This window comes from Oryx dammah, unplaced genomic scaffold (genome assembly GCF_014754425.2).
Source record: "Oryx dammah isolate SB20612 unplaced genomic scaffold, SCBI_Odam_1.1 HiC_scaffold_10, whole genome shotgun sequence".
NCBI classification, from domain to species: domain Eukaryota; kingdom Metazoa; phylum Chordata; class Mammalia; order Artiodactyla; family Bovidae; genus Oryx; species Oryx dammah.
The window spans coordinates 22,170,085-22,240,591 of record NW_024070194.1 but is presented as its reverse complement, the minus strand read 5'-3'; the positions used below and the strand labels follow the sequence as shown (position 1 = coordinate 22,240,591).

Genomic DNA, 70,507 nt, shown 5'->3' with positions numbered 1-70,507 from the left:
CAGAGAGCACACGTCCCACCTAAAGAAGGCAATGCAGTTCAGCTCACCAAACTGCCGAAAGGCAGTGTTGCCTGGTGGTTAGCAGTCCACATTCTAGAGCTGTGTTGCCCTAGGTTCAAATTCTGATGCTGCTGTTTAGCGTCTGTGGGTTTTTAGGCAAGTCACTTAACCACTCTGTGCCTGTTTTCCTAACCAGGAGAAAGAATACTACTCATACCTCCTGTATAGCAATCTCAAATGAGAAAGCACTTTGAACAGTGACATTAGTAGGTACTCAGTAACTATTAGTGCCCATTGCATGAAAATGCAGGGCTGAGCCTGCCAGATCTTCTAAATACTCAAGAAAAGCCAAAAACCCAAATTTTTATTTCGAAATTGCTCTATTTTTTTACTTTGGCAACTGAGTGAACACAGTTGTTAGACCTTGGTGAAGGTCATACAGAACACATCTGGGAGCAGGGTTCAGTTCAGTTTAGTTGCTCAGTCGTGTCCGACCCTTTGAGACCCCATGAATCGTAGCACGCCAGGCCTCCCTGTCCATCACCAACTCCCGGAGTTCACTCAGACTCACGTCCATCAAGTCAGTGATGCCATCCAGCCATCTCATCCTCTGTCGTCCGCTTCTCCTCCTGCCCCCAATCCCTCCCAGCATCAGAGTCTTTTCCAATGAGTCAACTCTTTGCATGAGTTGGCCAAAGTACTGGAGTTTCAGCTTTAGCATCATTCCTTCCAAAGAAATCCCAGGGCTGATCTCCTTCAGAATGGACTGGTTGGATCTCCTTGCAGTCCAAGGGACTCTCAAGAGTCTTCTCCAACACCATAGTTCAAAAGCATCAATTCTTCGGCACTCAGCTTTCTTTACAGTCCAACTCTCACATCCATACATGACCACTGGAAAAACCATAGCCTTGACTAGACAGACCTTAGTCGGCAAAGTAATGTCTCTGCTTTTGAATATGCTATTTAGGTTGGTCATAGCTTTTCTTCCAAGGAGTAAGCGTCTTTTAATTTCATGGCTGCAGTCACCATCTGCAGTGATTTTGGAGCCCAAACAAATAAAGTCTGACACTATTTCCACTGAAACGCAGTTCGCAGTATCTGCTCTATGGTGTTTAAACACGTGGCAAATATAGCCAGAAAGGAAAGAGTCTTGGAGGCAACTTCTGCTGTGAATCCTATGACCCAGCCTCCCTTGAGAGTGCTAGTCGCTCAGTCATGTCCGACTCTGTGCAGTGCCATGGACTGCAGCTCACCAAGCTCTTCTGTTCATGGGATTCTTCAGGCAATCCACTTCAGGCTGGAGTGGGCTGCCATTCCCTTCTCCAGGGGATCGTGCTGACCCAGGGATCAAAACCAGGTCTCCTACGTTGCAGGCAGATTCTTCGCCATCTGAGCCACCAAGGAAGCCTCAAAGAGATACAGAAAGGGGAAGAGAAAATAGAGGGAGCAAAAAAAAAAAAAAAATTAACATATCAGGTTATCCTGGTAGATAGAACTTTGCACATGGAAGGGCGATGTGCTGTGAGGATTTTTTTTTTTTTTAATAGCTGAGAAAGAATAGGAAAGTGGTCAGGGAAGGTGATGTAAGCTGAAATCCATGAGAAGGAACTAGCTTAACAAACAATCAGGGAGAGAAGATCTGGCAGGGAGAGAAGCTTAGGCAAATAGCCTGAGGCAGAAAAGAGCTTAATGCAAAAGAGGAGTGCAGTCACAGACAAGCTGGCAGGGGCAGTACAAACAGGGCCTCAGAGAAAGTGACGAGCATAAGGTCATTTCAAGGGCATTTGGGAGACACTAAAGGGTCTCAAGCAAAGAGGCATGATGTACAGGTGGCTTCAGGAGACAAATAAGGAAGTTGTTAAAATAGCCTGGAAGAGGTGATGTGTCCTGGATTGGCCAGCTGCATTGGACATGGACAGCCCAGATTTCTGCATCTGAATCGGCCTCAAAATCAGTTTGGATTTAAGCCTCAGAGCAGACCTGCTGTTTTCACATCAGCCAGGCAATGGCCTTCCCATAGCCAGGCCCGCTTTGGACATCCCCTTTTCACCCGGGGCCCAATCTGTAAACTGGCCTCGGCTGCCCTCTGCTGGCAGAGGAGTGGACTAGCGCAAGGGGAGCAGCTGCCTCCTGAAGCAGCACAGTTCTCAAGTAAAAGAGAGGATATCTGGCTGGCATCCAATCTTCCCCCTTTGAGTTAATAGAATCTCTTTCATCCAGTAGCTCTCCCTCAATCCCCACCAGGGAGTCCTGTTGATCCTATTTTGTAAATAAAGTCCTAGATCAGGAATGTCCTTATATCTAATCACGTCCACTTCTCTCCATCTCCATCAGCCACACCCTAGCCAAATCCACCACCATCTCTTCTTTGGTCTGTTTGTTCACATTCATTCTTGTCTTGGCCAATCCATTTCCTACTCAGCAGGCAGAGTGCTCATGGTGTATTCTGACTCCAAAATCATTTCTCCTCAGTGTATATTTCCCCATACCATTCAAGTAAAGTGAAAGCCATGTCTGACTCTATGTAACCCTATGGACTATACAGTCCATGGAATTCTCCAGGCCAGACTACTAGAGTGGGTGGACGTTCATTTCACCAGGGAATCTTCCCAACCCAGTGATCAAATCCAGGTCTCCCGCACTGCAGGCAGATTCTTTACCAGCTGAGCCACCAGCCCCCCATGCCATTCAGTGTTGAACCAATAGGGAAATCCCTGATGTACACACAGCTCCATCCACCCAGGGCATACTGCGGGCATGGAAAACTGTATGAAGATTCAGGAGAAAAGAGATGCTCACATCAAAGCCTTACAAATGCACATGCACGCCCACAACTGGCATGTATCCGCTCTCTCCACATGGTGTCCCAGCCTCACCATCTCACTGGCCCCTCTCCTTTATCCGTCCTCCCTTTCATTCTGTCTGTCTTGTTTTCTTCTTCCCACAAATACCTGATCATTTCTAATGCAAAGCATATTTGCCATCTCTGTTTCTTTGGCACCTGCCAGAGAGGGTTCTTGGGGTCTCACATTCTCTCAAGCAGATTGTCAAGGTTCTCTTCCCGCGCGTGTATGCATGCTAAGTCTCTTCAGTCATGTCTGTCTGTCTGCGACCCCATGGACTGCAGCCTGCCAGGCTCCTCTGTCCATGGGATTCTCCAGGCAAGAATGCTGGAGCGGGTTGCCATGCCCTCCTCCAGGGGATCTTCCTGATCCAGGGATTGAACCCACGTCTTTACGTCTCCTGCACTGGCAGTCGGGTTCTTTACCGCTGGCATCACCTGGGAAGCCTTTTCTTCCCATACTGTATCTATATATACAGTTCGAAAAATACCAATACCAAGACGATAACATTTTTACCTGAGTACAGTGCAGTGCTAACATTCTATAACATTCCATCATTCCAACATCCTATGGTATGGCCTGAGATTATGTAAATCCTCACTGACCCCAGACTCAGACCAGGTAATAGAAGCTTCATCCACCACCCCCCCCCCCAAAAAGAAGACTTGTGTCAGTACAGCTGGACACCCTGACCACACTGAGTCAAGAGAGCCTCCAGGTTCCTGAGGCAAACACAGCATATTAACTCAAGCCATTGTCACGCACAGGTTTGCTAGGGAAGAAAATCAAGACACTGTGCAGCGAAAAGCCAAGAGAAGATCCTAACAATACAGACATCCCGGTATTAAGTGGGTAACTGAAGCCCAGCTCTGCCCCTGCCGGTCCCGGCCAGGGGTTGGTTTTTCACCTCTTTCTAGGAGTTCTAGAACCCATACATTCCTACCTTTGCCTAAAGTGCATCTGGCTGGTCTTCTAGCCCTCACCAACCACATCACCCTGCCTCGCTGCTGTCGGAACAGCAGTGTCTTTCCCTTGGGAAACCCAGCATCTGTCCCCAAACCAACAAGGAAGAAAGGGAGTTCAAAGTGACAACTTTTTCTTAAAGTCTTCAAAGATCTTTTATTTCCTTTTTGAATGTCAGGAGTAGACGGATGAGTTCATCATACTCTTTCCTTCATTGTAGACTACCTTCACTATTTTCCACAAGGTCCCTACTTTACTTTTGTGGTTTTTTTGCTTGTTTTCATTACCAACACCCACTCATTCCCATCCCTCTGTATGCAGCCATTCTAATGTGCTCAATATGTGTTCTTTAATATGTAAATATCCTTGTTAGGTTTGCAATGTTGCTATGTAATATGTACTTTTAAAATTTATTTTGTTGAAGTATAATTGATTTACAACGTTGTGTTAATTTACATGGGGGCTTCCCTGGTGGCCCAGCGGTAAATAATTTGCCTGCAGTGCAGAAGGCATGGGTTCCATCCCTGGGTCAGAAAGATCCCCTGGAGGAGGGCATGGCAACCCACTCCAGTATTCTTGCCTGGAGAATCCCCATGGACAGAGGAGCCTGGTGAGTTAGAGTCCATGGGGTCACAAAGAGTTGGACACAACTGAAGCGACATTAGCATGCACGCACATTAATTTATATTGTACAGCAAAGTGATTAAGTTATGCATTCTTTTTTATTAGGGTTTATCAATGTGATATGTAGTTTCAATTTACATAAACTGTATCCCACATTTTTCTTAATGCTCAGCTCTATGTTTTAAAGATCTGCACATGCTTAGGAGGGGAGGGGTACTGTAAGGGATGTAGTTGGCACCTCATTCAGATGCTCTTTACCAAACATAGTGACCTGACCCCTACTTGTTGTGAGTTTTGGCTAAGAAACACTCAGCTGCCACCTTCTCTGGAGAATTGCCCTTGGTCAAACAGAAGCCAACTAGACAGGGAGACTTCCCCTCCCTCCCTCACTCACCTCTAGACTGTGGCCAGTGACTGACAGACACAGGGTAGAGAAGCCTCAAATTTGTGCAGCTAGTGCGCCCCAGAGGTCTCCTTAGAATCATGCTGGAGTAAGACCCCATTCTCACTTGGCCTTTTCTCTCCTGCCTTCCTTCCTTCCCTTCCTCCTAAGGACACTCCCCACCAAAGGCACTAAAACAAGAATTCTCATCTTAGGCCCTCTGACCTATGAGAGTGACCACACATTATCATCCAAACTAGTATACACTTGAGAATGCAAAGGGTTCTATTTATATTAATAATCAGCCAGGTACTTCCCTGATGGTCCAGTGGCTAAGACTCTGGGCCCCCCATGCAGGAGGTCTGGGTTCAACCCCTGGTTGCGGAACTAGATCCCACATGCTGCAACTAAGAGTCAGCGTGCTGCAACTAAAGAGTCTATATGCCGCAATTAAGACCTGGCACAGCCGAATAAGTAAATATTTTCTTTAAATGATAATAATCAGGGAGGTTCAAGAAGGAGAGGACATATGTACATCTATGGCTGATTCATGTTGAGGTTTGGCAGAAGACAAAATTCTGTAAAGCAATTATCCTTCAGTTAAAAATAAATTAAGAATAATAATAATAACAATCAGGGAATTCCTTGTGGTCCAGTGGCTAAGACTCCATGCTTCCAATGCACGGGCCTAGGTTCAATCCCTGGTGAGGGAACTGGATTCCGCATGCTGCAACTAAGAGTTAGCATGCCACAACGAAGATCAAAGACCCTGTGTGCCATAACTAAGACCGGGTGCGGCCAAATAAATAAATAAGAATATTTTTAAATAATAATCATAAGCCATGGCAAAGGGCAGAAACCATGACTGTCCTGCCCAAACCAGGACGTGCGCTAATCATGTGCTTCTTGTTGCCATCTAGTATCCCATGGTATACGCCCAGCACATTTTGTCTATTTTTTCCCCAGGGGTGCATACCTGGGCTCACTCTAACTTCCTGCTACCGCCAGGGGAGAAAAGAAAAACAAACAAACAAACAACAAAAAAAAAACACTGCAGGAAAATTCTCAGACAAGTTCCCTAATAGAGCTGGGTGAGAACTTCTCTAGGATAATAGAACTGAAAACACAGCCACATGAGCAGTTTGGGCCTCCAAGAAGATCTTCACAAATGAGGATTCCGGCCTTACTGTAGGAGGTATGGGGCACAGAGAATGCTTCTCCCTGTTTCTGTTATCTTAGTAAAACTCTGGTGGCACTTACTGCTGGCTCTGTGCTGCTAACAGGAGTCTCTGAGGTTCTCTGAGGAAATCAGATGTGACTCAAGCTTTGAGGGATGCACAGAGGTTAAGCAGGGTTGAGGGGAAAGATAAAGTAGGTTAGGTGGAGGGAACAATATACTCATTCATTTGCGTACAAATATTAATTGAGCACATATATTTAAAGGCTCTGTGACCTCAGCAGATAATATAACAGTAAACATTTACACAGAGTTACACTGTTTTCCTGCCTGTTCTCTCCGGGATCAAGAGGACAGGATCACCTGGGCTCCTGAGGCAGGAATATACCTCCTACAAATACAAGAGGTCTCCTACAGCAGCGTTTGTCACACAAAATGTGCGTCTGGTTCACCTGGAGATCTAGTAGGTCTGGTGGAGCCTGAGAGTCGGCATTTCTTATAGCTTCCAGCCGATGCTGCTAGTCCAGGAATCACACCCTGATCAGCAAGGTCCGACTGAACCACAATACCATCATCACACCCAAACAATCCCCATTCCAGTTTCCCCAAGCGTCTGAAAATTATCTTTACAGCCTTCTTGAAAATGCTGTGATCCCAGGTCCAATCAAGGAGGATACATCACATTTGCTTTTTACCTCTCTTCGGCTTCTGTTCATCTACCCCATGATTCTTTTTTCTTTTACAGCACTGGCATTTTTGAAGAGTTCTGGCTAGCTGTCCTGAATGCACCACAGTCTGACATCTTCAGATTTTTCCTGATGTTTCCTCATCAGTAGCTACAGATAAAACGTGTTTGGCAAGAAGACTGCTCGGGTGATGTGTCCCCCACATTGCATCACATCTAAGTCCTTTTGTCCCATCCCATCCGTAATGGCTAAGTTTCATCACTTGGATAAGGGAGTGTCCAGCAGATCACTCCACTATAAAGGCAAGTTTTTCCTTTTATAAATAACAAGTCATCTGTTATTGTGAGACTATCTTGTGCCTTAAAAACCTTTCTCTCACACCTTACATCCAATAATGATCTTTGCTTAGTATTTTCAAAATTATTTAAGCATATAATAGTGTGTGCAAGTGTGTGTGTGTGTGTGTGAGAGAGAGAGAGAGAGAGAGAAAGCGTGTATGAGAAAAAAACTGGAAAACCTGAAATCCATTCACAGTGACCAAACACAGTAATAAGTGAAAGGGGAGGGAGTAGGATCTACATCTTTCTTTGGAACAAGTGTTTGGTAATTTACCTATTCCAGGCTAACTAGACAGGCTCTGTTCTTGACCTTGGCTCAGATCTCCTCTGGGAAAGTAACACCATACAGGAGGTTCCAGCAGATAAAGCCTCAGGGCACCACCCCCTTCCTCAAGATTATCTTATCCCTGTCTCCAGAGACTATCAAGACAGGCTAGCTCCAAGCCAGAAATCCAACCCTTCAGAAGCCTTGACAGGAGCTTTCTGAACTTGAGTCGACCCCTCAGTTCCCTGGTCATATTCAGTCTCCCATGAGGGTAAAGGTAGATGGCCAGATCTGCCCCGGGCCAAACTAAATCAAGTGCTCAGCCTAGCACGAAGCGAGAGTGTCTCTGATTTCCAATTGTACGCTCTCAGAGGCCCAGCTGCTGGGCAAATCCTGTGGCCTGAATTATTGATGGATGAATTCATCAGGCACACTGCCTTCACCCATTCACTCAGGTCATGTCCAGCTTCTGAAAAACAGAGCCTGAAACTGTACACCATCTGCCCAGAACTAAGTCACTCTGGGAAAAACTCCTTAGCCTTCTTTGTATCTGAAATATTAGAAAAATCAGACTTTGGAGCCCTACAGACCAGACTTCAAGTCTCTCCTCTTCCTCTGCTGAACTGTGTGACCTGGCTGGCTAGTTTACCTCTGTGAGCCTGCTTCATCATCTGCAAAATGGGACTAATAGTATCTCAGCAGTGTTACTGAGATCAAACAAAACACTCTTAAAGTTACTAGTACAGTGTACTGTACTAGTTAGGCACTCATTAGGCAAACAACTCTATTATTCAGTTTTTTTAATCTGACTCCTTGCGTTTGTCTCCTCTCACTAAGAACCCTGTACTCCAACCCCACCTCACCACCTGTCCAGCTTCGATTTTTACACTATCTGTATCACTAATCAACTTACCGCTCTAAATCTACTGTTTCTGCCAGCTCTGTGATAATGGAGCTGGACCCTGTCGATATTTCTCCCTTGCCAGCTGACATATGTTAAGTCTTTTCAGTAGAGTGTACTAGAGGAATACTGGAGGAGAATAGATCTTCCCTTCCTGGCTCGAGGCTGGCTCACTTCCTGGGTTCCTGGAGAGCATGCTCTTTTCCCACTGCTTGGTCCAGAGTTTCTCCAGTGCTTGGTGCCTGCAGGGTACAGATTTCTTCAGTTTATTTCTTCAGTTTTCTTCAGTTTATCTACTTTCTCCAGAGCTTCGCTAGGGCATCAGAAGCAGAGCCAGGAACCCCAGACAGTCCAGGCATGCACCCAGGCCCGAGTCACTCCTCCCCACACCCTCTCCTCACCCCTGAACACACATGACACGCGGACCCCCACAGGCCTGGCCATCAGCAAAGCCAGCCTCCTGACCTTTGTCCCCTGGAACCGGCTAGAGCCACTCTGGCCCAAGCCCTATACAAAAATTCACTAGATTCCTAAAGAGAGAGGTCTCTAAATTATTAATCACTCTTAACATGCTGCTGCTGCTGCTGCTAAGTCGCTTCAGTCGTGTCTGACTCTGTGCGACCCCATAGACGGCAGCTTATCAGGCTCCACCGTCCCTGGGATTCTCCAGGCAAGAACACTGGAGTGGGTTGCCATTTCCTTCTCCATCTTAACATGCTATATAACATATAACTACACAGTTATATCGATTTTGTTTTATTTTTATTCATTTTATTTATTGTCCTCCCAACACCCCCTCCCATCACATTAAAAATGCAAGCTTCATGAGAGCAGGGACTGACTTTTGCCTATTTTGTTCCCTTCTGTGTCTCCAGAGCCTAGGACAGTGCCTGTAATATAATGGGATACTCAGTATTTAAGGAATGAGGGGATGATTAAATATTGGGTGAATGCATGCATGTGTAAACAAATTTTCAGTTCAGTTCAGTTGCTCAGTCGTGTCTGACTCTTTGCGACCCCATGAATCACAGCACTCCAGGCCTCCCTGTCCATCACCAACTCCCGGAGTTCACTCAGACTCACGTCCATTGAGTCAGTGATGCCATCCAGCCATCTCATCCTCTGTTGTCCCCTTCTCCTCCTGCCCCCAATCCCTCCCAGCATCAGAGTCTTTTCCAATGAGTCAACTCTTCGCATGAGGTGGCCAAAGTACTGGAGTTTCAGCTTCAGCATCATTTCTTCCAAAGAACACCCAGGGCTGATCTTCTTCAGAATGGACTGGTTGGATCTCCTTGCAGTCCAAGGGACTCTCAGGAGTCTTCTCCAACACCACAGCCCCAAAGCATCAATTCTTCGGCACTCAGCTTTCTTTACAGTCCAACTCTCACATCCATACATGACCACTCCAAAAACCATAGCCTTGACTAGATGGACCTTTGTTGGCAAAGTAATGTCTCTGCTTTTGAATATGCTATCTAGGTTGGTCATAGCTTTTCTTCCAAGGAGTAAGTGTCTTTTAATTTCATGGCTGCAGTCACCATCTGCAGTGATTTTGGAGCCCAAACAAATAAAGTCTGACACTGTTTCCACTGTTTCCCCATCTATTTCCCATGAAGTGATGGGGCCAGATACCATGATCTTCGTTTTCTGAATGTTGAGCTTTAAGCCAACTTTTTCACTCTCCTCTTTCACTTTTATCAAGAGGCTTTTTAGTTCCTCTTCACTTTCTTATTAGGAATTTCGTGGAGTGGGACATCCCGGGATTAAGGAGATTGAGTGGGAATGGGAATGGGGTCCTCAGGTCTCCCTCGGAGTGGATGCCCCCTGCAGTGGTCCAGAGCTCCTTTCCCTAACCCCAGCTTGTTGCTTAGCAACAGGCCTCCGGGCCCTCCGCCTCCTCTAGAGGGCGCGCGGGCGTGGAGACGTGAACGCGCACGCGTGCGCGGCGCGGGCCGGCGAGGGAGGCACGTCACTTCCTGTTTCTTTAGGGGAACGTGGCTTTTCCCCACAGCGCCGGATCTTTCTCTCTGCGTCTCCGCTGCAGCGGCCGGAGCTGGAGTCGGACCCTGAGCGCAGCTTCGCCATGGACTCGGCCGTCAGCGACCCGCATAACGGCAGCGCCGAGGCAGGCGGCTCAACCAACGGCACGACGCGGCCCCCTTCCACGCCAGAAGGCATCGCGCTGGCCTACGGCAGCCTCCTGCTCATGGCGCTACTGCCCATCTTCTTCGGCGCCCTGCGTTCCGTGCGCTGCGCCCGCGGCAAGGTAGGGTCCGCGGCAAAACCGGGCGCTGTCCACCTCCCACCCTGACACGGCTGACACGGACCCTCCCCCTACCCCCGCCCTAGACGGGACAGACACCTCCTCTGTCCGGACACTGACCCTTCCCAATATCGCACACCACTGCTTCCCCACCTCAGGTCCACATCCCGGGTCTGACCTTAGGTGCCTTAGGATGTGGACACCCATCCGCGAACCAGGTGCCCGAACTGACCCCTTCCTCAAATAGGGACTGGTTTCCATCCCCGTTCGGACCTTGACGCGTCCCTCCCTCTGTGCGTCGTGCTGGAAGCACTGTTAGCAGACCCTCACACTATGATTCGAGCAGTTTTGAGCCTGCTGGTCCCGGCCAGACCAGCTTCACCCTCGGCTCTCGCTGCACATTCCACCTGGGACACTCGCTGCATCCCAGGCTCTGGGTCAGCATCCCTCTGCACCTGCAGGGGCGCTGGTCCTCACACCTGAATGGTAGTCTCTTCTTCCTCACCCTACCCCCCTCCCCGGCTAAGTTCTGGAACCCAGGCTCATCCCTAGGCTCTCACGTCTGTCTGGCTGGGATCTGTGACCCATAGAGTACAGATTCAGGCCCTTGCCCCACCTCAAAAACAAAAAAAGTAACACAGAAATATTCCTAGAACCCCTAGCTCAGGCCCCAGTTTTTTGGTATCACTTTCTGGAACCAGTTCCAGTCAGCCAGCTCCTCAAAACTTGGCACTTCGGTGCCTCTCTTTTTTAACCATAGACCCCAAGTCTGCTGGTTTCCTTTTCCCTGCGTAACATCCAAGCTTGGACCTATCCTAGCCTGAGCCCAGACCCTATTCCTAACCCTGTTCCCACCCCAGACCCTGACCCTACCTCAAAGTAGCTCCTCTCTTCATGCCCCTTAAGACAGTCCTTCCACCAAATTGGAGTAACTCAGCTGAGTTAGTGAGCTGCTATTGGCCTCTCTTGTAAGACTGGGTCAGGCTCCATCCCTGGTCTTCAACATCTGTCCTGTTGTATACCTAAGAGGATCCCAGGGCCTTCCACCTCCAGACTTCCTTCCTCCCACCCTCCCTCTCTATAGGAAGTTCTCTCTAGCCTTTTGCACCACTGGCTTCTCACTTCCTGTCGGCCTGTCAGTCGTCCTCCACCAGCTCCTGATCTGCCGCTCCCTGCTGCTCCTCCCCCACCCAAACCTGAAGTTGAACCTTAGCGGAAGCTCTTTTACCCAAGGAGGGCAGATCCACAAAACAGCTGCCGCTTTTGAAACTGCTCAAACCCAGGTTCTCGAAACATAACCCAACTTGAGCAGTGGCTGGGGCCTACCACCTTTCTTTCCCAAGATCGGAGAACTTGCTGCTGGTTCCCTCTAGGTCAGATGCAGAGGGGATTGGTCAGGCATGGCTTAGATGGCCCCATTTGCCTTACTGTTCTGCCTCTTCTAAGCAGCGTTCAGGTAGCTTTCAGCCTCCCTGTCGTGCCATACACGCAAACACTTGGTGCAGGGAGAAATTCTGAAATAGATCAGGACAGAGGAACTGAAGGGCAGCATGGAATGAGCTAGGCACTTGATGTGAGGGGCTCCCCAAACTTGAGTAATTCTCCATAGCACCTTCTACACATAGATTACTAATCTCTTTAGAAAACATCTTCCAAACAACAGAATTTCCTGAACCTCCACTGTTGTCCAGGACAGAGGGATGCTACAAAGATGAGTGGGTCAGAGCCCTATCACCAAGGAGTTTAGGTGTCTGGGTGAGCGGGGAATAACTAGATCTGAGATTGTAATACAAGTAGTGCTGCAGGGTTTAGGGAGAAGATTGAGCACGCCTGGGGCTGGGCAGGGCAGCTTTGTGCTGGAAGTGGACTCGAGCCTTCATGTAGAGGTTGAATTTCAGCCAGAAGACATTCGAAGCAAAGGAAACTAGGGAAGTAGCTGCACACGGCAGTTTAGGAGTTGGTGGGAGGTCTGCAGTGGCTGGATCAGAGGGTACGAATAGAAGAGAGCTTTAGATCTACTGTAGCATCTAAATACCTCTCCCAGCATCTTCTGAGAGACAAGGGGACTGGAAAACTGTACGGAATTACAACCAGCTTGACCATTTGTAGCCTCCAACCACCAGGGTACCCTAAAGCTTGCAAGCCTTCACTCTGATTCTCCCAGGTACTGACTGAGGCAGGCAGAGCCAGTTTTATTATCACCATTGTATAGAGAAACTGGGAAGCAAAGAAATGATTTCTCTGCCAGTTAGGGGCAGAACCAGGTGTTCCTACTCCTGGGCTCTCTCCTGGATGCAGTTGCCTGCATCATACAAGTGGCATTTTGGCCTGGGGAGAGGAGAGGCCAAATGACTCCCATTTTCTGCCCTGAGTCATGTTTCCATGATCATTTGGCAAGGGGAGAAAAGTTAGCTTGGGGGCCCAAGAATTTTGATTTCCCACTAGTGTTGGACCCCCACAGCCAGCTGAGAGAGGGCATGTGAGGACAAAATTCTCCCTGGAGCCAAGTTGTCCGTGACAGAGTGAGTTGTGAAATCGTGGGAGGAGAAGGTGAAGCGTCCAGGAGTGTGCTAGGAGGAAGTAGCCGTGGGCGGAGCCATCGGAGGGCAATGCCTATCCCTGCCTGTGTTGCCAAAAGGGAGCAGGTCCTAGGAACAGCTACTCGTCAGATCAATTTGAAGGCCTTTGGCTGGTAACTCAGAGGAGCCCCCCAGCCAGCTGGACTGGTCTCCTGCTCTGTGCCAGGCCCTGGCTGGCTACCAGGAGTGCCAGATGAAGAGGCCAAGCCTTGCCCTCACAGAACTCAGTCCCCAGCGAGAGATAGCTGTGTGACCAGCCGAATGCTCGAGGAGGCCGCCGTGATCTTTGCCAGGGTGGGCAAGAACTCAGCAGACGGGACAAGAGAGGGAGATGTAGGACCACAGGTGTGTTCTGGGAGGCGGTGAGCAATTTGATGCGAGTCCAGTACAGGTGCTGGAGTGAGGTAACAAGAAGATGCTCCAGGAACCTGCAGCCTTTCTGAGGTACGGAATCCCGGAGGCAATGCAGCAGCCAATCTTCATAGCCACTACATGTTTTATGTTTGTGAAAGTTCAAGCAACACAGAAGCATGAAGGAAATCCCCGCCCCACACCACTTCCTTGGAAGTGACCCAGGTAGCTGTTTGGTGCGCATCCTTTCCACCTTTTTCTGTGCTTATACAGACAGGTACGTGCCCGTGTGTGTATACATATGTAAGTTTATTTTTATAAAAATGGGATTTTGCAGTACATACTGCTCTGAAACCTGATTCTTCTTTTTTTTTTCCAAAGCAGTATGTCTTGGTCATTCTCCTATGTCAGTACATGTAGACCTATCTTGTTTTATGGTGGGGAGGGTAGGTTACACACACCCATGGTATAGAATTACAGAAGGACTGAGCAAAATCTCCCTCCCAGCCCAGCTGCCCAGTTTCCCTCCCCAGGGGCATCCTCTACTGCCTCTTTCTTGGATATCCATCAAGAGGTGTATGTGCCTTTGCAAGTAAATAAGCACACGCTTCCCCCCACCTTTGCTATATAACTGTTGCACTTTGTTCTTTCTGTAGTTTAGTCGCTCAGTGGTGTCTGACTCTTTGAGGCCCAATGGACTGTAGCCCACCAGGCTTCTCTGTCTGTTGGATTTTCCAGGCAAGAATATTGGAGTGGGTTGCCATTTCCTTTTCCAGGGAATCTTCCCAACCCGGGGATCGAACCCATGGCTCCTGGCGCGTCTCCTGCATTCCACGCAGATTTGTTACTGGGGAAGCCCACATTTCGTTGTAGACACACTCTTTTTTGCACCTTGCTGTCTCCACCACTTACATGCTTCAAATCTAACACACCAGTACCCATGGAGAAGTTCTGCTGATAGCTGTATGGTGCCCCCCTGTACCCACAGCCATGATTCTCAAAGTGTGATCCCTGTACCAGCAGCATCACCTGGAAACTTGTGAGAAACACGTATCTGTTCACAGGCCCTACTGCCAATTCTGACATGTGCTCAAGTGTGAGGACCCCTGATGTGGAGGCCTCTGCTGGTCAGTCAGTTTGTGTCAATCTCCTGCTATCATAAGCCATGCTGAAATTAATCTCATTATACGTTTGTTACTTCATGTTTCTCTGTGTATTTGTAGGATCAATTCCTTGAAATCGATTAGCTGGGTCAGAGGCTCTGTGCATGTTTAATTTAGATGGATTTCATCAAATTGTCTAGTGCAGAGGTTGTACCAGATGATACTCCCACCCGGAGTGACCTTGATTCTCATTTAATGCCTGCTTGGTAGCCCATTACCAGAGGTTTCTGAGCTGTTGTGCGATGCAATCAGGTCCTTCAAAAGAGCTCCTGATAGAGGAGGGGGCAGGCGGGAAGGGGGCTGGGGAGGTGGTGCTCATGGAGCCTGCAGTGGAGGGTGAAGGCCTGGGGTGGGCGTAGTTTGGGAAATGCTTGGGTGAGTGAGTGCACACACAGTGAGGAGAGGAGACCTGGGGCGCCAGAATGGTTCATGAATCCCAGATCCTTTGTAGGGCATGGCCTGGAAGCAGGACTCCCAGAGCTCCAGCAGAGCCAGTGACTTCAATGAAGTTGGCATCCTTCTTCGTTTGCTGCTCTTGCTTCCGCCCTGATAACTAAGCATCCAGAGTGTCACTGGAAGCTAAGTTGATTTCTGCCGTTTGTGTCAGCTCCCAGCCACTCAAACCCACCCCAGGAGCCATTGGATTTGCATACGAACATCTAGTTTAAAAATCTAAATTGAATCTGTGGAGAATCCGGCCAACTTCTAGTATTTTTGTAACTACAGAGATTCTGTTGCTGTCAGGATTCTGTTCCTCAGAAAAGTCACAGGCCCCCTGAGCATTTTGACATAACTTTCCAGCAGAAATTTCCAGATAGGAAAGGCAGAGGACTTCTAGGGGGTGATAGCCAAGAGTTTGGACTCTGGAACCAGACTGCCTCAGCATACCTCCTGGCTCTGCCTCTTGGCCAGCTGTGTGACCTTAAAGCGAGTTACATCATCTCTCTGAGCCTCGGTTTCCTTATCTGTAAAATGGAGGTATAAAAGTCCCTGCTGCCTGGGCTTATTGTGAGGATGAAATCATGTAAAGCACCTAGAATGCTTGGCACCTAGAAAGCCCTCAGTAAATGTTGTCCATGTTACTGTCCTGGTCAGTCAGATTTCAAGTCTTCCGTGCTGACTCAGCATTGCACGTGGGGTGTTTCTAACAGTCACACGCAGAAGACCAGATTTGACTGTGTGGTGGAGCATCTGTCTAACCTGGTTTGCCAGCAAATGATACTGAGCCTAAATCCACCCAGAATCCTGGGCTGAATTGAAGTGAATGTGTGGAAATGATCAGTGACGCTGGTTTGCAGGTGATGCCAGAGGCTGTGGGTCCTTTCACACCACGTGCCCTGCGTCTGCAGGTCCCTCTGCCTGTAAACGCTTCCCTTCCTTGTACACAAAGCAGACTCCTCAACTGAGTCAGCATTTATCTGGCTCTTGCTGCATACCAGAACCTGTGCTTGGCCTTCACAGCTTTGCTTAAGTAATATCTGCTCTAACCACCTCTGACACTCCCTGCTTCCTTGAAGAAGTAGTATCCTGTCCACTTTAACTTGACTCCCTTATACATAATCATGATAGTTTGTACAACTTGTGGGAAACACAAGCCACAACACTAAGTACTTCCAATGCAAAAATCACTGAATCCTGGCAACCCATTTTACAGCTGAGGAAATTGAGGCTCTGAGAAAGAAAATGACTTGCCCAAGGTCCCGCCGCTGGGAAGAAGCAGAGCTGGCAGTGGGGCTGGGCCCGCTGACGTCAGAGCCCTCCCTCCACCACGGGGTACTCGTGCCACGTATCACGGCAGTTCTACCACGGGTCACGCTACTCGGGGATATTCTGTTTACATGTCAAGGTCTTGGCCTACCTGCCTGTGAACACTTTAAGGTCGGGAGCTCATTGAGTTTTGTGCTGCTATACAGGAAATACAGTGACTCTATGGAGGTCCACCGAGAGGGCCATGAATTTGCCCACTCCCTACCACACAGTCGGAGAAGGCAATGGCACCCCACTGCAGTACTCTTGCCTAGAAAATCCATGGATGGAGGAGCCTGGTAGGCTGCAGTCCATGGGGTCACCAAGAGTTGGACACGACTGAGCAACTTCACTTTCACTTTTCTCTTTCATGCATTGGAGAAGGAAATGGCAACCCACTCCAGTATTCTTGCCTGGAGAACCCCAGGGACGGGGGAGCCTGGTGGGCTGCCATCTATGGGGTCGCACAGAGTCAGACACGACTGAAGCGACTTAGCAGTACCACACAGTGCTGCCAAATGCAGAAATCAAGGGCTGGGAGGAAGGAAGGAAGATGGGCCTGCCTCTCTATGTCATTATTGCTCATCTACTCCTAGTGGAGCTGCCAGAGAGTGATTCACACAGCTACCTGGTCCTTCCAGAGGGAAGGATCTCCCTCAGCCCTGCCTGGGCTGCAGGGCTATAATGCAGCCATGCCTATTTTGGGGTTTGGCTTAGGCCCTCCCCACTTGCCCCTCCCTGATAATCACAGCTCCTTAGCCACAGTACTTTACAGTTTGCCAGGCTCTTTGACATCTCATTTGATTTAAGTCTCTTGGCCCTTTTAAGTGAAGTTGCTCAGTCATGTCTGACTCTTTGTGACCCCATGGACTGTAGCCCACCAGTCTCCTCCATCCATGGAATTTTCCAGGCAAGAGTACTGGAGTGGAGTGCCATTGCCTTCTCCAGGGGATCTTCCCAACCTAGGGATCGAACCTGGGTGTCCCGCATTGCGGGCAGAGGCTTTACGGTCTGAGCCACCAGGGAAAGCTATAGATATTGTCGTTCTGTTTAACAGATAAGTGAACTGAGGCGCAGAGAGCACACGATCCGCCTGAGTCACCCAGCAAGCCACTGTTGGAGCAGATACTCTAGGTGCATCGTCGTGCAGTGACGGTCGCTGGGTCCTTGTGGACTGTGAGCATAGACGTGGACGGAGAGCGCCATGGTCCTGAAGGCTTTTGACTTTTAGATTTATATTTAAAATGTTTTTTAATATAAATTTAAACAGAATTACTGGAGAAGGAAATGGCAACCCATTCCAGTATTCTTGCCTGGAAATCCCATGTCAGAGGAGCCTGGTGGGCTACAGTTCATGGGGCTGCAAATAGTCAAACACACCTTAATGACTATACAACAACCAGAATTACACCAATATAGATTTTCATTAGGAAATCTTTTTGTCATGAATTCCATGGAGCTAATTTAACTTTCTGTGTTGGACTGTTAATTCCATTTCCTTTTTTTTTTTTCCATTTTAATAGTACTGAACTGATTTTGCTTGCATTCAGTTGTTTCATGTAAGTATGTATCCTCTGTCAGCTCTATACCCAGATCCCATTCCTGCTAACTATTGTATCTGCCATTGTGAGTTTAACTGTGGCTTGTACTCTGACCAGATTCATTTTCCCAGTCACGCTTCTTGAGTTTGAGTTTTGTCAAGATTTGCTTCTCCTTGCAGTTGTTGTCTTCCCAATGCTCAGTTTTAGCCATTGTTAGTTTTGTTTTGTGGTTGGTCTGTTTCCACTTAGAATATTCACTACCTACTGGATAAAAGACTGGCTGTCTTTATGCCTCAGCTAATCTGTAGGGAAACTAGAAGTAGCCCTCATGCGGCCGAGGGCTGCTATCCTGTCGCCAGGGTCCAGTGTTTTCTCTTCCAGTTGTTAGGTACCCGCTGCCTCTGCCGCACATGCACTGGGTCCTCCCAGGACTGTCCCTGTCGGGGTCCCGGTCTCTTCAATGGCAAGTCGGTGGGATCAGAGCATCCTGCCCCGGGGTGGATAGATGGTAGCCCTGGCAGAGGGAACAGCACTAGCAAAGCCTTGAGTCAGGAAAACATGGGGACCCCTGAGGCACCTCAGTGACCAGGCAGAAAGTGGGAAGATGAATGAGCTGTCGTGGCACCAAGTTCCCACCAGCGTCCAACCCTTACAGGCCAGAACCACTCCCTTCTCTCAGCACGGCCTTCCTTTCGTCTAGAACGCCTCGGACATGCCCGAGACCATCACCAGCCGGGACGCCGCCCGGTTCCCCATCATCGCCAGCTGCACGCTCTTGGGACTCTACCTCTTTTTCAAAGTAAGTCCTTTGTCACCTGGTGTGTCATTTGGTTTAAATAACTTTATTTTATTCTGTTCTGTTTTTCCCATCGCAGGAGACATGCATGTTCATTTATAGAAAATAAAGAGCAGGAAAGTAATAACAATTCACTCCTCGACCCACTTCCCTGCTGTGATGTCGGGGGGCTCCTTCCCACCAGACTTTATTTCCCTTCTCCGTGGAGCTTTCTGTTCTGTTTTAGTTTCTGTTTTTGTACTCTCCATGTTGGGGTGGGGTATAGCTGTGTCTCCGACATACCTCTACCATACTAATTGCTTTTCTTTTTTTTTTTAATTTATCGAGGTTTATTTTCCCAATAAAAGTTACACAGGCTCAGTGTTGAAAACCTGGAAAACACAGAAAAGTAAAAAGGGGAAAACAGCAGCCATCCAAAACCCCCCTGCCAGAGACAGTCACAGAGCCCCTTTGGAGGTGTGTCCTTCCTCTGCTGCTCCCGTGCATGGTTCCTCCGTAGCTGTGACCACGTGGCGTGTTCAGTCCTGTAGCTGCTTCCCTCACTTCACATTGATAGCATCATAAGCATTTTCTCATGTACTGCAGACTCGCAAACTTTTTATCTTAGTCTAACATGTACTGTTTTCTGATGATGAAAGTAATTTATGCAGAAAACAGAAAAACACACAGGTCATCACCATTAACACCATGGCATCTCCTTTCAGACTTTTCATAAGCATGTTTTCAACGTAACTATAGTCATTTTATAACTTTTTTTAAAAATAACACAGTACAAGCACTTTTTTCCTGGTCACTGAAGCATTTCCAGGGCTTTTTTCTCTTTGCCACCCTCCACGGCCTGTGCCTGGTCTTAGTTCCCCGACCAGGGATTGAACCTGTGCTCCCTGCAGTGGAAGTGCCAAGTCCTAACCGCTGGACCGCGAGGAAAGTCCTTCCTTAAGGATCACTTTTCATTTACATTTAAAAAATGCATGTATGTAGTTAAAAAAAATTTTTTTTCAATCTAAGAGGAGATGCAAATAAACCATAATACTCTCCCCAGCGTAGTTTCTTGTGAGTTATTCCGTTACGCATAGATCCACATTTATGTAAAAATTTTCAAATAGCTATGTGTATATATCAAACAGACAGTTCTTATCAGGGAGATATTTTTGTATGAGCGCCATCAGCTCTGCCCTGTTCTCTGTAACAGCTGCTTGGGGTTCTGTTTCACGGATGCGCCCTGAGGGGCACCCAGCGGTGGGAAGTGCCAGCACTGTAGCCGTCCGTGGCCATCGTCGTGGGCGCCTCTCCGCACAGTCACATGTTGTGAGGTGTATCTGCAGTAGGGCTACCCGCTCAGACGGCATCTCCACGTGGTAATCAGAACAGATTGTGCCACATCCTTCTGATTTTACCAGTTTACGTGCCCTCCAACAGTTACAAGTGTGCTGGCTTCCCTGTACTCCCACCTACATCGAGCAGCATCAAAATCCTTTACTTTTACCAGTCTGTGGGTGAGTCAAAAACAACGCCTGTTTCCAATTCCATCGCTCCCTCGTAATTGGATCAGAACCACCCCTTTTAATGATTTCAGAATATCCCTTCCAAGCAGATAACACCACGGCTGACTGACAGCATCCCCCTCACTTCACACAGAAAACGTAGTTCTGATTTTTACTCTTGTCAGTAAGAAGGCATCAGGTAACATTAGGTGTTCGCTGTTTTTTCTTTTCCTTTTTTCCTGGACCTCCGGAGAAGAGGTGGATTTCGCACTTGCTTTGGTGCACAGCACGCCGCCATCAGCCACACCAGGCGGCCCTCCTTGTTTTCTCCACCCCTGACACCCATCTCCATTTTCCACCTTCATTTCCCTTCAGCAGACGCACCTGCCCTCATGCATTTGTGTCGTTGGATGTGTGTCTTTTTCAAAAGCATATGATCTGAGTGTATCTGTGTGTCTTTGGTGAGAGTCTCGTCTCCATACATAGCACTGTGTCTCTTTCCCTCTCCCCTGTACTCGTGCGATCTCTCTCCGTGGCTCCGTGTACATGAGCGCGGTGCATCCAACTTGGCTTTTGGCAAAATTCTCAAGTCTCTACTGTACTAAGTGCTAGGAATACACACCTAGGCCTTTGCCTCAGGACCATCTAATATTTTCAGTATTTAGGATTCTCTCCTTAGGCTAGATTCCCTAGAAAGGAATTTCTGGCAGCAGAGGGTGTGAACATTTTTATTTAAGGCTCCAGACACCTGTTGCTCAGCTTGTCCTCCTCTCCAGGCAGGTAAGCCCCAACCTGCCTTGTGCCAGGTGTCCATCCCCACCACGTCACCAGAGTGTCATGTTGTGATTTCTGAAAGGCAGCTGCCTGGATAACACAGGCACCAGTTTCTTCCCAAAGTCCAGACTGACCACTGGATATGGTTTGTGTAACAGTGGCTCTCACTTTCTCACTCGGCCCCTTTCCTCCTCTCCTGGTTAGGGCACCGGAGTTTGTTGCATTTCTCAAGATCATAAAATTTACTTTATCATACCTCATTTAAACCTGATTGTTTTGAGGCAGCTTAAATCCAATAGTATAAGGAAAATAAAGGAAGAAATTGGGGTAAAGGAGAAAAAAGAATAAAATAGTAGAAAGTGAGGAAGCTTTGGGTGAGGACCCTACCCAGACCCTGTGCTCTAGACTCTGCAGACTTATACTCGTGCCAGAAGTGCCCCTGACACGGGTATAGCCCTGACTTCTAGCAGCTGAAGCACAAGTTCAGAATTGGCGCACAATTCGTAGGCCACACAGTCAAGCTGACCAGAAGCTCAAAGACATGGCCAGAGGGAAATTTTTCCCCCCCAGCCCGTGTTGAAAGAGTACTGTTGGGAGGGAGCACATCCTTGTGAGTTAACTCAGTCCACACGCCTGTGCGGGTGGGAGCGCTTGCCCTGTGGCCACTGAGGTCAGTCTACAAGTCTCTGTTGAGAATTCACATGCCAGGTGCTATGCTGGGTGCTGGGCACTGCAGTGGGGAAAACAGCTGGCCCACCCCTGCCCTCCAGGAGCTTGTTAAGAGGTGCAGACAGACACCAGTCTAGCAATCAGTAGATAAACATGCAGTGAGAGTCCTAGGAAGCGCTGTGGAGTCGAGGCCTGTAGCACCAGAACAGCACGGAAGGACCTGTCCCTGCCCAAGCCCACCTCAAACAGCAGCCCCTTACCTGCCTTGCTGCTCAGCCGAGAACCCTAGACACGCCCTCCCCCCACAGCCTGCAGCCCTGGGCACGTCCTGCTTCTCTGGCTCAGACAGCTGGAGTCTGACCCCCCCTCGTCATGTCCTCCATCCTCCCACACGCAGTGCCCGCCTTGCTGGGCTGTCACCTTGGACTTCTGCCCTGTGGGGTGTGCCTTCCTCACAGCTGCAGAGGGATCCTCTCAGGCCATCAGACCAGGTCACAGCCTTGCCCTCAGCCCTGCAACACCAGCGTGTCTTACCCAGACAAAGCTAAAGCCTTTTTCACAGCTCTGCAGCTTCCGTCTCCCTCCTGCCGTCCCAGCCTCGTCTCCGGACGCTCTGCTTCCTCCCTCAGCTCCAGGCCTGCAGACCCTCACTGTTCCCTGCATTCGGGGACACAAGCCCCCTCAGGACGCTTCCCGCCGCCTCCAGGGCTCTTCCCCCAGACATCCTCACAGCCGCTCCCATACTGCCTTTGGGTCTACTCCTAGGTGAAGTGTCGGAGGCTTTTGCTGGGCCACGAATGACAGTCCACCCCACTCTGCTTACACTGCGGTGCTTTTCTCAGCACCCATCTCCACCTGACAGTGTGTTGCACTTTCATCTCTTGAGATTCTCCCTCTCTGGTGCCTGAACTCCGTGAGAGCAGGGCCTTTTCTGCCTGTTCCAATGCTGAGCATGGCGTATGGCACATAGCAGAAGGTAAACATGAGCTGAATTAATGAAGGTCATGTCGAAGAAAGCTGCTCAGAAGCCCAAGTGAGGAGAAGAGAGCTTCCCAGACAGTGGGGCATGTGTGCGGGCCGCCCACGGGTGGGAACGTAGCAGACCAAGCTTGTTAAGTGGTAGAGACAGACACCAGTCTAGCAATCAGTAGATAAACATGGCACGAGCTGCAGCCAGAGGCCTGCGGTGGCCACCACGAGGACACGAGAAGCCAAGGAGAGGATGTGGACTTGAGCAGGGAAGCTCAAGCAGGGAACCTGCTGAGAGGTGTTAAGCAGGGGAGCAAGGTGATCAGACAGGCGTTTAAACAGATCCAAGAACAGCCTTGTTTGAGAGTCATCAGTGGCCCCGTGTCCCACCCCACAGCACATTATTTCCCCCCCAGTAAGAGGGCCTCACGATAACAAAAGACAATATGATTCTTTGACCGTGGAGCCTTTCCAAAGTCCAGAGTTAACAACATGTGGCCACTGGCTCTGGAGCCCTGTGAGAGAGAATGTTCCTCAGGTTCACCCGAAATAAGACCTGAAGCAGCTGTCAGGGCCTGCCATCAGAGCTTCAGGCATCGCTGTGGGAGAGGTGGCCCAGGAGAGGGTGCAAAGTGAGCAGGGCACAGGTGACTCGTAACTGGGTGGCCACCCACAGGCTCCCTCAGCTTTTGAGCAGAGAGAGGAAGCTTGGAAGAGTTCGTTCTGGGGTTCAGACAGCTCTCTTGGGACTTCGAACATCAGGCTCCCCTCCCCTGTGACTGCCACACACACACACACACACACACACACACACCCCATTGCCGGTCTCCAAGTGGAGCCACCAAGGGCACACCTACATACACTCACACACACACCCCATTGCCTGTCTCCAAGTAGAGCCACCAAGGGCACACCTACAGGCTCCTTTAGTCAGTTCAGTTCAGTCGCTCAGTTGTGTCCAACACTTGGTGACCACTTGGGGAGGCATATCTAAGGGCTTGAGGGTCCTTCCCTTTTTCCTGTTGCCATAGAAACTGAAAGCCCCCCCATCCCAGTACCATCTGAGATTCTTCCTAACACTGTTCCCCAACTCCAGAGTGGGGAGACCATCTCTGGAAGAAAAGCAGGGAGTCTGGTTTCCTCATAGCCTCCAACAACCCTGATGTCCTGTTTCTCTTTGTATCTCTGCCTCAGATATTCTCCCAGGAGTACATCAACCTCTTGCTGTCCATGTATTTCTTCGTGCTGGGAATCCTGGCCCTGTCCCACACCATCAGGTCAGAAGGCATCTCTGCGACCTTTGAAGCAGCTTTCTCAAGAGCCAGTACAGGGTCTCGGATGAGAACATGACCTTTGGCATCATTCAGAGCCAGGTTTGAATCCTGGCTGTAAAAACCCAAGGGAACTTTTCCCCTGTGTTATACCATGGGTGACCCTGCACGAGAACCGGAGCCTCTCTGGGCCACGGTGTCTTTCCCAGGAAGGATAAGACTGTCCGGTGGGTGTTTGCCACCATGGTTGTTAGGGAAATTATCTGAACAGTAATGTCGTGGTGGTTGTCAAAGTACTGAGATGAGTGATGCCGATGCCACCTGCTGGGTGTCGTGGCTGCGGTGCACGCGCTAAGCCGGCTTCTTACTTGTGGTCTCAGCTCGTAAGAAAGCAAGGCAGTATTGAGAGAAGTTAGGAGCACAGGCTCCGGAATTTGACTACCTGACTTGGAATCCAGACTCTGCCACTTAATAGCCCTGTGACTTTGGGCCGGTTACTTAATCTCTCTGTCCTCAATTTCCTCACCTGAATGTGAAGGAAAATGATCATACCTTTCTCATTGGTCATGTAGAAACTTTTCAGTAGCTTTTCGAGTGTTCAGTAGCTGTTAGCCATTGTTGTTATCATTGTAATCTGTTGCTTTTAATCCTGTGACACATTCAGAAACTGAAGCTCAGAGAGGTTAAGAAATTTGCTAGGATGACACAGCTGATAAGCAGCAGAGCAAAGATTCAAATCTAAGTCTCTGTGGCCGCAGAGCCCATCCTCGTTTCATTGCCACCCTGTTCAGATCATCACGTGCTGTGTCAGTTCAGTGGGGATGAAGGAACTAAACCAGGAGTCCTCCGGTGGGGCTGCTTACGCTACGCAGTGGGAGTGGGGTCCCCAGCCCATCCCCTGGATGTGACTGCACAAGCACCCCAACCTGCTTCCATCTGGCCCCTTGAAGAGGTACAGCCTCGGGCTGAGGTGTCAGCCTGAGGTGGTCAGCAGACCAGGAGAAGTTCCCGGAAGGCGGGAACGCAACTTGAACTCAGCTCCGAAAGGTAGGAACCTAGAAGAGGGTGTATGAGGGAGAGGCCGGGCCGGGAGCCTCTTCAGAGAGGAAGAGTGGGATCCTCAGGGAAGCCCTGGGGGTGGGCGGAGTTTGGCCCGGTTCCTCGAGGCAGGGCCTGAGAGTCAAGAATGTGGGCCCAGGAGGCAGGCAGACCTGGAACCAAGGCTCAGGTTACCCAAGCTCTCTGAGCGTCAGTTTCTTCACCTGTAAAATGGAGATACAGGGAGTACCTCCTTGGAGGGCCGTGGGAAGGTTCAAGTGAGCATGTCTGTGACATGCCCAGAGCAAGGGGGTGTGTCCAGAGCCCACCGAGAGTGAGAGCAGCTGGCTCGAGTTCACACAGCCGCATGGGGCCGAGTCAGTGTTGTCTTCCACTTCACCCACAAGGCCGTGCTCTAGGGCCGCACCCCAGCTCCCCCAGTCCTGGAGATCCTGGCTGACGAGCCCAGCAAGATAGTGGCAGACCTCATCACCCTTCCCCAGTGAACAGACCTCTCTCCTGGTAGACCAGGTGAGGGAGGTCATTTCCCATGCTGGTTGTGCCAGTAACTCAGTTGTGTCCAACTCTACGACCCCTGGACTGTAGCCCACCAGGCTCCTCTGTCCATGGGGATTCTCCAGGACAGAATGCTGGAGTGGGTTGCTATGCCTTCCTCCAGGGGATCTTCCTGACCTGGGTTTGATCCCGTGTTGCAGGTGGACTCTTTACTGTCTGAGCACCAGGGAAGCCCAAGAATACTGGAGTGGGTAGCCTATCCCTTCTCCAGATCTTCCCAACCCAGGAATCGGACCAGGGTCTGCTGCATTGCAGGCGGATTCTTTACCAGCTGACCTACCAGGGAATCCCATGCTGGTTAGGAGCTCCCCAGTTCTAGCACATCCCACCCCCCTCAGCATCTGCAAGAGTCCTTACCACAGCCCAACCACTGCCTTAGCATGAAAGAACCAAATACATTTTGTTTGACCAGGTGCTAAGGAGTTGATTATTTCACTTTATCTCAACAGTCCTGCAAGAGAGATCACCCAAAGAGAGATCATCCTGCCCAGCAGGATATTTTGAACCTGTGTCATTTTGACACCCCAGATCTTTCTTTTTTCCTTTTAGGACAGTAACTGAGAAACATTGTCCAAAATTTCTCATGGATTAACCAAGAAAGAATTGTCTATTTTGAACCAGTTCATAATTTTTACTGATAGAAATTATCAGCATAAAATAGAACCAAAGCCACTAAAACTGCACGTGGTAAAATTTGTCAGTGACTATCATTTTCTTGAGACGATTTAGAGCACACAGTGTGACTTGGGAAGATGAGACCTTGTGAAAATGATGACTGGCCATGGGCATAAGGGGTACTCACCATTTGGGGTCCAAGCTATCCTCTGAAAAAGAAATTGATACAGACTGAAAAACTGGGATGAATGGGATGAAAGAAAGCCTTACTATAAAATGTACAGGGAAAGGAACTGAATCAGATAAAAATAATTTTAGCAGAAAATGGGGAGGGCATAATTTAATTGTGCTATTTAGATAGTTGATCTAAGAATTAAATTTACCTTCTTTTGATCGAATGGAATTTTCTTAAGTATTTTCTCCTAGAAGTCTACAGTATTGTTAAAATTTTGGTTAGTTGTTTGTATGTATCCCCAAACATAGTCAGACCTTCCTCAGGGTCCAAACAAGGACTGCAGAATCAAGACAGGAAAACTGAGGCTCAGAGAGCATCACAGCCTTCAGGAGCAGAGTGGTTTTGAGCATGGGTCTAACTGTGCAGCCAGGTATTTTTTGTAGTTTGGGGGAAAATGAAGGAGGAGAGCTTAAAGATGGGGCCTGGGCACGCGCTTTCCGATGGGCCTGTGGTTTCCTGAGGACAGGCAGAGAAGGGGTCTGTCTGCTGAGAGGCTGTGGGTGGGGGCTGAGCCCCAAGCCAGGGAGTCCAGGCAGCGGCGTTTATGGGATTCCTTCCACTTCCCCAGCTGCCGTGAGCCTCCCAGGGAAGAAACCACAGCCTGAAGTGTTACAGCAAAGTGAGGGCCCACAGCCTGCCTTCACCCTCTGCAGCCACCAAGACTCAAGCCTGTGCCAGTACCCTTCCTGCCAAGGGAACTGGGCAGCTTATTTTTACCATCTCTGAGCTCATATCCCACCTAGCTGACCTTTAGAGGATAAGGTCCCTAAGACCACGATGTGCAACCCCAGGAGGGAGAGGCCACACACCAGTTTGCCCTTTGCTTTCACTCCCAGGGGAGAAGGGCAGCAGGATGTGGTTTCCCAGCAGAAAGCAGTGACCTTTAGGCTTGACGTGAGCCATCAAGGGCTGGAAGGAGTGAGTCTCCATCTGCTACAAAAACCTGCATTCAGAGGTGTTCAGCAAGCATTTACCAGCTTCCTCTCAGGACCCCTGCCCATAAGGCAGGCTCACACCAGCCAGGTTGCTTGTCTCTTGCCCCGTATTATGCAGCAGCCCCTCTTCTTGGGATAACAAAGACATCTGTCTAGAGACTTCATACTTGGAGTTGAAGCTGCAGTTAAGCTTATAGGGTGCCAAGCATTCATGTAATCCTCTTAATGATCCAGTGAGAAAGGTATTGTTACAGTGTTCCAAATGAGGAGACAGTTACAGGGAACAGTTAAGTAACTTTGCCAAGGTCACACAGCTCAATGGCGGGGCCAGGATTTGAATCCAGGAAACCTGGCTCCAGAGTCTATGCTCTCAACCCCTTGCCCTCTGCTTGTCGGGCTCCTAAGGTGTACGCCAGGCTGGAGTGAAGGGCTTAGCACCTCAGGCCTTCTCTCTGCCTCTGCACACACCCTCTGGCTTCATGCTCCTGAAACGTGCTTCAGCGAACTGAGCTGAAAGTGGCTTCCAGCCTCATCCCTCCCAGCTGCTGCCTCCCACCTGCTCAGAGCCTGCTTGTGGAAACCCACTCCCAATTGCATCTTGTATCAGTCGTGTCTACATAATCACAAAGCCTTGTCATCATTCATCCCATAGCTCTGTAGACGAGGAGGGATTGGCTGTGTGTCGAGTGGAAACTAAGGCCCAGAGATAGTTCTTAATCCCCATTTTCTTCCGCCAAGCTCCAGGATCTTAGAGAGCTCCTTTTTCCCTGCCTTTACCTCTGTGCCCTGGGTACCCTGTGCCCTGGGTACCCCTTGGCCTGGGTCCATTTTCCTTTAGCTGGAAACACCATTGTGGATTTGCCTGCTTCATCAGTCATCAGTCTGATCTGGTGTTGCTGAATGCTTTCAAGTTCAACCACCTGCAATGATAGACATTGAGTATTTATGACCTCTGTTGAGGATCTAGCGCTGGGCTAAACTTCTCCCTCTCCTTCTCCCCTACTTTCACAGCAGCTCTTTGAATCAGGTGGTATTATCCCCACATTCAGCAGAGAGACTGACCCACGAAAGTAAGGCCAGGGCCTCATGTGGCAGAGCAGGTGTCAGGGCTGGGCCACCCTGGTTTGCATCTGCTCCATGATACTGCTTAGTATCCAGACCCAGGCTTAGCCAAAAGCCCTAGTTTTCTGTTCCTGCTCCGAAGACGATCCAGAAAAGAAAGTCTCTGCTCCCTGCCAGGCCAGGAAGTAGACCATGCTGAGTAATCAGAATGCTTCCAGAGACGAGGCCAAGCCCATCCTGAGCCACCAGTAGGCCCCGTGGAAGGAGTGAATGTGAGCCCGCTCTCGCCCAAGGGGCTGTGATTCATCTCACTCATCAAGTCCAGCCGAGTTTGTAAAAATCCCAGGCCTGTCACATCATGGAGTGGGGTGACCATCAGGTCATCTGACTTAATAGATCTGGAAGGGAATCAAGGAATATGCATTCTTCTTTCTTCCCATGTTTAATTCCTTTTATTTGTATTACTAAGCTGACACCGTGGTTATTACTCAAATTAGAGGTGACAATAACTTAGCTTATACTGTTTCCATTTTATCTGTGTTGGCACAATTTATATAATAGTTAAGGAATCATCTAGAAGGAATTGCTGCTTGCCCTCATCTCTAAGTGTTCTGGGAAACTAATAATTAAAGGAAATGGTCAAAACAAATCCCCTCAAGAAGAATACTAGTCAACTCAGGCTTGCTTCAGGTCTGCTAACTGCTAAAATGTGCTAGATTTTTGCAGGGTTTAAAAAACATATTAAAGTAGTTTCAGACACTTACAAGGGTTTTTTTGGGGGGGTTCGACCCCTGAGTCAGGAAGATCCCCTGGAGAAGGAAGTGGCAACCCACTCCAGTATTCTTGCCTGAAAAATCCCATGGACAGAGGAGCCTGGGGCAACAGTCCAAAGGGTCGCAAAGAGTCACTGAGTTCCAAGCACACACACAAGAGGCTACCTGTGAAAGAGTAATTAGATAGCCATTTTAATGGGAAGTCTCCAGTAGCCTCAGAACGCAAAGGAACACTGCAGCTTTGATTTGTCACACTGCACACACCTGGATTGCACTTGAAATAAACAGACTTCTGAGAAATTGGGATAGAGGGTTTACCTTTTTGCTTCTAGAGTCAACAGCAAAACTCACGCCATCTCACCATCTGCCTCTCTGCCTTGAGCCAGGAGAAAGGGCCGCGCATCTCATTTCCCTTATGAGTCTGCCCACAGTTTGTGCACATGGCTTTACTGTGGACCAGGCTGGGTCCACTGCCTCTGGCTGGGCAGGGAGCTGGCAAGGTGTGGTTTATCTGGGGCCATTTGCAGCTAATGGGCCCCTCTCAGCTGCTGGCCTTCCAGCTTCCTCAGCAATATGGGCCCAGGCATTCTCACTCTAAAGAGTCAGATCTCACCGGGCTACTAGTCTGCCCCTTATTTCATTCAGCTCTGCTGTCTGCCTAGACTCAGAGGGTCTCCTTGAAGAGTGAGGACTTACCCTATGCAGGCTTAAGCCAGAATATGCATTCTTGACAGGGGACTCTCATATAGATTGCGGATAAACCAGATTTTGGAATCCATTGCTCTCCTAAAAACTGTTTTAGGTGAAAGTCTGCCTCTTTTGTGTTTCTTGGATAGTAACTAAGAGGCTGCATGGAAGCCGGAATCATAGAGACCTAGGTTCAGGTCTCAGCTCAAGATACTGACTTCCCATGTAGCCCTGGGCAGTCACTTGCCCTCTAAGGGCCTCTGTTTTCACATCTCTACAATGGGCACAATAACACCTACCTCTCAGAGCAGCTGTGAGGTTGTTGGGAGGTAACAGCTTGTAAACAGATGTCTGGGGTTGTGGGACCCCCACAGGGGCTCTGTTTGCCAACATGCTTTGTCTTTCCTTTCAGCCCTTTCATGAATAAGTTTTTTCCAGCCAACTTCCCAAACCGACAATACCAGCTGCTGTTCACACAGGGCTCTGGGGAGAACAAGGAAGGTCAGTGCTGCCGCCGTCCCCTGCCTTAGTCGTACCTTGGGTGTCTTCCCGCTCCCCTTTCTTCCCCTTTGTCTCTCCAATACTGGGACTCCGCGGTACAGCGAGTGATGGGCACGGTGGGCTCTGGGATGACATCCCCACTCTGCCACTGGGTGCTCACTGTTACCTCTGAGCTTTGGGTGGTTTTGTTGGGCTTTTTTGGTTTTGTTTTGTTTTTTCATCTGTAAAATGAGCATCATAATGTAGTACCTCCCTTATAAGCATGTTGTTAGGACTGTGAGTAAGTGATGAGTGGAAAGCGTTCAGCACAGCACCTGGCTCAGTAAACGGTAAACAGTTGGCTCCTGAAGCTATTTTTATCATGTCTGTTTTTAGTGTGATTACTTCCCTAGCTAAAATTTGAAAAGGAGGTTCCATGGCTTTTGAAAAAAATGAAAGCCACAGGGAATTGGGGAAAGCCTGGGTCCTGTGAGTTAGCTAGGGTGTGGGTTCGACTGCTGTAACAGGATTATCAACAGCTTGGCCAGGCGGAAGGTGTTTCTCTCTTCGTGTCTGAGCTTGTGAATGGCACACTTGGGGATGTGCCCAGCGCGTTCTGCCTTGTCCCTGGAGAGCAGCGATTTCCTAGGATGCCTTTGTGCACCTGCAGGTGTCTGTGCCCGGTCAGTGACCGTGGGGGTTTCACCTGCCCTGTGCTCTGCCACACTCGGGTCAGCAGGTCCAGGGTAGCACACCATTGCTTCGCAGGCTGTCCCAAAGGACAGAGAGGCCTTTCCACAGGCCCGTTTGGCTACAGGGGAAGCTGGAAAATGTGGCTGAGAGCTAGTTGGCCTTGTTTCCAGTTGAAAATCATCAGGGTATTGTTACCACAGAGGGGTGAACAACAACTGGGGCCAACCAGCAGTCCGCTACAGTCTGAAATCTGAAAGGAGAGCCTGCGCTCTGTGACCCTGGGCAGGCTCCACCACCTCTGAGCCTCCTCATTAGGATGAGGATAACATCAGGATGTCTGCCACAGGCTCCCCAACAGAGCAGCCTCAGGGCCTCCCGCCTGCCGCTTCTCCAGGCCTCCCTCTCTCACCTGCTTCCTCCTCTACTGGTGACACAGGGCTACCAGCAACCTTCTTGACTCCTTTGGTGGCAGAGTAGAAAGATTCCTGAATGAACTGGGACCTTGCAAGGGCCTTGGGCTCAGTGCAGTCAGCATTGGTTGAGCACCCACTGTATGCAGGCTCTGTGCTGAGTGCTTTGTAAGGACCACCTCACTTGCTCCCCATGGCATTCCTATGAGGGAGGTGCTGTGACCCCCATTTTTTTTGTTTTGTCTTTATTTTTTTGGTCACACCTCTTGGCATGTGGAACTTCCCCAACCAGGGATCAAGCCCACGCCCCCCGCAGTGGAAGGGTGGAGTCTTAACCCCTGGACCGCCAGGGAAGCCCTGTGATCCCCTTGTTACAGATGAGGAAACAAACTCAGAGAGGGAGCCGCCTCCCCAGCTGGTCGCCCAGATGCTAGTGCAGAGCATGGGCTTCCAGCACCGTGGACCACCTCCCACTGACCCCGCATCAGGTCTGGGTTCCCTCTGGGCCTCCATTCCCTCCTCTAGGAAATTGGAGGGTCTGGGGTTGGGGAGGGCTCCAGTGAGCACCCCCAACCTGTGGGTCTCTGACGGAGCCCACAGCCATGCCCTCCTCCGTCCAGGGGCTGACAGGTGGGAGGGGCAGCCCCGCCCCGGGGAGTGGACTTACCCGGCCTCTCTGCCCAGAGATCATCAATTATGAGTTTGACACCAAGGACCTGGTGTGCCTGGGCCTGAGCAGCATCGTTGGCGTCTGGTACCTGCTGAGGAAGGTGAGTAGCCAGGGCCTGGGCAGTTGCGGGGGGTGGTGGAGCACTGGAGGCGCAAGGTGGTGACCGGTGAGGTGGCCTCACTCTCCCCTTCCCCCAGCACTGGATTGCCAACAACCTCTTCGGCCTGGCCTTCTCCCTTAACGGGGTAGAACTCCTGCATCTGAACAACGTCAGCACCGGCTGCATCCTGCTGGGCGGGCTCTTCATCTACGACATCTTCTGGGTGAGTCGGGCAGGGATGCGCAGGAGGCCCGGTGGAGGGCAGCCACCTTGGGCTGCAGGTGAGGCTGCAGATCAGGTCCTTTCTGGGACAGTGCCCTCAGCTGTGAAGTAGATGACAGAGCGGAGTCCCATCCTGCTTGCCGAGAGCTCACCCTTCTTTTCCCTGTGCCTGCCAGCCGTCCTCTCTCCCTCACAGTGAGCCCAGCAGGGAACTGCTTGTCCCATGTCTCTCCAGCAAGCGAGTTGAGGCTCAGAACAGCTGAGGCAGGGGTGGTGAAAGCAGATGAGTGGACACTGTCGAGCAAGACGCTGAGCGGACAGAGACTGTGCTGGGCTAAGGGACCTGCCAGCCTCGCGCTGAGAGGCACCCCTGAATGAGTGGTGCTGGAGGACTTCCTCGCGGGAAGGACAGAGCCCTGATCTGACAGGATGCCCCGCCAGGGCCTCAGGGACCCTCTCCTAACTTCCTGGAATTGCCCCTCACTGCTGCCCAGACAAGGAGCCCCGGGAACTGTCCGTTTGGCCATGTCGGTGGCCGCCTCATCTCAACTTTACATCTGCTCTGGAATCCTTCTTGGCTCCCTGTCCCTCTTCCGCCCGTCGCAGGCAGCCCCTCGTTGAGAAGCCACGCACAGCCACTGCTTCCCATCTGCCCGCACTTCCCTCCAGACTCCTTTCTTCTCCTTTTAGGTATTTGGCACCAATGTGATGGTGACGGTGGCAAAGTCCTTTGAGGCGCCAATAAAATGTAAGTGACCGCCCCCCACGGGAGCCCGTCTGCCCCGCCCTGGCAGCCATTCCCGCATGGTCCCTGATTCAGTTAATACCCGCCCTCAGCTGTTCCTTCTCCAGGTTCCCTGGTGTCTAGGGCCTGCTTTCCTTCTCCTCTTTGATTTGTCGGCTGTGTTCCCACACAGCCATCTTCTGGCCACCTGGTCATAGAGAGCGGTGTCTAAAACAGCCTGTGGCAGGGCAGGCAGGGGCCTCCAGAGGAGGACACCCCCACGTCAAGACCTGGAGCCCCCTCCCTGGATCGCTGTAACACATAACCAGCAGGTGTCTGCTCCACTCCTCTCACACTTCCCTGGCTGTTTTCTTCAGTGTATCCATGGTTATAAATATTAGAAACCTCACCTACAGACCTCTGTAACGTGGAAATGTCATTTCACACGGCAGCAAGCCCGACGGCGGGGCATCTAGAGCCGGGTTTATGATCATCAGTGGCATCGCCAAGAGCCAGGGTCACCTCAGCCCTCCACCCCACCATTCTCAGCATGTTCAGGGGCAAAAAAGGGGAACTTTACGTCTCCCTTTCATCAGAGAGGGATGTTTTTCCCTGAATCTCCCTGCAGCCTCTCTCATATTTCACAGGCCAGAATCAGGTCACAGGCCCAGGTTCATTGTTCCTCATCAGAGGGGGATGAGAAAAAGCATGATGAGCTTGGGGTTTAAGCCTTAGACTAATCAAGAATCACTCCCTGGCATCGCAAGAGCCAAAGAGGAGGATGGAATCCATCAGACATGGTGGAAGGAGGAAGCGGGATCCTGTCGGGCAGTCAGGGTGGAGCCAGCCCCGGGAGCCGAGCAACAGCTGCGCTCCTCGTGGTCTGACTCCACAGCTGCATGTGGGTTCTCTCCGTGAGCCGGAGAGAGGCTCACAGTCACATGGCTGCTCCTAGATGCTGCACAGGGTCGCGGCTCAGTGACCCCAGAGGAAAGTTCCTCCCAGCTTTGGCTTGGATGAACCCATGGGGCCTCTCCGGGCCCAGGAACTAGGCTCTCCCATTGGGGGTGGTACAGAGGACAGGGTCACCGCCTTCTCCAGTGCTTGGGGGCAGCATTTTGAGTTGGCAGCCTCCCAAGGGTTGGAGGTGAGGGCAGTCATGCAGACCAAGAGAATAGATGCTGGCCAAGCCAGAAGAGCAACTATGCTTCACATGCTGTGATGGATGAACCCAGCCAATGGGTCAGGAAAGCTTTCCTGGGTCCCAAAGAATGAATATGCATTTAGCAAGCATGAAGGGCATTTGAAAGAGAGAAGAGCTTCAGGCCAGGGCTGCAAGCAGAAGAATGCATGGAGGGAGCAGAGAATCTGAGAGGGAGCATGATGACTTTAGGGGAGCAGCAAAAAAGAGGCCAGATTTGAGGAAGCCAAGGATGGCATGTCAGGGAGCCCAGCTGCTGCCCAGTGGGCAGTGAATGAGCCATTGGAAGACTCTGGACAGGGAAATGACAGTCTCCTCTGGTTTCTGGTGTTTGGAATTGGGGATTTTGTCTTAGGGAGAAAGCTTGTTGCCCTCTACTGCTAGGAGTAGTCTAGCAGAGTGGTTAAGTGGCTAGTTAGTGAAGTCAGAAAGCCTGGATTTGAATCCCAGATCTGATATGTACTGGCTCTGTGGCCTGAGTGGGGAGACTTCACCTCTGTGGGCCCTGGTTTCCAGATCTGTCACTCAGGATTGAATGACAGCAGATTTAGGAGGGTCAGACAAGGAGAGCTGTAAATCACTATGACTGTGTATTCAAGGCAGGAAAAAGTGGACAGGGAAGGACCTCTGTACAATTCATTAGGGAAGCACAATATTGGCCCAGAACCCACCCATCTTACCTCTGTTTATATGCCATTGGCCAGAGCTGGGTCACATGACCACCCCTAGCTGAAGGGAAGTCAGGAATTCGGAGACCAGATTGTCTTGACTGTCTTAGCCTTATACCATGCTTGATTCATCACCTGGGAGGGCAGCCTTACACAGAAGCAGGACTCGGTTAGTAAAGACGTAACAGTTAGTTAACGGTGTGTTCAAATAACCTAATCTTCACCATAACACTATGGGGTCAGTTTGGTGGTTATACCCATTTTACAGGTGAGACAATTAAGGCCCAGAGTAGTTGAGTAAACTGTGCACAGTCACACAGCAGAGCCAGAATTCAGACCCACACAGTCTGACCGTGAAGCCCACATATAACTGGTGAACTTCTGCCCCAAGGGCTGTCTGGATGAAATCCAGTTACAGCTGTCCCTTGCCATAGCTGGACATACAGGGAAGCATTTTCCTCAATCTGTATTTATCCAAACAAGTTGGCCAGCAGGATTTCTGAGTAAGGGGCTATACGCAAGGGATTTGTAGGTAGGTAGGCTCCTCATCATCAACAGATACAGAAAGCCTGTAGCCCAAGCTCTTCCTTCTTCAGAACAAGGGTCTGTCCACATCTCCTGTGGTGAGATGGAAAGCCTGTTAGATGCCAGCACCGTGTGGGCTCTTTCATCTTTTATATGCTAGGCTTTGGGGTCAGTCCCATTTAATCAAAGAGTTCTGGCTATTAAAAGGCATTGAAGTTGTATGACGTGAGTTACAGCTCAGTAAAGGCATTAAACCTTTAGCCTAGATAATTCTAGATTCTTCCTGCTCTAACCAGCTGTGATTCCAGATGGACACACTGCCCTTCAGTCCGTCACCATCCTCTTGACTCCCCATTCCCATCCTCCCACCCAGCAATGCAAGTGTGTAAGTTCCATACACCAGAGGTGGAGGCTAGGAGTGCATGAGCTGGGCTCTCACCAACTCCTCACATCCCTGCCTCCCCCTCCAGTGGTGTTTCCCCAGGACCTGCTGGAGAAGGGCCTGGAAGCGGACAACTTTGCCATGCTGGGACTCGGAGACATCGTCATTCCAGGTGATGGGGCCAGGGCAGGGGCCAAAGTGCAGGGGGTGGAGAGGGATTCCATGGAGAAGGAGTCGTCCTGTGAAACACAGCCTTACTCACCAGGAGAGGGAAGAAGGAGGGGTTAGGCTGTACGATTCCCCCATCACCACCTGCCCAGGGTTTGGTGAAGGGGGTCCACCTCAGCACACACGGAGCACCAATGTGGGCTGGACCTCGGAGGGATGGTGGTGAGCAAGACTGCCCTCATGGAGCTTGGCTGGGTGAACAGACATTACTCGAGAGCCGTAGAAGTAAATGTATATGACAGATTGAAATATAAGCACATTCAATGGCAGTCTTAAAGGAAACTGACCCCCTCACACTGCACGTACACACACCCTTCCCAGCATTTACAGGCGACACAGGTGTGCTAGAACTGCCGCAGTCTCCTTGGCCCCCCTCCCCCCAGTGCGAGGAGGACACCAGGGAGAGCACGCCCTGTGCGTGGACACGGGGCGCATAGCTGTGCTCCTGTGTCCACAGTTTTAGCAGAGGGACCAGTGGCCTGCACCTGCCTGACCACACAGCCTGGCCTCTGAGTCCACTGTATGTGTGTGGGGGCTAGTCAGCACGCCTGTGGATATGGGCACAGGTGCGCCTGTGTGTGGGCCCGAGCATGGGCACACATCCTGCGGGCCTGCAGCCCAAACTGCCAGTCAAGAAACTCTGGGCAAAGTTGAGCTGCCTCTCTCAGGACAGCTGAAATGGCTGAGACTTAGATGCCGTGTGCCTGCAAGATCTAGGCCCGGTGACAGGGGTGCTGCACACCCAAAGGGCTTTCTTACTACTCCCTAGTCACAGAGGCTCGGAGTCAGAGGGTTAGAAGCACTCTTGGTGTTTGCTTAAAAGATGAAAGCTTGGAACAAATTAAAAGCCAGTTTGTTTTCCAGTGTAGGAAGTAATAGCCATCCTGCTAGTGAGCAGGAGTGTACAGGCACTTCTGTGTGACACTTTGCTTTTGTGGTACGTGTGGTGGTGAAGCAGAGGCTTTCTCTCTCGTAGCAGTGAGCAGTGAGCAACCTGAGGCTCAGAAGTGAAGGGACTTAACATAAATTCACACACTAGCCAGCAAGAGGGCCAGGACTCAGACCAGGTCTGCTGCTGCTGCTGTGCTAAGTTGCTTCAGTCGTGTCCGACTCTGTGCGACCCCATAGACGGCGGCCCACCAGGCTCCCCTGTCCCTGGGATTCTCCAGGCAAGAACACTGGAGTGGGTTGCCATTTCCTTCTCCAATGCATGAAAGTGAAAAGTGAAAGTGAAGTTGCTCAGTCGTGTCTGACTCTTAGCCACCCCATGGACTGCAGCCCACCAGGCTCCCCTGTCCATGGGATTTTCCAGGCAAGAGTACTGGAGTGGGGTGCCATTGCCTTCTCCACAAACCAGGTCTGTCTGACTGCAAAGAAAGGTGACATTGTCAAAACTGCTTTTATGACAGTAACAACAATAGTAAGATCATAATCCCGGAGCCATCATTTGTCAAGCACCTGTTGTTTGCCAGGCAGTATGCTCAGTGTTTTTTCATATATTATCTTTGCTACCTTTAGCAGCCCGATGAGGTAGAGAGTATTTCCCTTTTGCTGCTGAAGAAACTGAGGTTAAGAGAGACTTGCCTAAGAGGTCGTGGTCTTGAATCCAGGTGTTCCCATAGCTTGTGGTGCTGGGAGGCAGGGAAGAAGCCCCATCAGGGATGAAGAAATGCATTTGGTTGGCCCTGCAGAGCATGGTCTGTCCCAGGCACCTGCAGACTTCCCCAAGTGTCCTTGTTGGGTGGTTCTGGGCTCCAGGCCTGCACAGGACATCTCTGCATATCCACAAATCCCTGTATGTATCGGAAGTCTTCCAACAGTCACAGTTGGTGTGAGTTATTGCATCCTCTCAGAGCCTCAGGGATAATCTTGAAGGAAGAATAGGTTTGGGGGTGTTATTTTAAGGATCAAATGCAGTATTATGAGTAGAGGAAGCTCTTGGGAGCTCTGACTCGTGGATTAGTTGAAGAGTAGTTGTAGAATTCAGCTGCCAGGGGCCACCAAATTCCTAGTTTTGTTTCCAGAAAGGCAGCATTTGTCTGTTCTCACCACCCACCAGCTCCCAGCTGTAGTCTTCGCTGGGGACTAAATCATTTTCTTCTTTGAAATGAATCACGTGTTGCCAGTCAGTGCTTCTCATCAGCATAGAATGTTTGGTTCCTAAGAGCTTGCTCTCAACCAAATGAGGTTCAGCCCTGCTGTGTCTGAGCCCAAAGACAAGTCAGGGAGAGACACAGGGATGGCCGTGTGTGTGCAACATACAGAGGCTGGACTGGGTGGCTGTGTCTCAGGGACTCAGGTTTCTGGGGATGACTAGGCCAGATTTCAAAATGCAAATAGGAGTGCAGTGGGTGGACAGAGTTCACTGTCCCCTCCTGAGCTCCTGCAGAGCCTCCTAATGTCTGCTTCTGTGCTCTCCCACCAACCAAACAACTGCCACAGGGGTCTTTTTCAAAATCTTTTATGTTATTCTCCCACTTAGAACGCTTCCAGAAGTGTCCTCTTACTCCTAGAATAAAGACCCAACTCCTCTCCCCCACGGGGCCCTGCCTTGCAGATCCAGCCCCCAGCATCTCCTGCTCTGGGCTGCAGCCTGTCCTGCCACACCTCCTGAGCTCTGTTTCCTCAAGACCTTTGCACATGCTCTTCCCTCTCCCTGGCAAGTGTCACTTCCTCAAAAAAGCCCTCTTTCCTCCCCAGCCACCACCCCCAGCCTGGGTCTCATCCCATGGTAGACCTTCCCATGACACAGCAGCACCCTTTCATAGTTACAGTCTCACACTGGTCTTTGTTAATATTTGATCAGCGTGCCCCACCCCCAGGTTTTGTTCCCCACTGTACTGCCTACAGCACCTAGTGCTTAGGCATCCTGTAAATGTTTGGTTGCGCCCAGGGTGGTACAGCAGATGGTGCTGTGGGGTGCCAGTCAGTGTGGTCCCAGGTCAGAGCAGTCTACCTGGAACAGTTCTGCCACTTAGTCCTCTTCCAGTGAGGGTCCCCCATTGTTCCAGGTGGACTGAAGGTAGAGAAACAGGATTTCTGCTGGGAGTTGGCAGTCTCAGCCACACCGTGTCCCCGATTATTGCTCTGTGGCTGAGAACAGCAGGCTGGGGACCCAGTTGTCAGTTGTATGCTTCTTCCCTATCTCCATCTAACCCTGGTTTTCTCCCCACAGGAATCTTCATTGCCTTGCTGCTGCGTTTCGACATCAGGTAAGCCACTTAGAAACCCTAGTCCTCAGGTTCCTCAAGTGAGGCCCTCCCCAACCGAGGCAGGAGGTTCTCTGGGGTTCCTCAGTTTGGAGGAGCCCAAAGAGGGTAACTCAGGTCACAGACCCTCCACCCAACAGCAGCCAGAACAATTCTGATTTTATCTGCATTGTACATTCTGAGGTTCTAAGTGCCCAGAGAGCCTGGAGAGGGTGGGGAAGGTGTGACTCATAGGCTGAGATGGAATCCCAGAAGGTCCTGGTGGCACCCATAGTGCTTTCTCACTGAGTGGTCTTGGCAAGGAGACTAGCCTTTCCAGGCAAGGGTCTCATGCTGAAGTTGGTGGTCGCTCCTGCCTGGAGCTGACAGGGCCAGTGTGGAGGGAGTGCTGGGACCGGCTGGCCTCGGTGGCTTCCCGGGACTCCAGCAGCAGGTGCAGTCCTCATTGCCACCGGCTTATCAGCCACGGGTCAGTCAGGTCAGCGTATCCCAGCCGCTCTCGCTGCTACCCACCCTCTCCTTACTCAGACATTCTTCAGTCCCTTGTAGAAAGTGAGCACAAGGGAGAGGGAAGGGGGCCAAGCTGAGCCACCACTTGAAACTCAGAAAAAGTTGCACCTTTTCAGGTGGTGAAGGCACCTGGGCAAAGCTGAGCCTGCCCCCAGCAGGTGGCGCTGTCTTCCTAGAGGAGGGCTTTCTGTGTATATATGCTTAATTTTGAGCTGGTTTATGGACTATTTCTTAATCTCCTTAAGTCCAGGAGTTGCAAAAACAGTAATAATGTTGAAAGTGATAGTGAGAAGCCCATTGCCAGCATCATGGAAATCCAGGCTTCATGCAGAACTGAACTTTCCCCCTGTTCACATCGCTCTGGGTTGTTTGGGTAGGGCCACTGTGGAGCCTTTAGAAGAGACCTGGCCGGTCTCTAAGTAGAAACACAGGCTGGCTGCTCTACTGCTAGGTTTTCAGAGGTGATACAAAGAAAAACCTATAGGAGTCTCCAGGCCATTTGCTAGAGAACCAGGTTCAGCTGGCAGCACCCTCCAAGGAAGAATCCTTGTCCTGCAGGTCCTTGGGAGCTTGTTCCAGAATCTGTGCACCGTTCCCAAAGGGAGTCTCTTGTACTCCAGGCTGCACAGCAGGACTGTTCTCAGTGGACTGTGGCTTCCAGCTCAGAAGCCGCCAGGGCAAAGGGCAAGGAGTCGGTCCCCCTTCATTCCACAGATGTTGCTAGACACACACAAAGGTCCTGAGCTGGCGTTGTGAAAGGGCATCAAGTGATGGCAATGCCAGGATGCTTGTGGGTCAGTTCTTCTGAAGCTGATCTTAGGTGAATTGCCCAGGAAGCCACTGGCATTTTATCCTTGTAATCAGCATCTTTTTAGTATCCATGATGGGTTACTGAACTATTAGCTCCACTGCACTTAAAAGTAAGAACTTAGCTTTACAGTTTCTGTATCTGTGTTCCTCAAAACATGAGCCCCAAACCAGCAAGGATCTACTCTTTAGCACAAGGAACTGTACTTAATACTTTGTAATCACTTATAAGAGAATCTGAAGAATATATGTATATCTGAATCACAGTGTTATACACCTGAAACTAACATGATATTATAAATCAACTACACATTTTTAAAAAGCCAAAAATAAAGTTATAAAATATAAAGCACACACATACACACAAATACCAAAATGCAGATCCCCATACCTATTAGATTAGACTTCCTGGGAACTAGGCCTAGCACTCTGTTCTGTTTTGGGGGGTTTTTTGTTTTTTTGTGGTATTTTTTTGGACCACGCTGCTCAGCTTGTGAGATCTCAGTTCCTTGACCAGGGGTTGAACCCAGGCCATGGCGTTGAAAGCCTGGAATCCTAACCACTAGGCCGCCACAGAACTCCCACACAGCTCTTTATTTTTTAACATGCTGTGTGGGTGATTTTTATGTTGACCTGAGCTTTATAGCCACTGTTCTTGGTTATAGCATTTGATATTCAGCAACCATCAGGGAGATGGCGTGTGGCATTCCTGTTTTGCAGATGATTAAGCTGAGGCTGAGAGAAGGAAAGTGATTGGTCCAGAGACGCTTAGATGGGGCAGAACCAGAGTGCACGCCCATATCCACACCCCCCAGCCCATAACCTCAGCCCCACACAGCTCCCAGGGTCTCCCCAGCTCCTCTCCTAAGAGGGCATGCGGCTCTGCAGTGCTTGTGTCTCACCTTCCTCCTCTCTCTCTCCCCATGCTGTTGCTGAAGCTTGAAGAAGAACACCCACACCTACTTCTACACCAGCTTTGCAGCCTACATCTTCGGCCTGGGCCTCACCATTTTCATCATGCACATCTTCAAGCACGCCCAGGTGAGCATGACTGTCCTCAGTGTACAGGGCATGCTTTCACTGCAGGTGACCAGGACTCCCGTGTCACACGTGCAGGCAACCCAGTGGTGCAGAGCAGCCGTGTCTGTGATTCTCTTGGGCTTTCACCCATAGCTGATGCAAGATGACAGCCCGGCTTCATGTAGCACATGCACGCTAGTGGTGAGGAGGGGGAGGAGAAAGGCTGACAGCCAAGCCTGTGACCTTCAAGGAAGGCAAAACCTTTCTCAGAGCCCTCTCAGCAGATTTTTGCCCACATCTGGGCCAGATCAATGTTGCATGGCCCCAGCTGTGGCTTCTCAGCCTCGGTAGTGGTGGCAGACAGAAGAACGGAATCGGGTGGGTGTTTGTTGCGGTCTCAGCCCATTGCCTGCCCTCCAGGCAAGTGATAGGATGTCAGGATCTCCCTCCCATCACTCCCCAAGCCAGCCAGGCTCTGCCTTCTCCTAGATGGGTGCTGAGCTGCCAAGTGGACCAGGCTGGGAGCTGTCACTGTGGCCTGGAGAGGAGTCAGGGAGGGGAAAGCCGGCAGACAAGGCTGCTCTCTGCTGGAAATCAGAGCACTTCCTTTGTGCCAGGCTCTGCTCGGTGTGCTTCCTGAGGGTTCTGTGAACAGATGAGGAGCTGCAGTTAGGTGCTCTGTGGAAAGTGTGATGGGAGCCAGGATTCAAACCTGTGTCACATGAAGACCAAGCCCAGATTATGAACCCCCAGCCATGGGAAAGTCCGTGTGGAGTGGAATCTAAGAGCCCTGGTGGGAATCCAGGCTCTACTGTCTGAAGTTACACTTAGGATTCCTCATTGATTCATGAAAACAGAAAATGAGGATAAATAATAGTAGCCACCTTGGGGTTGTTTGAGGGTGAAATGAGTTAATGTAAGTCAAGTGCTCAGATCTACGTCTGACCCAATTGGTATTGCTGTGCTCCCTCCATCCTCCCCCCTCCTCCTCCCTTTCTCCCTTCCCTGGGCACCGGCCACAGAGAAGCCACCTTTGAGTTAATCACAAAAGCTGCTGACCCAGTTAGTCTGTTAGTTTGCCAGGTACTGTGCTTAAACCCTTTCGCTCATTAACTCATTGAGTCCTTACAGACACTGTGAAATCGATACTAACACTATACAGAAAGTTCAAGGTCCTCATCAGTAGGGAAACCAAGAACCAGTGAGGAAGCCCTTCTCACTCACATCTGCTCCGGATGACCTCAGGAGCTGTGCAAGCTGCGAGGGGCATGCACTTGGCAAGGAAGGAGTACTTGGGCCTCCTCCTGGGAGGTGTCTTCTCCAGCTGTCAGCCCCAGCAGATTCCAAGCCCAGAGCTATCCCCTAGGTGGCCACCAGATGGCAGGCTTGCCTTCTGCCTTAGACTCAAAGAAGGCTCCATTGGGAGCTCTCACACAGGCTGGGGGCAGAAGTGGGAGAGGTGGTCCTCTACATGAGAGAAAAGGAGCCTTCCCTATGTGACACAGCAAGTCAGGCTGGGCCTTGGCTGGAGCCCTAGACTCCTGACCACAAGCCAACCCTACTGCCTAGCAGCAGCCCACCTATTCTCCCTAATCATCCACATCGGTATCTCCCTGAAAATCTTCTTTGAGGTGGGATCTGGACACAAGGGGAACCTGTTCTTTGAGCTCCTCCTCCCTCACCAAGACGTCCCTATGCCAGCAGTTCCCTAGGGAGGGGGTCACCTCTGCCTATGTGTATTTTAACCTCTATCAAAAATGTACTCCAAGCCAGGACTAGCAACCTCCAAGAAAGGTCCTTAATGATGATCAGGTGCCCTCACTGTACAGACGGAGAGGGAAGCCCAGACAGGAGAACAGCCTATCTGTGGTCACAGAGCGAAGCCGAGGCCCGATGGAGACCCGGGAGTCCTGACTCCCAGCTCACTGCCCCAAGCTGTACATCCCATCCTCTCCTTAGCACTGACTTTCTTTGGAGAGGTTCCCTGGTGCCTTGAGAGGAAAGAAAAGACTAGGTTTGTATCCCTCTGATACTAAGCAAACACTTCTTCCCAAAGGAGCACCTCAATTGCTGTTGGCTCTTAGGTGAGGCAGACCTTGGTGGGGCCAAACATCTACCCCTCTTCCTCCCAGGAAGCCCTCTATTTTGCCCAGCCTGGCCTTGATGAAGAAAAGACACTGGACTTGGTGACAGGGAATCCGTGTCTGGATCCTGACCAACTGTGTGATTTAGGGCAGACCCTTTCTCCTCCTCTGATCCTCAATTTCATCATCTCTTAAGTGTTCTACTTTTCAGAAATTAAATTTCATTAAGTTTGTATTTGTTTTATTTCATTAATTTTTGCTTTGCCTTCATTCTTTTCCTCCTCCTTTGGGGATTCCTGATTTAAAAACTTGCATTGTTTATTTCTAGTCTTTCTCATAAATGCACTTAGAGTTATAGATTTTTCCCTGAGTACTGCTTTGGCAGCCCCTCTTTTGTCCTGATGCAGGCTTTTGTCGTGATTTCTGTCGTTCTGGCCCAAAGCCGATCTCATAGCAAAGACTTGATGCGGGGGAAGAAGCTCAGCTGCCTGAGTTTAAATCCCACCTCAGCCACTTACACACCCTGTGTGACTGCAGGCAGGTCATTTCCCTCTGTCTGAACCTCAGTAGCATCATCTGTAAAGCTCAGATCCAAATGCTCAGGGTGTAATTAGGTTCAAGGATAATCTGTGTGAAGTGGGGTAGTTCACAGCCCATCCATGGCAAGAGTCTGAAAATGGTCTGATGGTCAGCCTCCGGGGACTGTGGAGCCCTGTCCTCTAGCCAGGGCTGGCTTGGCTTTAGGAATGAGGCTTGGCTTTAGGAATGATGTCTCCTTCACCCTCACCCAAGTCATCTCCAGGACACCCTCTGAATTTTGTGAGGGAGCCATTGGCTTAGTATTCACCAGGCCCTCTTCCGAGTACTGGGAAGACAGCAGTGAACAAGACAGCTGTGGAGCCCGCCCTCACAGAGTTAACAGCCTAACAGGGGAGAATCTCCAGCCTGTAACGGCCCAGGGATGTTTCATTCCAAGTTGCTGGAGGATGCCGTGAAGAATTGCAGGGGGCCCTGAGAGTGCAGCAAGAGGGCCTGACTCAATGCGGGCCACAGAAGTGACTGCTGAGCTAGAGTCTGAAGGAGAAGGAAAGTAGGCACAGACGGGAAGAACGTCCTAGAAACAGCACATGCCGTGATCCTGTGGCTGCAGGTGACAAAGAGGACCGAAACGAGACCCACGTGGCCAGGGCAGGGCAGGGCGGGTGAGGCTGGAGAGGGAAACAGGTCTCATCTCCTGAGGACGCCAGGCACTGGGAGCAGCAGGGGCCGTGGAGGGCTGGGCAGTAGCGTGAAGTCCAGCTCTCAGACACTGAGCAGAGAATGGCCTGGAGTCTGGGGTACCCGAGTTCAACCCCCAGTTTACCACTTAGGCTCTCCAAGGCCTGAGCTGCCCACTCCCCACTCCCAAAGCATGAGCCTTCCATTTGTGCACAAGGAGGAGGGTCATGGGGCTCTGGAGGTGGGCTGAAGTACTCGCCAGTGCCTGTGTTGAGGGCACAGAGTAGGTTCTCCGGGAACAGTGCCAGCCAGTGTAATTGTCCTGTCCTCCAAACCCAGCTTCACCAGGAGTCTGCTCACAGGCTCTGGGCCCTGACCAGCTGGATGACCCTGATCCCAGGACACAGCAGGTGCTCCATCCACAGCAGCTCTGTCATCATCGTTGTCATTATAACAGCATCTCCTAGAGTGTCGTTAAAAGTGCAGACTTCCAACCCCAGATCTAGGCAGTCAGGGTCTCTGGGAGTAGGACCACCTCACCAGGAACCTGGTGTCCTGGGCAGTGGGGATGCTGCCAGCCAGACTCCAGGGCACTCTGAAAGCCCTGCGTACTTGAGTTTCTTTGGGCTTCTTGCTGCTTCTCCCAGGGAAGTCAGGAACCCCAGTGCAGGCACAGCCACTGACTCGCTTCGTGAACCTGTCCCTCAGTCACACCCAGAAGAGAGTTGGGGTGATGGGCCCAGCCCTGAGCAGGTGCCCTGCCCAGCATTGCCTCACCAGCCTTTGTCCTCTCACAGCCTGCCCTCCTGTACCTGGTCCCTGCATGTATCGGCTTTCCTGTCCTGGTGGCACTGGCCAAGGGAGAGGTGACCGAAATGTTCAGGTAAGAGGCCCACGGAGCAGGGGTCTGCCTAGCACTGCAGGCAGTTGGCGGAGCCTATGGGGGCTGTGGGTACATGCCTCCGGGGGAAAACTCTTCACGCCACCAGCCTTGCCCTTTGCATCAGCACGTGGGTGCCCGTGGGCACCCGCAGAACCCTTCTGTGGGCCAATAGCCAGGGGTGGGAATGGCCTTGGGGCTGTCGAGGCAGCCTCCACACCAGATGCCAGCTGAGTCATGAAAGGGGACTGGCTGGTGTAGACTCCCCGCTGCAGGCCGCCGCACTGTCGGGAGCCCTGGGTTCCCATCTCGACCCTGCCACCATATGACTTCAGGCAGCTCTTTCCCCGCCCCTGGCCTCAGTGTCCACACGTGAGTGATACAGGGGACTCTAGTGTGATGGAAATGCTCGGTTAGAACTCCAGCGTCAGTCTGTGTCCAGTTGCCGCTGTGGCTGTAACCCAGAGCCGGCTGCTTTCTCTCCGTCTTAGTCACACACATACCCCTTCTCTGTGGCCGTCCGCACACCTGCCACACCCGTGATCAGCCCCACCCTGACCCCCAGGCCTGCGTGACTCCGACAGGTGTCTACACCCCAGCAGCACTAGCCCCACCCACCAAGGACCCAGAAATAGCTGCCAGCTGCAGCTGAAGCTGCCCACTCGGGGGCCTTCCACCAGCTCCACCTGCCTGGCCTCCAGGTTGTCCCTCGAGTGCCTGCCAGAGCTTTCTGTGCACCTGGCTGCCTGTAGGGGAGCCTGTGACTCAACCCTCCCCCGTACCTGCCCCTGCCCTCCCTGCCCTGCCTCAGAGCCCCAGGCTCCCAACCTGCCTGCCCAGGGCTCCTGACCTGGCAAAGCCCTGTGGATTCTGAGGCAAGGCTGGGGGTGAACCAGGGGCCAGATCTGGGGGCAGGAATGGAACCTGAGCCCTGAGCTCAGTCCCTACGCTCACCCTCAGCTCTCAGCCAGTCTCAGGCCCTGGCGCCTACTTGGGGTGACCTCCCCAGCCAGGACAGAGGGTGCCCGCCTTCACCCACTTGGTGCTTGGTTTCTGTAAAAGTTTGCCCACATGGGTGCCCCACCTTTCTGCCCACCACCTCCCAGGAGGTTTTTAGATTGAGGTGAAAAAGCAAATAGTCTCTCTTCTCTTCTGCCCATCTCTCTCCCTAATTCTCCACCTTATCTTTGGTTTTACTTTTCCCTTTAGTGGCACTCTCCTTTTTTTATTCATTTACTTTTTAAATGATAACACATTCACGTAGTTCAAAATTCCATAGCAGGAGAGGGACAACCAACCCCTTCATACCCCAGCCACCCACGAAGCCAGCCCCGTCCCTGGACATTCAGAGAGATCTCTGCACCTGAAAGCACGTATGTGTGTACACGTTGTCACGCAGGTGGTGGCATTCTTGGAGCATTCTGCGTCCTGATTTTTCACACTAGGGTGTGTCTGAGAGATGTTTCCACAACAGCAGAACATCTGCATGCGTGCTCAGTCGCTCAGTTGTGTCCGACTCTGTGCGACCCCGTGGACTGTAGCCCACCAGGCTCCTCTGACCATGGGACTCTCCAGGCAAGAATGCTGGAGTGGGTTGCCATTCCCTTTTCCAGGGATCTTCCCAACCCAGAGGTGGAACCCACGTCTCCTGCATTGGCAGGCAGGTTCTTTACCACTAGCGCCACCTGGGACACACAGGTATACATCTAGGGCATCCTTGTTCTTTTGCAGAATGTATTCCTGTATAGGCGCATCTTTTCTTTTTTATCCTCCAAGTAACACCGGCTTCTTTCCACAGAGTTCGAAAGTGCAGAGATAGATAAAGTAAGACCCACTTCTGCCCCCTGCTCCCTGGAAGAGAAATCTCTGTCCTCCTTAGTCTTTTCCTCTCCATCTCTTTTTTTCTGTCTCTGTCTGTCTCACACAGCTACGAGTCCTCAGCGGAAATCCTGCCTCACACCCCGAGGCTCACCCACTTCCCCACAGTCTCGGGCTCCCCAGCCAGCCTGGCGGACTCCATGCAGCAGAAGCTAGCTGGCCCTCGCCGCCGGCGCCCGCAGAATCCCAGCGCCATGTAAAACCCAGCGGGTGCCCACCTGCCCACTTCCCCCCACTGCCCCGGGGCCCAAGGTAGGGCAGACACCCCCGCTCCAGTGTACAGGGCAAGGAGCATTGCCAGGGCAGGCGGCAAGAGGCAGCTCCACCACCACCAGGCAGCCACAGTGCCCAGCTGAGGGGCGGGGGAGCAGGGCCCCAGAACCCCAGCGGCCTCACCAGTACTGTGGGGCTCATCTGAGAGTGGGGGTCAGCAGCCCTGGTCACACAGCCGTGGACACTGTTACCACTCTGTATATATATAACCTGGGGCAAGTGTATAACCTTCACTTTCCCCTTTCGGAACCTCTCTTTGTTCATATAAAAGTGGGCACATACCTGCCTCACAGGGTTGATGCAGTGAGGAAATGTAAGCATTATCTTTGGCATGAACTCACTTGCTCAGTGAGTGGAGCCCAAAGGAAGAGCTAAGCCAGGGTGTCTGCCTGCGAGAGTGGCACCTTGCCCCTTGCCAGCAGAGCAGCCGCCTTGCCTGCCCGCCTGCGCCCCTGGGGCCGAGCTCCTTGACCCCTGTTGCGCGCCCTGGGAGGCAGCCGTTCGTGCTGTAGCCTCAGCCTGGCTGCCCTGGTTTTTCCTCACCCTCTTTCCCCAGTGGAAGGCCCAGGAAGCTTAGAATGGGTCTGCACAGGCCCAGCCTCTCCTCCATTTGCCGCTGCCCTTGCCACCTCTTGGCACCACCAGGCACAGAGAAAGTGGAACCAGCAGCCGGTCGGAGGAGGGCGCACGGCGGGGCCGGGCCAAGTCCTGGAAGGTGCTGGGCCAAGGATATGTGTGCCCAGGGTTTTCCTGAGATGGTGGGAGGTGGGCACAAAGATTCTGCCCTTCCCTCCTCTAAGTGTGTCATCCTTGTTCTGTCTTGTTTTTCCGGCCAGTTATGAGGAGTCAAATCCTAAGGACCCAGCAGCAGTGACAGAAACCAGAGAGGGTGCCACATCGAAGGGGCTGGAGAAGAAGGAGAAGTGACGGAGCTGGTGCTGACCCTGCAAGGGCCAGACCCCCGGGTGGGCTGGCCACACACCGGCCTGCACAGCGCGGCCCTGCCGCTGGGGCAGGCAGCTCCCAGAGAGTGGCAGGGGCAGCAGGCTCCCTCCAGTGGGGCCTCCGGGGCCTGGTTCCCTCTCCCCCTTCTCCGGCCTTCCTCTGCTCCTCCCCATCTCCTGCCTGCAAAGGAAGCCCCCAGCTGTCCCCACTCCCCCAACCCCTGGGTGCCAGGTGGGAAAAGTGGGTCTGATTTTTAGACTTTTGTATTGTGGACTGACTTTGCCTCACATTAAAAACTCATCCTGTTGCCTGGGCAGGCCACTGCACTTCAAGAAAGTTCTCACCCAATACCTTAGAGTGGGTTTATTACTTCTCACCCTCCCACCCAGAGACTTTCATGTAAGCCCCTTCCTGGGGGCGGTGGACTGTCACAACCTGCAGTGAGGCCCTGACCTTCTGGCCCCTCCATCCTGGATGCCCACTCCTGGATGCCCACCCAGTGTGGGGCCAGTGTGCCAGCTTAGCACCCCCAGATGCCCTTGGACCAGCAGAGGGGGCCCTCGAGCCCTGTCCCCAGCCATCCAGTTCTCCTGCCACGCTCCTCCCAGTACTTGGGGGCAGCGAGGGTGTCGGACAGGTACTGCCTGCATCACCTTCTGGAAGAAAGGTCTGTGGGGAAGAGGCTGTGATACCAAAAGGCTGGCCTGACTCAGCAAAAGGGCCATTATCTGTGAAGCCAGGGAAGCAGCAGGGCCACATGGGCCCCAGGAAAGAGTGGATTTTATTCCCAGGCTGGCAGAAACCATCCTCCATGGTTTCAGCGTTCACATGGCGTCAGCTGGGGAGCACTGAGACTCTAGATCACCCTAGATATGGAGGACCCACCACTCTCTTCTGCCCATTCCTGGGGTTCTTCCTAAAACTACTGCTGCAAAGCCAGAAGGATCCTGATTCTCGGAGCCATCCCCAGCGTCCCTGGAGAGGCTGGGGAGGGGGCTTCTGGGAGGCCGTCTAGGCCTGAGAACTGGAGATCCCAGAGCCAGGGTTTCTCCACAGTTTGTCAAAGACAGCAGCCCTGGCCTGAAGGAGAACCCCCAGTGGACCAGGCAAGGGGTAGGCACAGCCTTCATTTACCTGCCTGGTATGGGGTCACTGGATGGAGAAACTAAGGTCGAGGAGGGTGGCCACTGGCCTGAGACTCAGACTCAACAGCCCAGAAATCACTGCCTAAGCTTCCAGGTATAAAGGCTGAAAATGACAGTGCTTCCAATTTGGAGCTAAAGAACAAGTGGGAGCAGGTAATGGGAGCTGCTGCACCTCAATACAGGATTTACTAAATTCTCATACTCTTCATCTGTAATATTAGCCCCATGTACAAGTGAGAGAACTGAGGCAGCTTACCTACCCCTAAACAGGGATTTGACCTTGAGCAATCTGAATCAAATTCCAGAGTTCCTAAGGACTTTGCAACTCCTCTGCAGACCCCTGGGCCTGAGTCACTACCAACTTCTCTGGGCTTTCTGGAAAGGAAGGATGGGAAATCTCAAAAGCCTCCCCCAGCCAAGAGGGTCCCTTTCAGGGGCTTCTCGGATCTCCGCCGACTCCAGCCGCCTCCAGAGGGGAGGCCGTGTGGTCCTGGAACAAGGCCTCTCTGAGGGCGGCAGATGGGGCAGGCAGCCCGGGCGCACAGCACAGTTGGTTCTGCGGTCCATAGCCTACAAAGCCCTCATTGAGTCACCGCCGGCCCCCGGCAGAGGCTGAGGTGGCAGTGGCGCCGGGCGCCTGCCACCTAATGACCATCCCGGCCCTGCCAGATGCTCCACAGACCTCGGCAGCGGCCATCCAGGGCCCGCCCGGCCAGCCGGCACCACAGAGGCCACTCTAATTCCAATTAACCAGCTTCAGCTGAGCAAACAGCGGGCAGTGGTGGCCCAGCCCGGGCGGTAGGCCCGGCCTGCAGAGCCTCTGAGTCTAGACTCCAGATGTGAACCACCACAGCCAGAGTCCCATGGAAAAATGGCACCAGGCCGGGCACGGATCGGGTCTGCACGCCGGAGAGGCGGGGGTGGGTGCCTGGGCAGGGCCCTGGGTGGGCCTACTGCCAGCCTCACCTCGGGGTGGGAGTGGATTCTTGGGAAACGGCTCCAAAACCCCCAAGTTCGCCCCTGATGTGTTAGTGTCCCTTTCAGTGGCCTCCCTCTCCCCTGACTACGGTTGAGTGGGAGGGGGCTGCTGTAGGGGAGGAGGGAGGCCAGCCCTTCGGAGAGCTCCAGTACACTATTTCATCTGTATTTAACGTGTCCAGCATTATGATAACCTATTTTAGAAATATTCATGTAATGGTTATAACACCCCTGTGAGGGAGGTGCCATCATTTCTACAGATAAAGGAAATTGAAGTAGAGAGACATTAAGGGCCCCAGAGGGATTTGAACCGAGGATGCCTGGATTGAGGGATGTTCACTGCAGGTGCTGCTGACATAAATCAAGATGCTCAATTCCAGGTTCCCTGTCTTGGAGTGGCGCTGGAGAAGAGGGTCAGCATCGACAGCAGGGCTGGCTGCCCACTCTGTCCTGTTTGCTCAGGTGTAAAATGAGTAAGCTCCAATTTGGAGGGGTGGCTCCAGTTTTTGGCCGGGGAGAGGGGGCGGTGTAAAGCCTTGACATGCCCTTTTGGGGCTTCAGCACCAGGTATGAGTTGGGCACAGGTCAAGCCGCTAGGCACGGCAGGGAACACAGGTCAACCGCGGGCTTCCCAGCTGACGTTGTGATCAGGCAGACAGACTTTAAATGGCTGAACAAATGGATAATGTCAAGTCAATGATCATGTCACGATCCTCAGGCAGAAGAGGTGCCTCCCGCTCCCACAATCCTGTCTGGGATCGGACCCTGAGTGGTAAGGTAGGATCCTGGGCGATCCGGTCAGAGTTGAGCGGTTCTCGCACAAATTGGAAAACGGAGTGCTCTCTACTCCGCTCCCACCCACGCCAAAAAAAGGGCCAGACTTGCCCGAGGTCTCCTAAGGAGTGGAGACCGGAGGCGGGGCCTGCTGCTCCCTGCCCAGCCCGCTCTCCCACCGCTAGCGTTCCCTCCCCGTTCCAGGTCAGGTCGTGGGAGGCGGAGGTTGGGGAGGAGGCAGCATCCTGCCCGGGTGCGTCAGGAAGGGCCGAGCGGGAAGGAAGGCACCACCCCCACCCCCGCCGCGGCCACACCTGGGCTCTCCAGGCGGGCATGGGGGCCCAGGCCGGCGCCTGGCTCCAGCGAGTCTGGGCCGCCTCCCCGTGGGGGCCGCCAGATGGGCCGGCCGCCCGCCCGCCCAGCTACGCGGGCAGGAAACAGCCGCCAGGGCTGCCAGGAAGGCGGGCGCGAGTGGCGGGGCGGGGCGGGGCCACGGTGGCCCCGCCCCCGAGGGGAGGTGCCGGGAAGGCCGAGACCTCGTGAGCCTGGGAATCCCGGCTCTGCCTCCTGCTGTGTTTCCTTAGGCAAGTCTGTTTCCCTCTCCGTGCCCCAGTTTCCCCAATAGTAAAGTAAGTCTGCTTATCCCAGCTCTTTTCTTACCACTGTATGACCTCAGGTCTGTTTCTTTCGCGTCTGTTCCTTGGTTTTCTTACTCAGAGGAAGGGGGCAACAGCGACAGTCCGTCTCCATTGAGATAAACTCTGGGAAGGCTGAGCCTCTGCCCTCCTCCCCACCGGAATAACCTAGCCCCCGGCCCAGTGACCTAAAGAGTGGCACTCAGTATTTCTTGAATGACTCGTTGAATGTCCCAGCTCTGGGACAATCCTAGGGCACATAGAAAGCACTTCATAAATGGACACACATTGTCTCAGATCCACTGCTTACCAACCGTGAGGCTCTGGTCTCTGAGCCTCAGTCTGCCCACAAGTGGCTGTGAGGATTTAAGTGAAATAATCCATGGAAAGCATACAGCAGGTCTTCAATAGATGATATTTATGGAAGAGTCTTTAAGATGTGTAAAAAGAGATAGTAATTTGAGGAAATTTGAGGGCAAGAAAGATATAAAGGTCTAGGTGGCTTGTAATCTTTTGTATACTTTGTATTTTGCAAATCTTGAGTTTTTCAAAACTAAATAGATCTGAAAGTAAAATTAAATCCATTCCCAGCAAAAAAAGAGAAATATTGGCTATTATCTCCATCTGGCAAAGGAAGCCCCTAAAACTCAGAAAGGGTCTGAAACCTTTGTTAGTCACAAGGGAGCTGGGAAATGGCAAGATGAGATTTGAACGCAAATCTCTTAGACTCCACATTAGAAACAAAAAGGAGGAAAGGAAGCTCATTTAGCTTTCATTGCTATTTCCAGGAGAGATCCTAGTCCGAGGAGAGGGAAGAGGCCAGCAGAGTGGGAAAGACTGAGGTATAAGGAAAGGTTAGCAGATCCCACAAGGCCATGCCATGGAGCTTAGCCCTTATCCTGGAGGCAGTGGGAGCCAAGGAAGTGTTCTGAGCAGGGAGGTGACATATTCCTTTCTAAACATTAGATTGGGGAAGGCGTGAAAGCCAAGGGTGGGGCTCCAGGACAGTAATGATAATGCTATGAGTAATAAAAGGAAAAGGGCCATGGGGACAGATGAATAAGAAAGATTTAAGAACTCAAAGCAATCCAGAAGGTGGACATCATACAGATATTCCTCAGCAGCATGGCAGGACCATGAACCCACATGTCCCACTTCTTACCAACTTCTTCTTCCTTGGAGGTTGTTCAGCCCATAGTACTCCCAACCTTACAAATGTCCTAAGACCCCTAAAAGAGCCCTGAGTCTAGGCCAATGCCAGGAAGAAGCCTAAATTCCCAGCAGCTTTGAGCTGAAAGGAACCAAGGGATGAGCGTGCTGGGGTAGAAAACTGAAACAGCATTTCCCACCCCAGGGATCAGAAGCAAAGGACCTGTGATCTTGTTTGCAAGCACAGTGTTTGTCCCTGATACCCCATGGGTGAGCAGTCTCCTCGCTCAATGTATGGACTTCAGTGCTCGAGGGACACGTAAGTGCATGGGCAAACCTACATGCTGGTGAACCTGTACGTGAACCAGCCTAGGGAGCTTGTGCACACCCACCCTTGCAGGCAGCCAGGTGGCATCCAATCTGTACTGGGAAGTGTTAACAGAAACCTTCCTGGAAGAAGAAGAACAGCAGCTGCCATTATTGAGCACTTCTTGTGTGCCAAGCACCATTCCAAGTGTTCACATCCTCCATGTGCTGAGTCTCCATCATAGGGATGAGGAAATAAAGGCACAGAGAAGGAAGCTGCCCACACAGCAATCAAGAGCCTTGAACTCAGGACTTCCCTGGTGGTCCAGTGGCTAAGACTCCAAGCTTCCAATGCAGGGGGCCTGGGTTCCATCCCTGGTCAGGGAACTAGATCCCATATGGTGCAACTAAGAGTTTGCATACTGCAAGTACAAATTCCACATTCTGCAACTAAGACCCAGCACAGACAAATAAATACACAATTTTTTTTAAAAAAAAGACCCCTGAACTCACGTGAGGACACCACTCCCTTGTCATTTTTCATGTCATTCAGTATTCATTTTTAAAAACCTTTTATTGGGCTTCCCTGGTGGCTCCATGATAAAGAATCCACCTGCCAATGCAGGAGACATTACCTAATTTAGGAAGATCCACATGCCGTGGAGCAACTAAGCCCGTGTGCTGCAACTATTGAAGCTGTGCCTCACAACTACTGAAGCCCACACACCCCAGAGCCTATGCTCGGCAACAAGGAAGCCATTGTAATGAGAAGCCCGCACACTGCAACTGGAGAAGAGCCTCCACTCACCTCAACTAGAGAAGAGCCAGCACGCAGCAACAAAGATCCAGCATGACCAAAAATAAAGGAAACAAATAGATCAGTTCAATTCAGTCACTCAGTCGTATCCGACTCTTTGCGACCCCATGGACTGCAGCACACCAGGCTTCTCTGTCCATCACCAACTCCCAGAGTTTACTCAAACTCATGTCCATCAAATCGGTGATGCCATCCAACCATCTCATCCTCTGTCATCCCCTCCTCCTCCCACCTTCAATCTTTCCTAGCATCAGGGTCTTTTCTAATGAGTCAGTTCTTTGCATCGGTGGCCAAAGTATTGGAGTTTCAGCTTCAACATAATTCATATTCATTCCTTCCAATGAATATTCAGAACTGATTTCCTTTAGGATGGACTGGTTGAATTTCCTTGCTGTCCAAGGGACCCTCAAGAGTCTTCTCCAATGCCACAATTCAAAAACATCAATTTAATTTAAAAAACTTTTATTATCCAGAAGTTACATCCATGCTTTGTAGAAAATTAGCATATATGTTAAAAAATGAGAAAATAAACCAGCATTTTCCTGCCACCCAGAGTTTACTGTTAACAGCTAAACGTAAATTTGAGATTTTTTTGTAGTATGTATTTTTTAACACAAATCATATCTACAGTGCAAACAATTTTGATATCTATTGTGTTACCATAGTTAACAACCTTCCTCTTCTCATTTTGGTCAGGTGTCATCTCCTGTAATACCCAGACAGCCTCCAACCTCTTTGTCATTTTAAGGCAGACCAGGTGAGACAAACAGGCCATCTGCATGTGAAGGCAGATCCCTGTGAGGCGGATGAGCCCCTCCGGGGTCTGTAATGGGCCCTTCCTCCCCAGGGCACCCTGCCCTCTACAAAGCGGTGGTGGGGCCTGGCCCCTTGCCCTCCTGGGACTAAGCGTTGGGGGAGGGTGATGGCAGAGGGGACACAGAGAAGGCTGAGCCCCTGGGCACTGCATTCAGGGCCTCTCCACATGTCTGTGCCCCAAAAGTAGGCACCTCTCTTGCTGCTAAGACCTGAGTTGCCCCCCCCAGTACCCTGGGGACCCTGGAGTAGGGAGGGAAGAGGAGGTGGAGACATGTGTCAAAGGTGGTAGGTGGTGGGGGTGGGGGGAGTAGAAAAAACCTGGGCTCAAGGCTGCAGAGCTAGCTACCATGGTGCAGAGTCTAGGGGAGGGTCCGGGCCCCTTCCTGCTTTAGAGGTTCTCTGTGCAACTACACGTGTGAGAAAGAAAAAGAGAAAGAATGTGTTTTCTTGTGGAATCTGTGAGTTTGGGGTTTGTATAAGCGTGAGGGCACAGAAACCTTACATGGGGCAGGGTTGCAGATGTATTTCTACGTGGCGGTGGTGAAGTCGTGCTCACACATCTGGATGTATCTTGCCCGTTTTCAAGAGTGTGTGTTTGTGAGAACACTTGTGAGCCAGTGCCTGCACTGGTGTGTGTGTGAGAGAAAGAGCGATTCCATGCAACTGCGGCAGCATTTGCAGTGGGAAGGGCTCGGGGAGAGGCTCTGCTGTTTCAAGCTAGTGAGCCTGTGCCGCTCCACTTGCTCTGCGCGTGCATGTGAGTCCGCGTGCGCTCCAGGTTTCCTGCTATGGTCTGTGCACCCTCTGCCTGGGTCCCTCTGAAGCCTTCGCTTCCTCATCTGTAAAATGGGGACCCAGGTCACTGGATACCATTGTGATTCCTTATTCCCTCTCTACTACTGACCTTCTGTCCAAACGCTGACCAGTCTTTTCTGCTCTAATCAATCTGACAACACCTTGGGGAACATATGTACACCTGTGGCTGATCCATATTGATACATGGCAGATACCAACACAATATTGTAATTATCCTTCAGTTTAAAATGTTGTAAAAAACATTGACAACACCTTGATTTTTAAGTCTAAAACCTGCTTCTCCTAATTTGCTCAGCAACTATTAATATTTGCTAATCACCCTGGATTCCCCCAGGACATATTTTCCATGAATGAAAGAGCTATTCAGGCAACGACGCTGGGAAATGCCCCCATGGAGATGCTGACCCATGTGCACTCTGAAAGGCTCCAACTCTAAGTGTTGAGACCCAAATGTGCGGCACAATCAGTGGGAAAGTTGCAAATGGGAGGGGGAGGTTTTCTTCCTTCCTTAAAGACAACATTTTGTGTTCAATCTGTGTCTCTTTTAAGCCTCACAGGATGGAGATGTCCTAAAATAAGAAGTTAAACAAGAGGCGAAATCCCATTATCTGTTTTCTTAATGGGTCCCTCAGGATTCCATAAGGACTCCCTTCCCAGTCACTGTGTGGTCCAGGCCTGAGAACACCCAGCTCCCCCCACCCACCCCCCGCGGCCCACGCCCACCCACCACCCAGCCAGGGAGGCAGTTTCCCAGGATTCACATGGTAATGAAGGCATCCATCTTCTCCCAGACACACACTGGGCCCTCCGACCCTCCCAGGCCCTGCACAATGGTCCCCAGTGCAGAGGCCCCACCACCTGTTGGATTTTCCCAGGGAAGTGTGGGAGAGAGTGGAGGAGAAGAGCCTCTTGCTCCCAGCCCCTAGTCCACTGGCCCCCTGGACCTGGGAGTCAGACAGTGAGAGAACTCACATCCTCATCACCCCCTGAGCTAACTGCATCCTCAGTTACCTCATCTGCAAAATGGAGGTGGTGCTACTCAAGTCACAGTGTGGCTGGAAGGATTCCATCGGGAATGGTGTGAAGTGAAATGCAGACAAGTGGGGAGTGGGGTCAATGATAAATGCTCAGTGATCACTACCACTTTACATGGGACCAGGCGAGATGAAGCATATTGCCCTACTGTCACTGTGCATCACAATCCTGCGGGTAGAACAGCTAAGATCCATTTATAGAAGAGGACACTGAGGCCCAGGAGGATGGGCTTCATGCCAGGAGCACCACAGTTCCCAAAGCCACAGAGCCATGTATCGAGTTTGCCTCACCCCAGAGCCTAAAATCATAACCACTACTTTAGATCATCACCATCATCATTATCATCACAATTATTGACTTAGGTAGTAATCCTGGCAAAGGCCACATGAAAGTCCCTAGGGAAGCTAGGAAGGGTGGGAGACCTAAATATTACTCATCTATGTCTCCCCAGGACTTGGTCAGAGCCTGGCACACAGTAGGTGATTGATAACTGAGGCCTGCATGAGTGACATAACTGAGAAACAAAACGCACAGCTTTATATTCTGGGTCATAGAGTCAGTTTTATTATCTTTTACTTTCTCTTGAGCATCTACTACAAAATGCTCATGAATAAATGATTTCCTCAAATAAATGCATAATTCCACTTTGCGGTAATAGAGGCTGGGGCAAGGAGGAAGAGGGCATTCAGAGCAAGTAACAGAAAATAAAAATCACTGCCTCTGTAAGCAGAATCCTAGAAATCCCTGGACCACAGCACCTCCTTCCCACCCCCCAGTTACTGCTCCCCAGTGCAGAAACTGCCTCTCCTGTACCCTGCCCAGATCCCATCCCCACTTCCTTAAACATTCAGAAGGAATGTCTCTATGTATTTACAGGTAGAAGGACAGAATTAAGGATGACTTAATTTTGCTTAAGTTGAACTGTATGTCTGTCCAACTTCTCTATTATTTAGATTGGTGCAAACAAAATTGCAGTTTTTGCATTATTGAAATTTTCCATTTGATATTGGAATACATTTTCAGTAAACATGGTTATGCTATACATCATCTTAATACACATTTCTCACTTTGTTTTTTGCTAATAATTAGTTTGTTTTTATTTATTTTAGACTATGGAAATGATTTTAGACAAAAAAAAAAATTCGAGCAATTTTCTTATTTGAGTACAAAATGGGTCGTAAAAGCAGCAGAGACAATTGGCAACATCAATAACACATCTGGCCCAGGAATGCACAGTCAATGGTGATTCAAGAAGTTTTGCAAAGGAGATGAGAGGCTTGAAGATGAGGAGTGTAGTGGCTGGCCATCGGGAGGTGACAACAACCAATTGAGAGCAGTCATCAAAGCTGATCCTCTTATAACTACACAAAAAGTTGCCAAAGAACTCAGTGTCAGCCATTCTATGGTTGTTCAGCATTTAAAGCAAATTGGAAAGGTGAAAAGGCTTGGTAAGTGGGTGCCTCATGAGCTGACTGCAAATCAAAATAATCATCATTTTGAAGTGTCATCTTTTCTTATTCTATGCAACAACAAACCATTTCTCAATTGGGATTGTGACCTGCGATGAAAAATGAACTGCATACAACAACCAGCAATGACCAGCTCAGTGGCTGGACTGAGAAGAAGCTCCAAAGCACTTCCCAAAGCCAAACTTGCACCAAAAAAAGGTCATGGTCTCTGTTTGGTGGCCTGCTGCTGGTCTGATCTACTGCAGCTTTCTGAATCCTGGTGAAACCATTATATCTGAGAAGCATCCTCAGCAAATCAATGAAATCACCAAAAACTGCAGCCGGTATCTGTCAACAGAAAGGGCCCGGTTCTTTTCCATGACAACACCTGACCAAAGGTTGCACAACCAAAAGTTGAAGGAACTGGGCTACGAAGTTTTGCCTCAACCGCCATATTCACCTGACCTTGGCCAACCGACTACTACTTCTTCAAGCATTTTGACAACTTTTTGCAGGAAAAACACCTCCACAGCCAGCAGGATGCAGAAAATGCTTCCCAAGAGTTCGTTGAATTCTGAAGCATTGATTTTTATGCTACGGGAATAAGCAAACTTATTTCTAGTTGGCAAAAATGTGTTGATTGTAAAGTTTCCTGTTTTGACTAATAAAGATGTGTTCGAGCCTAGTTATAATGATTTAAAATTCATTGCCCATAACTGCAATTACTTTTGCACTACCTAAATATCATTTTTGCTGTTCAGTCCCTAAGTTGTGTCCAACTCTTTGTGACCTCACAGACTGCAGTATGCCAGGCTCTCCCATCATCCACTCTCCCACAATTTGTTCACATTCAAGTCAGTGATGCTGTCTAACCATTTCATCCTCTGCCAACCCCTTCTCTTTTTGCCTTTAGTCTTTACCAGCATCCAATGAGTTGACTCTTCACATCCCAACCAAAGTATTGAAGCTTCAGCTTCAGGTGGCCAAAGTATTGAAGCTTCAGCTTCAGCATCAGTCCTTCCAATGAACTATCATTTTAACCAGCCTTAATACAAGAAATACATTATTATGAAAAAATCATGTAGAAGTACATGCCAGAGAAAGAGGAAGGTCCACTTTCAACCTGAGTCAGAGACCTGATCCCACATCCCAACCCCAGAGACAACCCCTATACAGTCTGCTGGAGTAAACTGGGCATTTTATATTATTTATTTATCTTTGGCTGTGCTGAGCAACATGAGGGAACCTGGGATCGAACCCATGGCCCCTGCAGTGGAAGCCTGGAGTCTTAATCACTGGACCATCAGGAAAGTCCCTCTCTGGGCATTTAAAAGTATATTCTAGGGAAACCCTGAAAACATTATGCTGCATAAAAGAGACCAGTCACAAAAGACCACATATGTATGATTCCATTGATAGGAAATAACCAGGACAGGTAAATCTATAGAGACAGAAGGTGGATTAATGGCTGCCAGGGTCTGAGAGGTAGCGGGGGGAATGGGAAGTGACTTGCCAATAGATTTCTTTGGGGATAATGAAGATGTTATAAAATTAATTGTGGTGATCACTGCACAACTCTATGATATACTAAAAACCATTGAGTTACACAGTGTAATTTTACTTTATTTGTTTTAGGCTGTGATGGGTCTTCGTTGCTGCATTCTTCACTTTTCTCTAGTTGTGGAGAGCGGGGTCTACTATCTAGTTGTGGTGCTCACTTGGGCTTCTCATGCCGCGGCTTCTCTTGTTGCAGAGCATGGGCTCTAGGGCACCCAGATTTCAGTAGTGGAGGCACACAGGCTCAGTAATTGTGGCTCCCAGACTCTAAAGCACGGGGTCAATAGTTGTGGCACATGGGCTTAGTTGCTCCACACCATGTGGGATCATCCCTGATCAGGGATCAAATCCTTGTCTCCTGCCTTGGCACGCAGATTCTTTACCACTGAGCCACAAGGGAAGCCCCAAGTTATATACCTTAAATGGGTGAATTGTTTGATATGTGAATTATATCTCAATAAAGCTGTTGAATAAAGTTTTCTTGATGGCTCAGATGGTGAAAAGTCTGCCTGTAATGCAAGAGACCCCAGTTCGATCCCTGGGTTGGGAAGATCCCCTGGAGGGAAAGGGAAGTCGATCAGTCGTGTCCGATTCTCAGCGATCCCACAGACTGCAGCCCACCAGGCTCCTCCATCCATGGGAGTTTCCAGGCAACAGTACTGGAGTGGGTTGCCAGTGCCTTCTCCGATTGGGAAGATCCCCTGGCGAAGGGAATGCCAATCCACTCCAATATTCTTGCCTGGAGAATTCCATGGACAGAGGAGCCTGGTTGGCTACCAGTTACAGTCCATGGGGTCACAAAGAGTCAGCCATGACTGAGTGATCAACACTTTCACAGTTGTTAAAAAAAAAAAAAAAGTAAATTATATAAATGGTCCTATCTTGGAGCCCTCAGCCCACTGACAGGGTATTTCCCACCTCCAAGCCCTGGGTCCCAGCTCCAGGTGGCCGTGACTCTGAGTGAGTCTCAGGTCCCGTCACAGGTCCAGCTGAGTTTCTCAGGTTTCACAGATGTCTCCTAACCATATAACACACAATCTCAGACGGGGAGGAAGCCCCAGAGACAAAGCACTCTTCCTTAATCTTTTATAGGTCCAAACCTTCCCCTTTTACATGGTTTTTTTTTTTTTTTTTTTTTTTTGCCACACTGTTCAGAATGTTGGATCTTAGTTCCCTGACTAGGGATCAAACCCATGCCCCCTATGGTGGAAGCACAGAGTCTTAACCACTGGACTGCCAGGAAAGTCCTCCCCTTTTACATTTTAATTTTATTTCATTTTTAAATAGGTAATACATCCTTATGGTACACGATTTAAAAAGTAGAAACATCTCTCTTTTCACCCCAGAGGCAGTTTCCTAGTGAGTTACATGCAAATATGAATATTTTGTTTTTCTTTCTTTTTAAACAAAAGTGGTAGTAGTCTTTGCATACTACCTTACAACTTGTTTTGTTTTTCCACTTAACAAAGTACTAGGAGACCTTAGTATTTCAGAATAAAGGCAGCTTTCACAGCTGCATGTATGTATTCTGTTACATGGAGAGAATGGTCTTTATTCAATCCCCTGCTGCTGCTGCTGCTAAGTCGCTTCCAGTCATGTCTGACTCTGTGCGACTCCATAGACGGAAGCCCACCAGGCTCCCCCATCCCTGGGATTCTCCAGGCAAGAACACTGGAGTGGGTTGCCATTTCCTTCTCCAATGCATGAAAGTGAAAAGTGAAAGTGAAGTCGCTCAGTCGTGTCCAACTCTTAGCGACCCCATAGGCTGCAGCCTACCAGGCTCCTCCGCACATGGGATTTTCCAGGCAAGAGTACTGGAGTGGGTTGCCATTGCCTTCTCCGATTCAATCCCCTAGTGATGGACAAATGGATTTTTCTCCAGTTGACTCTTCTTCCTGGACATACCTCATTTCACACATTGAGTTTGTCCTTAGTATACATTCCTGAAAGTAGAAGTGCTGTCTCATGATTTCCCAGAGCCCCATAGTATTTCACAGTGCATTTAGCTATTCTCCTTTTGATGGATATTTAAATTGTTTCCAATTGGGTGCTCTTATGAACAAGACAGCTACGAACACTTTATATTCCTCACAGACCCCTTTGGCAATGTGTTAAAAGCTGTGGATCTTTTCCCTACAAAAAAATACAGTAAATTTACTCAACAATGAAACCCATCTAGGCGCCTCAATTTAAGACACTCTGATCTAAACCAACTGCTGTCATCCAAACAGAGAAACACAAGGGTGGAGATGAGCAGGGGCCACCCTGCAGTACAGGGATAGGAACCTTACAGCAGCTGGATCAGAGTCATTGAGATTCTGCTCAAAGAGTCAGACCACCATCCTCCTCTGCTCAAAACCATCCCAGGATCTTGCCTTAACAAACTCTTCACTGTGGCCTCTGAGATCCAGCTATGCCTCTGCCTCCATATCTCCATGACCTTCACCTTCTAGCAGCCTTCTCCTTGCTCACTCGGCCAGAGTCACATTAGCCTCTTGAACATACCAGGCACCTTTCTGCCTCGGGACCTTTGCATTGATTTTTACTTCTGCCTGGAATGTTTTGTCCCTAGTAGCTGAAGGAAGTGTGAGAACAAGTTCTTTACTGAGCTACCCACCTTCGCAGAAAAGACTTTTGCCAGCCCCTGAGATTGCAACCTATCCTAACCCCGACCCTCCCTAACCCCCCCACCCACCCTTTCCTGACTTATTTCCTCCATAATATTTATCACCAGAAGAGATAATATATACTGCACTTACCCTGCTCTTTGTGTGCCCTTCTCCCCTAAATATAAACTCCACAGGATAGTGACTTCCCTCTGTTCTGTTCACTCTGATATCCCAGTGTGGGCCCAGAGCCAGAGGTGCAGTAGGTGCTTCACAAATATTGTTGATTACATGAAGAAATGAGGTTGGTAAAGCACTTAGCACACAGGAGGGTAAAGGAGGCATACATGGGAACCCATAGGCTTAGGGGAACCCAGACTTCAACTCTAGCCTTGCTACATTCTTCTTTGACCTTCACTAAGTCACCAGCCATTCAGGACCTCTGTGTTCTTCATCCCTCAACTGGAGTTGATGGTCAGAGCATTTCTAATCAGAGTGGCTGTGAAAATTAATGAGTTCCTGAGAAATCTATGCAGGTCAAGAAACAATAGTTAGAACTGGACATGGAACAACATATTGGTTCCAAATCAGGAAAGGAGTACATCAAGGCTATATATTGTTACCCTGCTTATTAAACTCATATACAGAGTACTTCATGCAAAATGCCGGGCTGGATGAAGCACAAGCTGGAATCAAGATTGCTGGGACAAATATCAACAACCTCAGATACACAGACGACACCACCATTATGGCAGAAAGCGAAGAAGAACTAAAGAGCCTCTTGATGAAAATGAAAGAGGAGAGTGAAAAAGTTGGCTTAAAACTCAACATTCAGAAAACTAAGATCATGGCATCCAGTCCCATCACTTCAGGGCAAATAGATGGGGAAACAATGACAACAGTGAGAGACTTTATTTTGGGGGCTCCAAAATCACTGCAGATGGTGACTGATGCTATGAAATTAAAAGACGCTTGCTCCTTGGAAGAAAAGTTATGACCAACCTAGACAGTATATTAAAAATCAGAGACATTACTTTGCCAACAAAGGTCTGTCTAGTCAAGGCTATGGTTTTTCCAGTGGTCATGTATGGATGTGAGAGTTGGACTATAATGAAAGCTGAGTGCCAAAGAATTGATGCTTTTGAACCGTGGTGTTGGAGAAGACTCTTGAGAATCCCTTGGACTGCAAGGAGATCCAACTAGTCAATCCTAAAGGAAATCAGTCCTGAATATTCATTGGAAGGACTGATGCTGAAGCTGAAATTTCAATACTTTGGCCACATGATGAGAACTGACTCATTTGGAAAGGCCCTGATGCTAGGAAAGATTGAAGGCGGGAGGAGAAGGGGATGACAGAGGATGAGATAGTTGGATGGCATCACCGACTCGATGGACATGAGTTTGAACAAGCTCCAGGAGTTGGTGATGGACACAGAAGCCTGGCATGCTGCATGCAGTCCATGGGGTCACAGAGTCAGACATAACTGAGCAACTGAACTGAACTGAATGATAAGTGTTTAATAAATGTCAGCCAGCATTGCTGCCGCTAGGATGATGACGAGGCTTCCCTGATAGCTCAGTTGGTAATGAATCTGCCTGCAATGCAGGAGACCCTATTGGATCCATGCATGGGTCAGGAAGATCCGCTGGAGAAGGGATAGGCTACCCACTCCAGTATTCTTGGGCTTCCCTTGTGGCTCAGCTGGTAAAGAATCCACCTGCAATGCAGGAGACGTGGGTTCGATCCCTGGGTTGGGAAGATGCCCTGGAGAAGGGAACCGCTACCCACTCCAGTATTCTGGCCTGAAGAATTCCATGGACTGTATAGTCCATGGGGTATTTTCGTTAGGCTTCCCTGATAGCTCAGTGAAGAATCCGTCTGCGACTGGGCGACTTTCACTTCCCTTCTTCATGATGATGACGGTGGAGGTGTGATGATGCAGACAGGGGTGTGTGCTGACACCTCGCCCCCTAATACCGGAGGCCTGGGGAAGGAGGTCACATAGGGGAGAGAAGTTCAGCCCAGATTCCTGAGCTGTCTTACCGGTACTTTGCAGAAAGAAGATGGAACTTTAGGGGTGGGGGTTGGGGGAAGCTAGGGGTAAAATGCTTCCACCAGAGAGCCCCTTAGACCCTGTCGTGGGCTCCCCGCTTCCCAGCTGCCCTTGCCGGTGGCTACACCAGCTTCACTTCGCCCACCGCCCACCCGGAGCCACTTTGGGGGGAGGGCGGCGGAAAGGCAAGTCGGTTTTTCCCAGAGTAGCCCCCCTCTCCTGCGAACATCTGGCCGCGAACATCTGCCCTTAGCCTTTGTCTCCGGGCCCAGGCCGGCCTCGCACCCATCTGCCGCCGCTCGCGGCCCCCGCCCATCTGTGCGCGGCTCCGGGCGCCCCCGCCCCCGCCCGCCCGCCCGGTCGGTTCCCACGGGGCGAGCGCAGGAAGCGGGCGGCCCATCTGCCCGGCGCGGCGTGTCCTGCCACCAGGCGGCCCCGAGGGGCGGGTCGCCCTCTTTCAGGCAGGTGCGCGCCCCAACAAAAGCTGGGGTGCGGCGCCTCTCCCCTCCCGCTCACCCCGAAGTCACTGCCGGGGCTGCGGAGATGAAGGGCGCTCGGGCACCCTGCCTCTTTGCAAAGCGCTCCCTTGCTGACCTCCCGCCAACCCTGGACGCCCGGGGTCGCCCGCGCAACTCTCCACCTCCAGCCCCCAACCTTTAACTGGACTGTTCCTTCTGCCTGGAAATGCCTTTTTCCCTTGTTGCTTGCCTAACGTTTTACTTAGTGCGGTGTAGAAATGACGGAGAAATACAGCGATTTGTGTTCCCAGTACCTTATTCCCACCACCCAGAGCTAGCAACCCAGCAGTTTGCTGGGGTTTTTTTCCCTCCTCCATTCCGCGGCTTGCAAGATCTGACCTAGGATGGAACCCGCGGCCCCTCCAGTGAAAACCTGGAGTCCTAACCACTGGACGCCAGGGAATTCCCCGTCCCATATTCTTTAAAGAATAAAACTTTACAGATGCTGCTAGCTTTCCCCTGTAGTCAGTGCGTCTGCCCTTTCCTCCGAGACCACTTGCCACCCTCTCCACTTCCCAGGTAACATCACAAAGTTGCCATGTTTCTTCCAGGCCATGTAGATTTTTTAAAGATTTATTATTTTTGGCTGCTCTGGGTCTTCTGGCTGTCCTGTACCTGGGCTTTCTCTAGTTGCCACAAGCGGGGGCTACTCTTTCCTTGCCCTGCTGGGCTTCCCATTACAATGGCTTCTCTTGCTGTGGAGCACAGGCTTTAGATGTGGAGGCTTCGTAGTTGCAGTGCAGAGTTTAGTTACTCCAAGGCCTGTGGGATCTTCCTGAACCAGGGATCAAATCCGGGTCCCCTGCACTGGCAGGTGGATTCTTAACCACTCGACCACCAGGGGAGCCCTCTTATACTTTTAATACACAGAAATTTATTAATGTTGTTTGTGGCTTTTAAAATTTACACTTAAAAAACAAATCCTTCTGCATTTCCCCCTAAGCAGCATCATATTTTTGCAGGTATCCAGCAGAATACATACAGGTCTAGCTCAATCCTATTTACGAATGTCTACCTCTGCACTCAATGGGAATGAATTTGAGCAAACTCCAGGAGATAGTAGAGGACAGAGGAGCCTGGTGTGCTGCAGTCCATAGGGTTGCAAACAGTCTGACACGACTTAGCAATTGAACAACAACCACCACGCCACCATTATTTCATTTCCCTGTTCTCCTGTTGAGCGGGTGGGTAGTTTTCAATCTGCTCTGTTGTCGGCATAGCTGCCGTGTTCCTGCCCCATGCCTTTGGCATCTCGAGGGCAGGATTTTCAGGGTATGTCCGTAGGAGTGAACTGCTGGGTCATAGGGAGTTCCCATGTTCACTTTTACTCAGTATTGCCAAACTGAGCTCTCAAGTGATCGTACCAGTTTACATACCAGCGGCGGTTGAGGATTTTTGTTTTCCCACACCCTCACCAATTTACATTATCAGACTTTGAAGTTTTTGCAATTTGATGTGGCAGTTGTCTCCTGTGTACATCCCAGATGTACAGATGTTCAGGCTCAGGAGCTTCTGCCTTGCTCTTCCTCACTTTTTTCCATCTCAGCTGGCATATTACCTCTTCCTACAAGAAGTCCTCCCTGATCTCCCTTAGTTGACTGGGGTATCTCCCAGGCCACGCCTTCTACAGCACTTTGTGCTTCCCCATCACAGCCCTGGGAACTGGGGGGTGTCTGCCTGATCCCCAGGCAGGGATCAGGTTTGCAGGGCCATTGAGCAGGCTGCGAGAACCCTGCAAGTGCTACCGAGAGCACTCCTGGAAGGTTCATTCCTCTCCAAAGTGCCCCCTTTGAAAGGGCAGTAGTTAACTTATTGGTGGCATCTGGGTCCCCAGCATGTGGACACAGCAGCCAGGAACCAATCACCTGGCTCCCTGATGGCATCAACTTGCACCTTGTTCTTTCAGTGCTGTGCCTAGAGTTGGTGTGTGCCAATTACAGAATGAGTGGTTGGCATTTCATGCGACCCCATGGACTGCAGCACACCAAGCTCCTCTGTCCTCCACCATCTCCTGGAGTTTGCTCAAATTCATGTCCTTTGAGTTGGTGAGACTAATGATAACTAGTGTCTACTGAATGCCAACTTTGCTAGGCACTGTTTTAAGCTCTTTATGTGACTTAACTCACTGAATCCTCATAGAGAGGGGAACTCCTCCTTCCCCAGTTTCACAGATGGGCAAACTGAGACACAGAAAAAATGAAGAGACGTACAGACTCATAGCTTATAAGAAGTAGACAAAGATATGAATCCAGACCTCTTTTCACCTAGGAAAAGGGCCCCTTTCTCCCTTAAGTTTTTCTGAGATGTCAACTTCTTTTTAACCAGAACAGTTCTGCTTTTGCTAATGAGACTTTTTAAAAGACCTGAGAGATTGACCTGAGTCACAGTATTTGAGGTGTATAGCCCCACCCATGTCCTGAGGCAAGGGTGCAGTTGGAGGGTACTTAGGGTTGGGGTGAGTGGAGAGGGTGGAACTGCTTCAGGCTTTTGGGGTGGGGAGGCACCTGGGCAGGCCCTGAGAGACACACCCTCAGCCGTTTCCGGGTTCCGGGCCCCAGGGTAGGAGGGGGCACCAGGTGTACCGGGAAGGTGAGTCAAGGGAAGGCCCTCTGCTAGGCACCAGGCAGGAGTGGGGATTTCTGCTTCCGGAAAGGGGAGCTCTGGGGCCACCAGTGCAGCCCCAGTGAGAACAGGGGGAATTTATAAAGCCAGGCACCAGAAGGCCCTTGCCCAGTCTCCCTCCTTCTACCTCCATGGGCCTGGGCCTTGCAGCAGGAGTGGTGGTATCTGCAAGTTCTGCCCCTGACTTGGGGCATCCCTGGCTGGTGGCATCAGCTTCTATGGCTGACAGGATCAGACCAGCTCTCATGCATCTGCCCTTGGCAGAGCCCAGTTCTACATTCTGAGGCTTGAATTCCTGGGCACTGGGTGGGCATGGTTGAGTGCTTGTGTGTCCTCAGGGCTTATGCACAATACTGAAGTGTCTGTGTGTATATGTGTGTGTTGCAGGAGATGCCTGCATGCTCAGTGGCTTCAGTCATGTCTGACTCTTTGCAACCCAATGGATTGTAACCCCTCAGGCTCCTCTGTCAATGGGATTCTCCAGGCAAGAATACTGGAGTGGGTTGCTATGCTTTGCTCCAAGGGATCTTCCCAACCCAGAGATTGAATCTGCATTGCAGGCAGATTCTTTACCCACTGAGCTACCTGGCAAGTCCTGTTGGGGGAGGTATCTACATCTAAAAAGACTATGAGGGAATTCCCCTGGCAGTCCACTTCACTTCTTGGTGGCTCAGATGGTAAAGAATCTGCCTGCAATGCAGGAGACCTGGGTTCGATCCCTGGGTCAGAAAGATCCTCTGGAGAAAGGAAGGCAACCCACTCCAGTATTCTTGCCTGGAGAAGTCCATGAACAGAGCAGCCTGGCAGACTACAGTCCATGGGGTTGCAAAGAGTTGGACACGACTGAGCGATTAACACCTTCTTTCCAGTGTTTAGGACTCCATGCTTTCACTGCCAAGGACGCAGGTTCAACCCCTGTTTGGGGAATTAAGATCCCTCAAGCCAACCGGTGCAGCCAAGTAAATAAATAAATACAATTTAAAAGGCTTTGGGGGACTTCCCTGGTGGTCCAGCAGTTAAGACTCCATGCTCCCAAGGCAGGGGGCCCAGTTTCGATCAGGGAACTAGGTCCCACGAGCCACCACAACTGAGAGTTCACATGCCACAACTAAAAAGATCCTTCATGCTGCAGCTAAAGATCGCACGTGCCTCAACTGAGACCTGGTGCAGCCAAATTAAAAAAAAAAAAAGACTTTAGGAGTGGTGGGAGGCAGTATGGGGTCTTCGAACTGGTGAAGGTGGTGCTGCCTGGGCATGTACCCTGCGGGGAGTCAGCGCCTGGGGAAGCCGGCCTGTGGATCTGCACTTGATTGTTTTCTGTAAGATGTGGGCACTGTGGGAGCTGTGTGTCAGCATCTTGATGTGAGCGATATTGATCTGGGTGTAAGCGTCTGTTGTGCTTGGTGAGTGTGTGTTGCAGTGTAGGGTGTATGTCTGGGTTGTGCTATTGAGGGTGCTGTTATAGTATGTTGCTTTGATGTGGTTCTGTTAGGTGTGACAATTGGGTGTTTCAGTGTGTTGCCTCCTTGGTCTCTGTGTGTTTACTGATGTGTTGGTTGTACAGATTTGGGTTTGGGTTGTGTGCTCTGAGGCCAGCGTGCTGGTTGTTCTTATCATGTGGTACTGTGTTGTGCATTTGGCAGGTTGCTCTGTTGGTTGTGTGTTGAGGTGTTGCTGTCAGTCAGTGTGTCAGTCATGGTGTCAGTTTGCACACATGCGCTGTGTCTGTCATATAAGTGTGTCCTTCAGTGTGTGTGTAGCAGTGTACTTGTGCGGCTCTGCAGCTTTGGCCTGTGCTAACTGACCTAAGATGGGAGGTCCCTGGGACCTGACTCGGCCCCTCCCTTTGGTCCTAAGACTCCAGAGCAGCCGTGGTCCTTTGTCAGGCCACAGGAAGGCCCCACCTCACTCCTCAACTGCAGGGGACCCAGGGAGGTGCCCAGACTGGAAGGCTCCAGCTGCCTGTTCCTTGTCCTGGGGCCTCTTTGGAAAACAGGATGAAAAGCAAAAGGTGGACTCAAGCCTGGACCCCTGTACTCTCCAACATGACCCAGGAGTCCAGCGCAAAACCTCTAGGATGGATGGGTGGCAACAGGCCTCATTTTATAGATGTGGAAACTGAGGTCCAGAGTGGGAGAGGGACCTGGCAGAGGTTTCCGCAGCTATTAAGGACAGACAGCTGGAAATCCCCACACGCTCACGTACCCATCCACAGCCTTCTGCTGGTTTGCAGGGTTGAAAACTTGAGGACCCTGGAAAGACACAGAACTGTTCTGGCTCCCATTTCTGAATGCTCCCAACTGACGGCATAACCTTGCGGACTAAGTTCAGCTTTTGTCTCCTTTTTGCACACATGGTAACTGAGGACCTTAAGCTAACCATTCATTCGACAGATATT

The 70,507-nt window shown here is 50.6% G+C and overlaps 1 protein-coding gene across 3 annotated transcripts; it reads left to right on the top strand.

Moving 5' to 3' along the window:
* Positions 1-10,144: 10,144 nt before the first annotated feature.
* HM13 (histocompatibility minor 13) lies at positions 10,145-59,150 on the top strand. 3 transcript variants are annotated; one of them, XM_040247609.1, is made up of 15 exons: positions 10,147-10,445; positions 18,523-18,621; positions 23,709-23,791; positions 30,119-30,207; positions 31,974-32,059; positions 32,157-32,282; positions 32,972-33,029; positions 35,870-35,953; positions 39,185-39,221; positions 41,474-41,576; positions 45,655-45,740; positions 47,665-47,811; positions 48,725-51,429; positions 55,334-55,394; positions 58,414-59,150. In XM_040247609.1, exons 1-13 carry the CDS (start codon positions 10,263-10,265, stop codon positions 48,813-48,815), a joined length of 1,272 nt encoding a protein of 423 aa, XP_040103543.1. In that variant the 5' UTR covers positions 10,147-10,262; the 3' UTR covers positions 48,816-51,429; positions 55,334-55,394; positions 58,414-59,150. The 3 variants fall into 3 exon arrangements, with proteins under 3 accessions (XP_040103542.1, XP_040103543.1, XP_040103541.1); XM_040247607.1 differs by having other exon boundaries at positions 47,665-47,867; XM_040247608.1 differs by lacking the exon at positions 47,665-47,811 and having other exon boundaries at positions 10,145-10,445.
* The last annotated feature ends 11,357 nt before the right edge of the window (positions 59,151-70,507 follow it).

Excerpts from the sequence above, each read along its gene's own strand:
- HM13 (XM_040247609.1), top strand. The coding sequence starts at position 10,263 with ATGGACTCGGCCGTCAGCGACCCGCATAACGGCAGCGCCGAGGCAGGC. Across the intron at positions 18,622-23,708 it reads GACTCTACCTCTTTTTCAAA|ATATTCTCCCAGGAGTACAT; the intron begins GTAAGTCCTTTG and ends TCTCTGCCTCAG. Across the intron at positions 35,954-39,184 it reads CGGAGACATCGTCATTCCAG|GAATCTTCATTGCCTTGCTG; the intron begins GTGATGGGGCCA and ends TTCTCCCCACAG.